This window comes from Arachis stenosperma, chromosome 1, assembly GCF_014773155.1.
Source record: "Arachis stenosperma cultivar V10309 chromosome 1, arast.V10309.gnm1.PFL2, whole genome shotgun sequence".
Classification (NCBI taxonomy): Eukaryota; Viridiplantae; Streptophyta; class Magnoliopsida; order Fabales; family Fabaceae; genus Arachis; species Arachis stenosperma.
Genome location: NC_080377.1, coordinates 7,825,274 through 7,888,070, shown reverse-complemented (window position 1 = coordinate 7,888,070; position 62,797 = coordinate 7,825,274). Strand labels below are relative to the sequence as shown.

At 31.5% G+C, this 62,797-nt stretch overlaps 1 protein-coding gene across 1 annotated transcript; it reads right to left on the bottom strand.

Moving 5' to 3' along the window:
- Window positions 1-26,532: 26,532 nt before the first annotated feature.
- LOC130942367 (uncharacterized) lies at window positions 26,533-27,528 on the bottom strand. Its single transcript, XM_057870998.1, has one exon. The coding sequence runs from the start codon at window positions 27,348-27,350 to the stop codon at window positions 26,862-26,864; it is 489 nt and encodes a 162-aa protein (XP_057726981.1). The 5' UTR covers window positions 27,351-27,528; the 3' UTR covers window positions 26,533-26,861.
- Window positions 27,529-62,797: the final 35,269 nt, after the last annotated feature.

The following is a 62,797-nucleotide window of genomic DNA, read 5'->3' as shown; positions in this document are numbered from 1 at the left end:
GCTACATACTTGTTAAGAAGGATGATAGAGATGTATCGTAGTAATAAAAGGAATCTACATATGGTGTTTATTGATTTGGAAAAAGCATACGATAGAGTGCCAAGAGATGTCTTATGGAAGGTTTTGGAAAGGAAGAGAGTAAGTATAATATCGCATATATTCTTGCAATTAAAGAAATGTATGATGGAGTTCCAACTAGTGTGAAGACTTAAGGTAGTGTGACAGAAAAATTTTCTATTGGTATAGGATTACACTAGATATCATCTTTAAGTCCATACCTTTTCACATTGGTCTTGGAAATACTCATACAACATATCCAAGAGTCTGTTCCATGGTGCATTTTTTTGTCGATGATATCTTTCTTTTGGGAGAGTCAAGAGAAGACCTAAATAAGAAGTTAGATTTATGGAGAGAAACTCTAGAAGTGTATGGTCTGCGCATAAGCCGTAGCAAGATGGAATATATAGAATGTAAGTTCAGCCGCAGAAGAAAAATCCCTAATACATAGGTGAAGATTGGAAAAAGCATCCTACGAAAAGTTAAAAGTTTTAAGTATCTTGGGTAAATCATACAAGATAACGGAGAGATTGAATAGGATGTAAATCATAGGATTAAGCAGATTGGTCAAAATGGCAGAGTGCGTCTAGTTTTATATGTGACAAAAAAGTGTCTTTAAAACTTAAAGGTGAATTCTTCGCACTACTATCAAACCGGCTATGCTTTATGGTACAGAGTGTTGAGTGGCCAAAGGAGAACATGAACATAAGTTATGTGTGACAGAGATGAAGATGTTGAGATTGATGAGTGGTTATACGCGATTGGATAGAATAAGGAACGAAGATATAAGAGAGAGTTCGTTGGAGTGGCGCTTATTGTGAAAAAAGATGGTAGAATCGCGTCTCAGGTGGTTTGGACATGTGAGAAGAAGACCGACAGAGCACTCATTCAGAAAGGTGGATGAGATGAAAGATGGACAAAGGTTGAAAGACAGAAGAAGACCTAAGAAGACCATCCATAAAGTGGTGAAACGAGATCTACATATAAACGATCTCTTTATAGACATGATACATGATAGAGGTCGATGACAACATTTGATCTATGTAGTCGACCCCACCTAGTGGGACAAGACTTTGTTGTTGTTGTTGTATAGAGAAAAAAAAGGAATCGAAAACGCTAAATAACAGATGAATAAAAATTTAAAAAAGAGAAGAATAGGATAAAGGAAACTAAAAGAGAGAAAAATAGTAAATTTATGGGTTAAGTATGGTTTTGGCCCCAAAAGTTTTTTCGCCAGAATAGAAACCGTCCCTCTTCTAATTTTCGATTTAGAATCGTCCTTAACGTTTTTTTTCGTATTAAAATCGTCCTTTTAATTTTTTTTGGACTAAAATACCCTCACCACTACCAATACAATTACCTCCTCCACCACCACCACCACCAACACCAACACCACCGCCACAACCAGCACCAACACCACCATCAGCAGCACCACCACCACCACCACCACCACCAACACCAACACCAACACCAACACCAAACCAACACCACCACCACCACCACCACCAACACAAATACCACCACCACCACCAATCAACACCACCAACACGAAGAACACCAAACAACAGCAACTTCTTCCATTAACAAATTAAAATTAAATACAATAACAAAAACCAGATTCAACAAAACCAACAATTCAGAAATCCAAAAAAGAACAAAATCCATCAACAGCAATTCAGAAATCAAAACAAGAACAAAACCAACAATGATTCAACAAATCAAATCAGATTCAACAAATTAAGAAGCAGAAGAAGCAGAAGACGAAGTAGAAACAAAGATCGAAGCAAGAAGCAGAGGCGGCGAGGAGCAGCGACGAGGCGGTGAGGAGCAGCAGAGCGGAAGCCGACGACAACGAAGAGGTCACGGCGGCGACGACGAGGGCGAGGCGGCGACGACGAGGGCGAGGAGGAGGAGCAGAAATGGCTCGACGAGGAGGGCGAGGCGCGAGGGCACGGCAGCGGCGCAGGGCGAGACGGTGATGACGAGGGCGAGGAGCGGTGGCGGCGAGGACCCCTTCTCTCCCCCCTCCTCCCTGTTCCCCCCTTTCTTTCTCTCCCCACCCCCACTTCTCTGTATCCCTTTCTCTCCTTTCTTTCGGCGACGGCGACGGCGACGGCATCTCCAAGCATCGCCGGCGCCGTCCCCCTTCCCCTCCCCTCCCCCTCCCCTTCCCCTCGCCTCCCCACCCCCTTCGTATTACGCGTTTTCTTCTCCCCCAACCTAACACGCATTTTCTTTTTCTTTTTTTTTTTTAATTTTATAACTTTTATTATTAAAATAGGAATAGGGGTAGTTTAGGAATAACATAAACAAATTTATTAAAAAGGACGATTTTAATACGAAAAAAACGTTAAGGACGATTCTAAATCGAAAATTAGAAGAGGGACGATTTTGATTCTGGCAAAAAATTTTTGGGACCAAAACCATACTTAACCCTAAATTTATCTAACTAGAAGAATAAAAATAGGAATTGAAATTGTTAATTTTTATCTAATTTATTTTTTATAATAAATTTTAAATATTTAAAAATAATTTATTTTTTTAATTAAATATTAATTTTTAAATTATTTTAATAAGTTAAGTATTATTTTTAGGCACTATAGTAATTAATCTGTTATATTACTTTTTAAAAATTTTATTTTTAATTTTATTGTTTTTTCTTTTTTTTTTCCTAATTCTTGTACTCTTAAAATAATTTAAGGCGTATTATCATATTTTAAAAATTTGAATTAAAATAATCTAACTAAAAAAATATCCAATTCTGAAAAGAAAAACTCAGTTGAACTTCCCCGTATAACTAGTCCAAAATATTGGCTTAAAGTATAAATTAATTAACTCATTATTTTATAAATTTAATTTTAATGTACTAACAATATAAACTATTTTATAAAATCGTGTAATTATAATTATTTTTTAGATGAATATTCATGTATTTAATTTAAAAAATATTTATTTTTATTAATATAACGTTCTACGTTTAAATGTACGTGTAAAATGATTTTATATTGACTATACATCAAAATTAAATTTTTATTTTATTTATCCAAAAACCGATTTATTATATATATATATATATATATATATATATATATATATATATATGCATTAATTTTGGTTCAATTAATATATTTAGCTCAAATAAATAGGATACATGTTATTTTATTAAGCATTGTCCTGACAAAAAGACATTTTTACCATCTGAATGTGAGTCGTCCCCAATTAAAAAAAGGTCCTGGTTCAACTCTTAGAGTTAATAAAATATGCTTTTAAGTTTTAATAGAAGATTTATGAGAAAGAAAATTTATGTATATCAATTAATTTTTATATCCTCATTATTATATAGTATATAGTATATATATGAACTAATAATTGTGTTTGAAAACTTACACATAATTAATATTTCTAGTGCTAGTCGTACTTAAGTTCAACTATTTTTTTTATTTACACAAAAGAAACTAACTTTTATTCAAAATATTTTCGCTCTATTTGGAAAAAATAGTTATTAAATAGACCCTAAATAAATTTATACATAAAAAACCCTCAATATATCTTAGAAGTGTATACTCATAATCACAAATAATGCTAGGGAATTGAAAAAAAATACAGATGAATGAACCAAAATGAAAAGGATGTTTCTATGACTGAAAATGAAGCCGTGAACTTAGCAAATTGATATTCTTTGTTCTAACCACATGCCGCGTGAGGCTCAGTACCACTGACTCCCTCACTCTACTTTGGTAATTTCTCTAGCTATTAGTAGGGGTGTTTAAATTCAAACCGATCTAAATTAAACTGCTCATTCAATTCAATTCAATCTGAAAACCGATTAAAACTGTATTAATTCGGATGTGATTGGATTCTATTTTTTCACAAATTGCTGTATCAAATCGAATTTTGGATATACTTTTCATAACCGATCCAATCCCATCCAAATCGGACAATGTACTATAGTATTTTATTATTATATTTACAATTATACTTATAACATCTTCAATTTGTTATACATTTTTATATTATTCAGTATTATTATTATTTAATAAGTATTTTATATTCTAAATATTATTTATTTATTTATTTTAACTAACCTATAATTTTATTTCTATTATTATATTATCGTTGGCTTTTAAAGATATTGTTGAGACTTGTTATGTTATTGTTGATTATTTAAAATTTGATGTTAAGACTTGTTATATATATTTAATATTTTTTTAATTTACAAAACTGCAAATCTAATCCAATCCAAATCGCTTGAAATTGGATCGGATCGGATCGGATTTTTTTTAAGTCATCCAATCCAAACCGCACTGCAAGCAAAATTAGTATTCGAATCGGATGAGTTTTTGACTCAAAACCGATTTAAACCGCACCGCGAACACCCCTAGCTATTAGTATTCTGATCTAGGGCTGTTCATGGTTTGGTTAATCCAAAAACTAAATTTGTTTTTGGATTAGCCAAAAATATAATTTGATTAATTAATTAAATTATTTTTATGTTATAAAATTAGTTATTAACCGATTATAAAAATAAAAATCAATTTTAAAAAATAACCGATTTTTTACATAAAAAATTGATTTTTTTTTAAAATTAAAATCAGTTTTTAATCGGTTAAAAGTCAATTTTTACAAAAATTCAATTAACCAATTTAAACACAAAAATTACATAAAATTTAATTTTAATTTTGATTAATCGATTAAAAACAATTTTTAAAATTTAGTTTAGTTAATCACTTTTTAATAATATAAATATAATTTTTAAAATTATTTTATTAAATTAGTTAACTAAAATATAATTATAAATTTTTAACTAATTAACCACATTATTTTATGAACACCCTTATTCTGATCAAGTATTTCTTCATTATGTGTACCATATATACCAAACACGCGTATTAAGGTTTTTAAAGCATAGCTTTGGAGTTTATGGATCTTTCGCTTATAATAAGTATATCGGCCTGCTACACATACAAGCTTACAAGCTTACAAGTTGGCTCAGCCTAAATAGAACTCACGCGCATGAAGAGAGATAACATGGAGCGTCAAAATCACGCGCTCAATACTCAAACGGTTACGTATGGCAGACTCTTTCACTTCTTCCACTTCTTCCACTTCTCAAAGCGCTTCGAAAACAAGGAAACCCTTCTATTTTCGAGCGAAAATCAAAGTTCAAAATATACAAGTCGTTGTTCGAAACCTCCATCAAAACACCATCAAACTCTCCGTGAAGAATCTGAAGAGAAAACAAAGCAACAATACTCAACGTAAGTTCATTAAGATTCCTGTATATTTTACTTTTCTTCTACGTCGTTCTTCTAGGGTTTACTATTATTCTTGCTTCTTTGTTACACTGTTCTAAGTTCTACGTCGTTCTACGTTGTTGTTCTAAGTTCTCCTGCTATTCTTGTTGATTTTTGGGGGTTTATTCCGTAGATTGGGGGTGTATACTGCTTGACCTTGTAATGTGGCTTGATATTGAAGCATGTTTGAGGGATATCTAACTGATATATATATGGATGTATCTGAATCATATCTATGGGTGTATCTCACTGTTATCAATGGGTGTATCTTACTGATATCTTTGGGTGTATCTGACTCATATATATGGGTGTATCTTACTGTTATCAATGGGTGTATCTTACTGTTATTAATGGGTGTATCTAACTCATATATATGGGTGTATCTTACTGATATCTTTGGGTGTATTTTTCGTTTCAGAGAAAATGGCAGCAAGTAACCAAACAAAAGACCTTAAGTGTGCCACACATCTCCTAAGTGATAAGTTCAGAAACATGACTGAGGAGAAGAAGGCGATTGTGAGGGATCTCGGATTCGGTGGGTTGATGCACATCCCACCACTAAGGGTGGATCACCAACTGTTAAGGGAGCTGGCAAACAACTTCAAACTTGGGGAGAACAGACTAAAAACAGGATATGGTTCTTTCCAAATAACACCAAAAATAATAGGTCATGCGCTTGGCATCAATGCAACAGGTAACTAGCTTAAAATTATAGGTGTATATTAAGTTGTTGCTTGGGTGTATTTAAGTTGATGCTTGTGTGTATTTGAACCGACTTGGATACTTTGTTGTCTTCCTTTTTGTAGGAGATCTATTTCTTGAGAAAGTTGAGTATAAAAAATTTTCTGATGATGACAAAATAATTTTTAGAAGATTCTAGGGTAAGACCCTCAAAAGTCTTACCGATGAAATGATGGAAATCGGCGTTGGCAACGAAGAGGAACGCCTGATGTTCAAGAGGATATTCATCCTCTATATATAGATGGCGTTCCTTTTGCCAACGACGATAAACAAAATATCGCCCGTGCACCTGGCCCCAATTTTTAAGATGGAGGGCATATCGGAGAGAAACTGGGGGGGCATGTTTTGACCTTCATGGTCAAGGGCATCACAGACTACCAGGAGAAGAAGAAGAAGACAATTGATGGCTGCCTCTTCGCCCTGATGATAATTTACTTTCATCTTTCAAAAAACAAAGGCAAGAAGAGGGCTGAAAGACCACCAAAGCCCTGGATTGCCAACTGGACTAAGGAGCAGTTGGTGGAAAGAATGACTGCAGAAAGAGAGGAAATTTTGGTAAGTAAACATAATATGTTGGGTGTATTTTATTTATCTGAATGCTGCTAACTAAAATATCTCATGTTTCAGGGGATGGTGAAGATGGCAGAGACAAGAGAAAAAATGAAAAAAAAAAGAAAAAAACAAGAAATCAAAAAAACAAAAAAAAGGAAGGCGAGTCCAACATCGTCTTCGGAGACAGAAACTACTGACAGTGACACTTCTACCTCTGAGTCTGAGACTCAAGAAGACTTAAAGGATTCAGGAAGAAAACACCCCAGCAAAAAGGGGAAAAAGTAAGTACCATACTTGGGTATAATTTCTTTTTCGAGTTGGGTGTATTTTGTTGATCACGTTGGGTGTATGTAGTTTATTAAGCTGGGTGTGTTTCATTTGCTGTGTTGGGTGTATGTTGTATATTCAGTTGGGTGTATGTTGTGCATTCATTTGGGTGTATTTTTAGTATATTCTAAATAATGATTCTTTGCCTTCCAGAATGGACTCCAGAAAAAGAAAGAAGAGGCAAGAGGAGTCAGATTCTGATTCAGAACCTGAATCTGAATCAAGTGATGAGTAATGTCCTGAAATTATTACTCCTTTCTTTTGGCTTCATTATAAAGATTTCGTGTCTTAACTGAAGTGTCTATTATTAACTTATAGGAGCGAAGAATCATCACCGGCGGAGAAGGAAAAGAAAAAGAAAAAGAAAAAGACAAAAATAACACCAAAAAAGTAAGCACTTCTTTGGATAATATTCTGTGATAAAATTAATTTTTTATTTCTGATTGGTACTCTTTTTTTTCCACCCAGAACACAACCAAAAAAGAAAAAAGTTGTTGTAGAGGATTCACCTCCTGAAGAAGATCAATACTTTGATGGGTACAGTACCTCGTAAGCTATATTACCGTCTATCATCGTAATTATTTTTGTTAACATCTTCTTTTATGAATGTAGTGAGAGATATGAAATATCAAGTGACGAACTAGATGAATGGCTAAGGGTAAACGTTGATAAATCTGCTGCAGAGAGGTATGTCTTGCTGGGCTGTCTATTTCAGATTTTGGTGTGTTTTGTTTGCTAATAATTGTTTCTTGTTTCGCAGGGAGAACCAAGCTGACCTGCGATCGACAGAAGGTCGCTATGTGTCCTCTGAAACGTAAGAAGCTTTATTTAATAAAATCTTGTTATCATGATTTGGGTGTATTTTGTGGAACCATTTGGGTGTATTGTGTGGATCAAGTTGGGTGTATGTTGTTTATTAAGTTCGGATATTTCGTTTGTTTTGTTGGGTGTATATTGTCCATTCGGTTGGTTGTATCTTGTGCATTCATTTGGGTGTATTTTATACCTGTATCTTATTTTGTCTGAATAACATGAAATCTGTTTAAAATACCGGCTGTGAACTTGGGAAGTGATGATCCTTCCTCTCAAGGACGCACAGAACAGATTACCTTCTACTTCTAATTCTGTATATATTTTTTTTAGAAAAAAAGCCCTTTATTATTTTATTCAAGAAAAAAAAAGGCAGCAAAAAAAAGCAAAAACTGCAAGTATGTAAGTTCTCAAAAAACAAAGCCTGTCTTCTTTTTGAATTGTTCGGGTGTATATTTTGACCTTCTTTGGGTGTATTTTAGGTTGAGTCCGACTGATTCGAATATGATGGTTGTGAGGGAATAAACACCGTCGGGAGCGCTTGCAGTGTGAGTTTTCCAAGAATATTTCAACCTTATAACCTTATTATTTTCAAATACGTTGTTAACCTTTCATTTTTCTTCTTGTTTAGAGTCCCGATCCAGGTTTTTGTGCCGGCATCCCAAACAACCACTGAGACAGATTTTGAACCAACCCCTATGCTACGGATTGAAGGGACTACAGAAACGTAAGAAATAGTATTGGATGTATATTTGTTTAGAGTTTGGGTGTATATTTGCTAACAGTTTGGGTGTATATTGTTCCTGATCAATTTTTTTTACGCTATGATTAATTTTGTGTAACTGTGCAGCACTCCTGAACCCCACAAACAACTTCAAGAAACCACACCCACGCTTCCCCCAGCTCCAACTAAAATGTAAGTTCCTCAGACTAAAATCAATCTTTGCTTATCATTCGTATATTCTTATTCTTACTCTTATTCTTATACATCATGACGCAGTCATCCAGCCGCAGAAGACGCTGCTGCCCTGTTGATGATGGCACGGACAGCAACCTATGTTCCTAAAACAGATCCAGGGATGCCATCATTCAGCCTTGGATTGACTGATTCAAGCCAGGAGGAGGCGTCAACGCAGGAGACAGAAAGGGAAAAATCTCCAGAAGCTGCAAATTTGATAGAACAATTCGACGATTTGGTCCAAAAAATAGCAAGCAGCGCGGCAAAGGGAAAAAACAAAAGTCCACAAATTCAGAAGGAGACTGGGGGAGAAAGTTCTGCAAAGTTTGAAACTCCTGGGGGAATAAATCAAATTCCAGATGATATGAAACAAAAGTGCTACATCTGGGGGACGAGACTGAAGGAAGACGCAGATGGCAATACTAACGAGTATGAGGAGATGTGCACTCTGATTGGCCAAGGAGAATACATTTTGATGAGAATGCACCTTGCATCCCTCCAGGCAAAAAGTGATATAGAATCTCAGGTAATATTAGAATAACATTAATGTTTTTACACCAAAGTCAACTGCAATGTTTATTAATGTAAAATTGATTTCGGCATATATTTCTAGATTGTATCTGCCATCTGCCTCATCCTCAACCAGAAAAATGAAAAGAGGTTTCAAGAACAAATATACTGTCTCCCCCCTGATATTGTGGTAAGTGTTACTTCTACTAACTTTGGGTGTATTTTCTGTATTAATTTGGGTGTATTTTTTACGTTCGATTGGGTGTAAGTTGTGTATTTTCAGTATTTCATTTCTTGTTTCGCAATTCTTGCAGAGCATGGCACTTTCGGATCACCCAAAGGGGGAATTCATATCACCGAAAACGAAAAAGGAATTCAGGGTGGAAGACTACCCGAGTTTCATTCCCTTCATAGATAGAAAAAAATTAACTTCGCATCCATATGTAAGTTTTCGTTTGCTAAATTTGTTAGTACGCTTATTTACTTATATGCCAAATAAAATAACACACTGTTGAAATGTGGCAATCCTTCAGATTTTTGCACATGTTTGCCACTCGGGGCATTGGTGGTTATGGCTGATAAATACAACAAAGCGGAAATGTCATATACTTGACCCGCTACACAAAAAAGCTCCAAGCGAAGAGAGAAAGAAGCTTAATAAATTCACTGTAAGTTGCCTCTGTCTTCTTTACTTTAATAGATAGGTCTATTTCGTTAGATGTGTTGGGTGTATATTGTCCATTCAGTTGGGTGTATCTTGTGCATTCATTCGGATGTATTACTGATTTGTTTTGGTATTTAAGGGATATGTATTTTCAAGATTGATAACATATGCCGGCGGGGAACCTCTAGAGAAAGGGGAGAACGAGAAGAAAATTAAAGCATCATATGTTAAAATATCAGGCCAAAAATCAAGGTATAAATTTGTGACTCTGAACATTAAACTTTCTTAAATGAGATTTGTAATTTATTTTCTTCGTTTTCAGCTATGACTGCGCTATCTACGTTATGAAATGGATGGAGTTAATTGAGCCGGAAAACATCAAAAAGGGGAAGTATGAATGGGATAATTGGCCACAGGTAACTGTCTTTAGAACTATATAACTCTGTATTACTTTACTGAATTAATATTGCTATTTAAACAGAATATACTTTTTAATTGTAGGAGGAGGTGGACCACTACAGAGTGGAGTATGCTTCTCGGATACTATTCAGTGAGTTGAATAAACAGAGAGTTCGGGCAATTAGAGAGAGTAGTGCTATAAGGCTGTCGAAGTCATCCTCTGTATTATTGAGTCCGTTTTGTCAGATAAATTCTGCTGATATAGAAACTGCGTAATCCAACTGCTGGGTAGTTTGTAAATTGAACAAATGATGTAAATATTTGTCATTTATCAACAACTTCTATTCCATGTATATTTTTTTCCATAGTTAAACTATCTGTGCTGGTAAACTGTCTGTGCTATATTCAAAAGCTGTATTACAGGTGGTAAAATATGAAGGAAAAAATCAAGGCATATATAAACGTAAATTATAAACTGTTACACCCAACGCAAGTCTGATAATACACCCAAGATTGCATAAAATATACACCCAAACTGTCTGTGCTGTATTCAAAATGTATGAATTACATGTACTAAAATATGAAGAAAAATATCAAATCAAATATACACCCATAACCTGCGAATTTTTACAGCTTTTGTTCTATATGTATCTATATATGTGTCTACATGTAAATTGTGAATTAACAAAAATACACCCAAAAGAACAGTGCTTTTACACCCATATTCTCTAAAACTATACACCCAAAGAGTTATCCCCTGCTGCTGGTACCCTGAACTGATAATTCATAACGTGTCCTTGATATTGGCTGGAATTTGAATGCACCGCTGATGCAGCATCAAACAGGTTTATCTGAATATAACACTCACACATTAGCTAAACTATTAACGAGAAAAATAAATTCAATCGCCACAAATTTAAAGAACATTACTTTTACCTCGCTTAAAACTTTCGTCTTCTTCTTCTTTGTGGCATTGATAAACGAAATTTAGCATGCCGAATTAGAATCCAAAGGTGAATATGATCGTGAGTATAGTCTAATCAACACTTAAATTTCGTACCAAACAATCCTACAATCTATATCCGAGAGTACTAGTCTCCCGAGTCGTCCTCCCTTGGAATTGCCAAAGTGTGCATCTTATTGATTAGAAAGCCTTGTTAGGATTCTTTGAAGGTTTTAGCAAAGTAATAGAAAACAAACAATCAATCATTAAAAGACTTGGCTTAGGGTTGGCATTAGAATTTCTATCCTTATAGTTCATTCAATGATGACAACAATTAGGCCTTGCCTCATTTAGTTATCCCCTAGCTATAGAGGAAAGTCAAATGAAGATAATCAACTTGAGTCACAAGTCCTAGCTTCACCTCATGGGAATCTAGCTTTAGTGCACTCCAAGTCAATTAGCAATCCCTAATTCCAAATCAACAATTGACACAACTATTCAACTTCTTCTAATGGCCCAACCCCATGCCAAGTGAGAAATTTCTACTCCATAACTAGTGTTGACATTTTATCAAACATGTGATGAGCAAGAAAGAAAGTCATAGTAAAGTGAGAAGAAAAGTAGAATTAAAAGTATTGCAACACAAGGAACTAACAACAAGTATCAAAGAGCAACAATGAAAATCAAATTCTCAAAGTATTGATGAAATCCAAAATTACAAAGTTGAATTCTAGATCTATGAGAATTGAGCAATTACAACTACTACTTGAAATTGGAGAAGAAAATCTATGACATGAACAAAATGAAGTGAGAATTGTAGTGGATCTCACCAAAGAGTGATTGAAAATTTAGAAATTGGATGAAGATGAACCCTAGTGAAAGCTTGGAATCTCTCTCTCCTTCTCCAAGAGTGTAACTAACTAACCTCCCAAAATATCTAAAATCTAGAAAATGAACTAAAAGTCCTTAACCCTTGCTCCTTTGGTCTTTTTAAGCTTTTCCCGCCAAGGCATTTCCCCAAAATGGGATTCCCAACTACCCTCACGCCTAAGTCACGTGACTTCTTAAAAAATCATATTCGAACATCGGCGCGCACGCGCAAGGTACGCGCGCGCGCCACCATCTTGTAATGTGCGCGGAGGCGTGATGTACGCGTGCGCGCCCATGAAGATCATGGCTTAGCCGCTACGTAAGCCGGCTCGTGGCTTGGCTCTTGGCTTCGACTTCTAGTTGCTCCATCCACGCGGACGCGTCAAGTGCGCGCACGCGCCCATGCTGAGATTTCCAAGGCTCAATTCTCATGCTCCCTTCCTTTGCACCCGTCCTCCTTCTCTCTTCCGGTCCATCCATGCCCTATATTCTGAAACCACTTAACACACAAGTCACGGTATCGAATGGCATCAAGAGAAGATTAGAAATGTATCTATTTTAGTGCAAAATAAGCATGTTTTCCTCCATGGGGCAAAACTAGGAAAGGAACACAAAATCCTGTATTTTCATATAGAAAGTGTGTGGAATCATTGATAAAACCCCTGAAATCAACACAAGATAAACCCTCAAAATGGGGTTTATCAGGCATTTGCAATCTGTTTCTCCAGCTTTGAACCTAGCCTACTTTTTGGACGTCCTCTTGTTCGAATCCTTGGCGGGCTTTGAAGCTCGTTAACGGATTCCAAGTTGGCGTCTTCGTGGGATAAAGAAGATGTCCCTTTCCTTTTGGCTTTTAATGATTCCATCTCGGCCATGACGTTATCGTACGTACGGTACAGAATTGCAGTCAGCTCCTCCGATTCGGAGGCAAATTCGCAAATATTTTGTGAACGAAATACCAATTGGTCGAACCTCTTGCTTCTTGGCTCCATTAGTGGCTCGTCGTGGCTACTCTTGATGTGTGTGTGTCGCCTCTTTACCTTCTTGCTCCATCGTTCCAGTATATATCTAGGGACACTTGGCTTACTTGTTCGAAGCTTAACACACTTAGTGCGTGACGGCACAGTATCCCTCTCGACTCGAATAATAAGCATTGGCATTTTACCTCGGCTGCAACTGAGTCATAGGTAACCGCGAACTTGTTGAATATTGAGCTGGAAACTTGTTCTTCGACTTCGTATACTGAATAGCCTAGAGCGGAATTCTTTAATCTGGTGATGCAATTCGCCTTTCCTCTGAATTGCGCTTGGACTTCCCTAAACTTTGCATGAGTGTACGCATCTTGAAACTGAGCTTCAATGGAGGATTTGGTTGCACACGGTATGACCGTATGAAAATCTGCAGCATCTGATTCTCTCTCTGCTTGCTCCCTGCTTCCGAGGCAATTATCGTATTGTTTGACGAACTGAATAAGCGAGCTGTTCCGGGTGATGTACTTGTTAAAAAATGAATGCATGCTCTCGCTCCTTTGTGTGCTTCTCATCCCTGCCCAGAAGTGGTGATCCAGATAGATAGGAACCCATATGTGACGGTCTTCGTACAGATCTGCATAATACACCCAAACACAGACTGTAAATACACCCGAGGAAACATGCAATTTACACCTCTACTGCAGATTTTAAAAAGACATTACCTGAAAGCCACTTGTTGTCCGCAAAACCAAAATTCAGCAGAAAATCGTTCCAATTCCTATCGAATGAGTCTTTGCTATGAGAGTTCCAAACAACATGGCTCATTTCCTGTTCAATATCGGCATGTCCCTTGTACCCGTTTAATTTGCTTGGAATCTTCTTCATGATGTGCCAAATACACCAACAGTGAACTGTTGTTGGCATACAGGCCTCTAAAGCCCTTTTCATTGAAGCGCACTGATCGGTGAGAAACCCTTTCGGAGCGTTTTCTCCCATGCAACGAAGCCAGCATTGAAATAACCATTTGAATGATTCAATTTCTTCGTTCTTCATCAAAGAGCATCCGAGAAGTGTTGCCTGACCGTGGTGATTCACCCCGACAAAAGAACCACAGACCAAATTATACCTGAAACAAATTACCATGGTCCAGAATGCAAAATCATTAGGTACACCCCAACAAATGCTTCGCATACACCCAATGAAACAGCCAATATACACCTCTGCTGCGGATTCGTAAAAATAAATTAATTTAGCATCATAAACAGGGGCAGTTTGTTATCTGTTTGTATTGTAGGTGGTGTCGAATGAAATGACGTCTCCGAAATACTCAAAGGCAGCTCTGCTTCTTGCATCGGCCCAAAAAGCCAGCTTAATCGATTGATCCTCCTCGAGTTCGAGCTCAAAAAAGAAATCCGGATTCTTCTCTTTCATTCTTAAGAAATATTTCCCGAATTCCTTTGCATCTTCTTGTTCGGAAACATTCCGCACTTCCCTTGTAATGTAATTCCTCACGTCCTTTTCGATAAAATTTAACTCGCGGTGACCCCCGGCAGCCGCAACAAATGATTGGTAGGTTTTGCTTGGTCTGATACTGGCCTCCTCATTATTCTCTATCGTACGACGAATGGATATGCTTAGTTCCCTGTGCTGTTTGAGCATCTCTGCTTTACTTGGACAGCAGGGGTGTGAATGATCGAGCACAACCTTTGAAATGATCTAAGCACCGACATCCTTCAATGTGTGTATATAAATTCTTGCAGGACAGTTTAGACCGGCTGTCAGATTGGTCTTCTCGGTCGGAGATATTTTAGATTTCCATTTTCCCTCTCTGCTACATGTAATCAGTTGATTCTTAATCTTGTTTCTCTTCCTATTTGTGCACCGAACTCTTGTAGAGAAACCTGCAGCCTTGGCATAGTTCCTGTAAAATTTTCCAGCATCTTCAAGGGTGGTAAAGGTCATTCCAACCTTCGGAACAAGCTCGTCATCAACAACCGAGAGAGGCTGCACAATACACCATGTCAGAAACTGTGAATACACCCATAGATATGATTCAAATACACCCAATCATGTCTAATATGATACACCCGAACCGCAACAACTCAACTACAAAATGACCTTTAAAGCCATAAACTGTAAATACACATGCTACAGAATACACCATGTCAAAAAACTAAAAACACACCCAATCATGTCTGATATAATACACCTGAACAACAACAACTCAATTAAAATAACAAAAAACCAGTAAAGTGTAGATACACCCACACTTCTAGCAAAAATACACCCAAAAAAGACCTGATCTACACCCGAGCGTCTGCTATAAATTTCAGGTAATTAATCACAACTAATACATTGAATCGACAGATTCATGTTAACGTGTTACTTTCACAGTCAATGTTAAGCAATTTTTCAACTACACAATGCTATACAAATTACTGAAAGAAAATTCATACTAATCCTATGTAAATCAAACCTCAGGAACTTCGTTAGATTCAAATTCATAATCCACTTCGCCTGGATTCAGCTGACAATCTGAGGTTGAATGATCCATTATCTTCAAAACGAGTTCAAACTTTGATTTCAGAAAACAACAAATCAAAATAGAAAACGAAGCTCGAGTTGCAGAGAGAGAAAAAGGTAACGTAAACGAAGAACATACCAGTGAGAAAAGGAGAGGAAAAGAACGATGGAGAAGAAGGAGGGAAGACGCGCGAGAAGAAGAACAACCAAATCTCAAAATAGCGAAAACGAAGAAGGAAACAAATATTTTAAATTTGGTAGTTAGATATACGCGGGATCTTATATAGCACGTGTAATCAACGTATGTGGAGCAGCGCGTATTTTGATTTTATTGTTTAATGAACTTGTAAAGCATACAAGCCCTAGTGACTTGTATGCAGAACTTTTCCATAAGTATATATAATGATTAGGTCTTAATTATTAAATACTTAAATCATAAAAGATCTTATACCGTTATTTTATTTTATCTTATTACACTAATCATTAAATTTTAAGATCCAATAATACATAGTAACATTTAATATTTTAAATAAATAACTTAATCACTTTATAGACTTTCAGACGTAAATATTCAACCCGTTTCGTAAAGTAAAAACTAACAATCAATAGTCATAAAATATTCTAACAGAAAATATATAATACCGATTAGATAAATCTTTAATTAAAATAGAATTTTGAAAATTTAGATTCCAAAGTTATCTAAATAAAAAAGTATGAGGAGACAATAATTTTATTATACAATACATACAATGGATGTTTAATAGAAATTAAAATTAAATTATAGGTACAAATATTAATTATAAAGATTTGATAATAATTTAAATTTTTTTAAAAATTAGGATTCAGTTATATGAAACCCAAAACCACGAACATCTCTTTCTGAAGGGCAAGGATAGACAAAAAACGCAGTCTCTCCTACCGATGGTGATAACGCATCTTCTCCCTGACTCGTGTCTTGTCACCAGAAGTCCGCATCGGTGAACTCCCAGCAGCGCATTCTGGTCGTCCGGCGCCTTCTGACGGCATTGCATCAATCCACCTGCGAGAAACCCCAGTGCAACCCAGCAGCGGCTGAGCTCTGTGCCGCTGCAACACCGCCTCTACTACTTCTCTCTTTTCATTCTTCCCCTTTCACCAACGCGGGTTCATGCTTCCTCCTTCAGTCCTTCCCGTGTTCTTTCGTTTATTTATGTTAACTAATTTTTAATTCTGCTTTTAGTGTTTAGATTAGGCTTAGATTAATGGATTGATACTTTTTGGATTCTAAAATGTTTGATGGCTGATTTTTCTGGATTGATTGCTGCTTAAATTGAGTGTAAAATTCCTATTTACATATTGTGCACACTATATGCTCGATGAAATGCCTGAGTGAAACTTTTTATTTAATTCCTATGTTTGGCCAGCATTTGTCTTAAATTTTGTTATCTTTAGGCATTCCGTCGCAGCCGACTTGTGTCTTCCTTGCGACGTCGGTATTCGCAAGTTAGAGGGATTACAAGTGGAGTCAGGCTTGAGACGTCCATCACGCCTCGGAAGAGCATAAATGGAGTTAAATTTCATTCAACCGCTATGTGGTGTTTTATTGGCCGTCAGTAACGAAAATTTATCAAATTCACATAACAATTATCACAACCATTGCGTAGAAGAGGGTGAGGAATCCAACAAGGTAAGCAATTTATGTGGAGGCATGCATAGCGGATGGTTATTTATTTATGATTTTTATTCATTCCACTTAGTGAAAGTAGGGGGCTCTTTTTATGTTAAATGCTTCAGTAGATGCAATAGAAGCACTCCACATGCAACCACTTCTATAGTTTTATTAAATTCTTTTTATGACTATATGGACAAAGAATTTTCATGTGATAATTCAATGTCATGTATATTTGATATGTGCAGAATTTGCGTGTGATAATGATTCCAAAGCTCCACTTGAACCGTATTAATGAAGTATACAATATAAAATATAGCTAATGGAGATGTGGTTATTTAGACTCTTTGTAAAAATAATTGTTAAATATTTAAGAGATATGAATTCATGGTTGACTAAATATTTATCCTGCATGTTTAGATTAACTATATTTATATGATGAATAAACTAGATAGAGAATAAATTAAATGTCACTCCGGTACATGATTAAATTAATCCGACCTTGCACAATTATTTAGTACATTACTATGCAAGTAGTTAATTGTTGTCATCTTTTTGTGTTGTTTAGCAGGTGGTTCCTCTTGAGGCCTCTCAAAATATGGAATTTGGTGCTCCGGTTTACTAGCATGAGCGCCAACAAGCTGGTAGCTGCATGTCTTTGTTAAGCTTATTCGGTGGCAGTTAGAATCTGTTGAAAATGGTTTCGAGTACCTTTAATATTTTTCTTCATGGATATAGGATTTCAATAGTTATTCAATTGTCAGCAATTGTAGATGAAGATGATATTTTTCAAAGACGCAAATGCCAAGTGTGATGCTTTTGTTGTTAGAAACGGGTGGCTTTATTCTCTAAGGATATAGGTATTCGGTGTGTTCGTAATTATTGCAAGAAACTAGACTTGATTAATTTCAATGAACCAATTTAATCTAGATAAGTTCCGATGCTTTGTTGTATAATGAGCTTGATTAATTTCATTTGGTGTGCAGCTAGTCATTTTAGATAGTAGTTACATGTTTATCTTTACTTAGATGTGTTGGATGTTCATTTATGTATGAAATCGGATGTTTACTGTAACTGTATACGTGAATGGTTATTTTCGGGTATTCAACCCTTGTAAACTGTAGCAGGTACTCAAAACAAATTATAGTATATTGGTTCAAGAACAGTGATAATGAAGTCAACACTTATCAGATTCAAGTAATGTCAGCTTGAAATACAAAAGAGATATTCCTGTACTAAAAAATAGTATATTAGATGTTCGGTTCACCATGTATCTAGATAGTTACTTTCATAAGAAAAATAGATGGTCATTTTCGACTCACTCGTCAGTGTCATGCTTGAATTCTTTTACACTAACATATTCACATAAGTTCTAAAAAAAAAGGGATCCACCACAAAAATGTCATCCCAATGTGTCATAAATAAATTCCCAAAACTCTAACTAGTAAATAAGGTAAATATTCAAATCTTCTTAAGTACGTTATCTTAAGTATGCTAAGTTTTTCTTCATTTGAACTTTCTCTCTTTTGGCAATCCTTCTGTACGTTATTTCAAGGTCCTCGTGCTCAGAGCCGTGAATGGTGATCTCACTTCTTTTTTACCCATCTGATTTATAGCTTGGACTGTAAAAAAAATGTATGATTAGATCGTCGTGAATAAATACTCACTCAATAGGTTCTCTGCAATCCAAGTGAATATTATTTTCAGTTTATAATCAAGTAAAAAAAATTAAAACAACATGAGACATAAAAATTGTATTCATTCCAGCTGCTAATAAAAAAAAATAGCAACCTCATGTAGAGAAAGGAAATCTTCAGCAGGAATTTAACTGGATTTAGAGACCAAATCAACCAATTATAAACACAACAATGAGCAAGGTAAATAAGAATCACACAGCACAACATGTTATCACCAAACAACAATGGCTACAGCAAAAAATAACCACCACAAAATGAATTAAAGTAACCATCCGTTTCAGTAAATGTCAGGACTGAATATCTAAGACTATAACCTGTTTTTCAGCACTATATATACTAGTTTACGTAGAAAACAGAGACTCTTTTAGCATTATCTTTTAAAAAGGTGCTGTCACTACAATCAAATCAAAATAGCGATTTCCATTATGAAAAATGACCATCCAATTGCCTGAAAAATAAACCATTCGACATGTAATTGATCTCATCATGTGTACATCGAGTTAGTAGCAAATACCAAAAAAAAACATACATCTAATACCAACGCAACAACGATATATGCAAGTACTAATTAATTAAGGGAAAAGAAATAAAATAAAATTTTCTCGTTTCTAACACTCGACTCTCATTCTACCCTCAATTCCAGCAACAATCCAAAATGCTCTCAAAATCAATTTCAGTAGCATTTAACAATAAAAAATGATCTCATAATATATATATATATATATATATATATATATATATATATATAGTGACATAAAAAATTTAAAGACAATCACTCAATTATTTTATGGACTAATTGATCTTAAACATTCAACCTGTTTTAAAAAAAAAGGTCGACAATTGATAGAAATTCATTAGAAAAAATTATAACAAAGTCGTCATGTAATAAGATCACACATGAATGTTCATCGAAAGTGAGTTAGAAGGTGAGCCACATTAATTTTAATTTAATGTTAATGGTGTAAGAAAACTAAAATTTTGTAAATGACATTTTCAATTGCTAAAACCAAGCCAACATAAAAAATGAATAAAAATAATATGCATCAAACACTCTTATCCTTTTTCAGTTTTTATGCTGAAGATGAAAAATAATGCAAAGACATTGATGAACCTGCAAAAAGATCCAATACATAATTTTTTATATTATTCACAGTTGTACTTTTTCCACTTCTCATCAATACTTGATCAATTTTTCCAAGTAAATTACCGGTAAATATGAACAACTTTCTAAAAAACTGAATTTTAACACTATCACACTAATTCTAAAAGTAATAAGTTAAGAATTTACTTGTACTCTAATATGAAATTAATAAAAATTTCACACATTAACATTCATTTATATAGCCAATGACATAAGCAATACCATCTAATCAGTAGAAACAATTTGTATCATTCATCACAAATATTTTTTTTAAATGCAACTCTGTGGTCCGGATTTAAAAATCCTAACGGTCCAGGCCTGAGATGAAAATTATTTTAAATTTATTACAAACCAAATAACAACAAGTTCAGGTAAGTCTTTGGCTGCAGTGACAAGAACAACATAGCAGGAATTAGAAATTGTTCAGACTTGAAAAAATTTGCAAAACTAACCATCCAATATCCTACTAAAGTAACCATCCAACAAATATCAACCAATTTTTAACGATGGTCAGCCATTATACGGCATGTTGCCTGCACATGGTCCACACGGAAACAGACAAAAAATTTTTAAATTCAACTCATATATAAACACGATCCCAAACTTTTCCGACCTTTTCCGCGCTAAAATAAAATCATCGTAAACTGCAACAACCTAAACTAACTACAAAAATGGCTCCTGCTGCTATTTTACCATGGTTAATCACGCATTTCATCAACAAAATCTATCTACAATCAAACTTGTAACAGCGATTACCGATCAAAAAATGAACAACTTCACCTACTTACTTTGGATGGTTAGGATTCTTCCGCTGATGATGTTCGTTGTGTTTCCGGTGAACCGTTGACTAGCAGGCGACTATTTCTTTAAGGTCGGCTGTTCCGCTGCTCAGAGACAACGGGGCCCGCGCGCCGAGTACTCTGCAGATGCTCGGATCGGCGTTGAGATCTCCCTGGCGGTAGTTCTGGTCGGCGGCGTCTCGCCCAGCGGTTCGATTGCAGCGACGGCGCCGTACTTGAGGGCAACGAAGAAGTTGCTTGCTTTCAGCTGTGACCTTCTTCGGTTGCAGGTTGCAGGGGTTCAGGGTTCTATCGCCGTCACGGGTGTCTACAATGAATTGAGAGGATTTTAGTGGGGGGAGGAGAAACGGCGAAACAAAAAGGATTGGGAATTTGGAAAAAAATTGGAAATAGCATAAATTTGGTGGTGTATTAAAATAAACAGCTATAATAGAATTAGGATTAATTTTTTATCCTTTAATTTCAATTGAGCCTAATAAAAAATCCATTGTAATTATTGTATACATATTTCATTATCTCTCTAGCAAGACTCTATCTAAATTTATAGTCGTTTCTTTTTATAAACAAATAGTATAGATATTAAAAATTCTCTTTTGACCGTAAGATCATTATTCCTTATAAGTATACAAATTCATTGCCTATGTCATCTCTTTTAATTTGATGAAACAAAATTATTGTGGAAAGAGGCTCATAGTAAGAAGGGGACAATGGCTCTTAAATTTTAAATTTGTTTCGTATAAATTATATACAACTTAAATTTTAGTTATTTACCTCTAAAATTTGCATTTTAATTTTATTTGTTATAAAATTAATTTTTGTCTTCTCCAATAATTCAGCTAGTTCTCTCTAGCTCATTGTGCACAAAAAATATATATAGTTTAAAGACATAGGTTAACACTACAAATTAAAAAAAATATTAAAAATATAAAAAATTTAAATTTTTAATACATTTATTTTATATTTACTAAAAAAAAATATTTAAAATATTTCACTAATAATAATCTTATCTTCTATCATTACAACACATATTAACTGAATCGATATATGTATATTAAAATTAGTCATCAGTAAAATACACAATTAAATACAAAATACACATTAAAAATAAATTAAACTACACATGTATTTATGTTTATAACTCTGCTAGGGAGATAATGAAAAATCTTAACAATGTGAACAATGAGTTGGTTATTTAGTCCAATAGAGATAAAAAAAATAAAAATCACTCCACAGATTACCTTAAATCCAAAAACCCTCGTTTAGTTATTTCACAAAAACAACCATCCAAACCCTAATTACAAACAGTTTTCACCCTAAATCCCTCTTCCTCCCCAGCCGGCAGCCACTCCCGACGTTTTTCACTAACCATCCTACCTCAACGGCGTTGGAGACACCCAAACCATCTGTTAGCTTCGACCCCAATCCAGCCCCCTCTTCTCTTGCCGACAGCCAACAGCTTGGACAGACGCTACCTTCCCGTCGCGGGTCTTTGTGTCATCCTCCGGCAGTCCGTGTCGAGGCAAGCCTTCATCGTTCCCGTCGTGTGTCCCTGGTGCCCGGCTCGCCTCTCTCTCCCGCGCTGGTACCCACCCTGGAAGTCGCGTCCTGCCACCGCTATCCTAGCATCCTGAACATCCGACATATGTGATTAAAAATAATCATCCAATAACTCACTAAAACAACCATTTGCATTTATAATGATTGAAACAAACAACATGTTTTAATTGTAAAGTAATTAAATAACCATCCTCGTAAGAAATAAGAATAACCATCCATTATCATAATGAAATAAACATCTGGATTATTTTTCGTTAAACTTTTAAATAGTTCAGAATAAAACTTCTCGATAATCAGATGTAATGTTAGTAGTAACATTTGTTCGATACTCGATAACTTCTCGAAGGGGGTCCCTTCTCGGACGTTCGCAGAGAGTTGGGCAGCGTCGGCTGGTGTTCTGAATAGCGGCAGCTGGTGTTTTTGGAGGCATCGGAGCGGAGAGAGTGAAAGAGAATGCGCGAGAGGAAGGCTCTGCAGAACGAAAATCACACGCAAAAGAAAGAAGATTACCGTATATGTAACTGCACCATTTGTAAATTCTTATTTTTTTTAAATTCAAAATTCGAAATTATTAAAAATTAATTATCATCTTATTTTAATTTTTTAACTCTATTGTTCTCTAAAGTTATTGTCTCTCTATACTCTCTCTTATGTTTAAATATATGATAACTGATTTGTTAACTTATCTTTTATATGTACATAATATTTTTGTTATATATTTAATTTTGGTATATTATCAATGTAAAATAATTTTATATGAAATATTTAATTATATAACATTACGTCAACAAAAATAATTATCTTTTATATTGACTACATAAATATATAATCATCTAAAAAAATATAATTAAATAACTATATAAAATATTTTATATTATACATTAAAATTAAATTCTATATATGTACTAGTTTATATTTTTTTAACGTGTATTTTATATATTCTAAGTCTCCACGGTTTAATTTAAAAATGAAAAGTTATATTATATATTAACCATTTGATATATTTCGAAAAACGGGAACAAACTGCGGTAATCAGTTAATTTAGGTTTCAGGTTCACCAAAACAAATGTGCATCGATATGTGAATATGATACTCAAATAGAGACGGATGATGAAGCCAAGGTAGGTTATACGGTCCAAAGTAATTAGAAAATTAATATATGGATGAGTTGGATTCTGACAAAGGGATGTGCAAACTAATCTAAAGAATTGTGTAATATTAATATTTGAGAGATGGGAGATGAGAATCCATGTGAAGAACTGAGTAATTAAATAGAGAATAAATTAAGGAGGAAGATATGTATATGCCAGCTTGTTTTCTTTTGTTTCTTTTTGAATGTAGCGTGGAGATGTCGCTATTTGCCTACTAATTTATATTTCGGTTTAAAGGACAACAAGGTATGCTACCCACATTTTTATTTTTTATTTTAAAAAAAAAATTGTTATAAATCTGGCTCATTAATTTATTTTGTTCCTTAACAAACCAAGGCTCACTTTTATTAGAAATATAATTATTTATATTATATTATTTTATCAGTTTAAATATTTTGATGAGTAATTTTATAATATGATTAGAGTTCTGTATTTAAAAAATTTATAATTCAATTTTTAATAAATAAAAAAATAACATAAGATAAATAAAAAAAAAGTTATATAAAAATTAAATAAATCAAAAGAGATTATTATTTAAAAAAATGTTAAAAATATAATAATTTATATTACTTCTTTCTATCGACTTAAATTCGTAAGATGAGTAATTTCATGTTAACTTTTTCTTTCTTTCCTTCTATTTCTTCTACTATATATGTATATATCTTTTTCTTGACATAATTTTCCTTTTAAGAAACGTTTAACCAAACTTGTTTAATTTTGCTTCTTGGCTTAACTGTCATAATTAAGCGTCACTTTTAGATATTTTTATAACGATAATTGGATCAAAATTCAGAATTTCTATTCATTATTGTTGTGGTGTTTTGAATAGTAGATGTTAAATTACTTTTTTCGTAATAAGCATATGTTGTTATATACTCCGATCCTAGGAGCTTTGACATAAAATATGATTATAATAACTCACATTAAGAAGTACGAGACTAGGAGATAATTAATAACCAACTAGTTCCACTACACTAGCAATTAATTATAGAACGATTATTTGACTCATAAAATAATTAAAGGGTAATCAAAAGTATGGAGAAAGCGTAGGCTGACAATCATTATCCTTAATTGGAACTTGATCTATACTTAAGCTTAAGATCATAATTTTTAATTTTATTTTTTTACGATATTTTTTATCCAATATGCCAAAAATTAATCTGTTATAAATTTAAATTTTATTAAAATGTTATTGTTTATCCATGAATTTACTGCAGACACAAGATAAAAACCAAATTTTTAATATTTATTTAAGTGAATAAATGAATTAATCATTCAACCAATTTAAAGTTAATTTGTTTAAGATCATAATTTAATAAAGTTGTTATCCGAAATTTTCTTTTTTATGACCTAAAAAGAAATAACCCCATTTGTATAAGCTTAAGTTTTTTTTTTACCAGGTTTTCTTCAAATGAATTTAAAATATAATTATACCATCTTTCTAATTATTGGTACTTAGATAGGTTAATTATTAATTACAAATGTTCATCTACTTAATTAATGCCATAATGTGGCACATAATAACAATCCAGGCCAACAAACAAATTGGTTAGTACGGATAATCATAATAATAATGTCAACTTCTATTAGGTCTTCTTAAGTCTTTCTTTTTTCTTTTTTGAAACAGATAGATTCTTTGAGTAGACATATGTGCCTAACATGCATGTTCCAATTAAATACTCCTATCTAAAATAGTAGTACTAGTAAAATATACAGCTTAATACATAGAAAAATGGGCCCTATATTCAAAACTATTTAATCATTTCGATCATTCTAAATTGGAGCCACAACTAATAAAGTTTATACCTAATTAAGAAATTACATCTAATTAATCATGAGTATTCTAAACACTAAACTTGCAAAAATATACATAGAAAATATAAAGATAGAAATATAACCATAGAAAATAAAAAACTCACTTGAAAATTGGGATAATACTCAATTTAGTCTTTAATTTGTATATGAATCTTATTTTAGTCTTTAAAATTTTAATTGCATTTATTTAATCTATAAATTTGCGAACATAACTCATGTTAATCTTTGAAATATTTTTCAATGTACAAACATTAATAGAACATTGTCTTTGATAGCCGAATACCACGCTAGACTCTGTAAAATTATGTCGTTTTGGTTTTAGCACTCAAATAATTCAAAAACATTAAAAGTGATGTTTATCGAAACTTTACCTAACAAAACAAGTGACGCGACACTATTTTTTGATTATTTGAATGTCAAAAATCAAACTGCATCATTTTAATTACAGGTTTTAACGTGGCATCTGACTATTTATATCAACACTCTATTAATATTTTTGTATTAAAAATTGTCCCAATAACTAATGTAAAGTATGTTTACAAAATTTAAAGACTAAATAAAAATAATTAAAATTTTAAAAACTAAATTAAAACACATATACAAGTTCAGGACCAAATTAAATATTAACTTTTTATAATTACTTGAGATTTTTTATGTTTGCTAAAATTAACCAAATTTAACTTAGTAACCCTAACCTATGTTATTAGGGAAATCATTAACTTTTTTATGCATTAAATGAAGTGTTATTTTATAAAAATTTCTAACTAAAAGAAACTAATAATAAAAACTTAGAATAATTTTCAATAATGCATCCATTAGAAAATGAAGAAAGTAAAATTTGTCCTTAAATTTTCAATTGTAAATGGCCATTGAAGACAAATTAGATAGCCTTAACTTGCGATTCAAATTGTGGGGCACGAGATAACGTGAAACGCTCTTTTTCCTTTAGATATTTGCATGGAAACTTGAGGATGAAAATCGATCCTCAGTGTACAAACTTCAATAATTTTTTCACTCTTAATCAATTTCCAATTTTGCTTTCTATCCATTATTTTTGCTTGTATTTCAGCACATAAATTATTAGATTTGATAAAAAAAAATCAATTTAAAATTTAAAATAATTTAATTCACCCATATTGATGATGATGACAGCATCCCAGAAAACCAAAATAATAATAACAATAATAAATGTAGGAAAAACCAAATTTACCAAAGCAAGATGAAGATTTTATCCACAAAGATCAATACCCGCATACATTATAAAACATGGGGAAAAAAAGAAAAAAAAAAAAGGAAGGAGGATCTTTTGCTATGTTTCAATAAATGAACCAATTTTTTTGGTTCACTCTCCTCCTTGCCAGCATGTTTAATTTGACATCACCGGCAAAACAAGGGAAAAAGAAAAAAAGAAAAAAAAAAGAAAAAACTTTTAATTAGTCTTCAGAGATGCTCTCTAAATGAGGTCGCCATACGCCAACACGACCTTTCCGACGATCTTTTCGTAAAGATTTTTTATTTTTAGAAGCTATCTGAGTGAGTGCATGGAAGTGTGACGACGAGTCATCGTCATCACACTTCTTACTCTTTTTTGACAAAACTTTTTTATTGATGTCACTATCACATATGCTTCCGCTCTTCGCAGCGGCGAAACGCTTCTTTTCCGGCAACGATGACGCCGGGATCAAGAAGTATATGCTTCCCCTCTTGAGCTCTGTCTCCGGAGCAAGGATCAAAATCCGGCGAACGACGCCTTGAGAGCTAGGTTTGCTTAGAACATGATTAGGGTTTTCCCTGAGAATCTCTCCGGCAGTTATTGGACGTGTAATCTCTTCCACATAACCATTCAAATGCACTATTCTTATCAAATCAAGAGCACCACAAGGAATAACACAAGCCAAACAACACCTTAAGCTATTACCCATAATTATAATGTATTTTGGTTTAGAATAATATGATCAAGAGAAATAATAGCTCCCAAAAAGGGAAAAAATAGAGAAAATTAAAACTGATCTAGGATTTGAACCTGGATCAGAAAAAAAAAAGAAAAAGAAAAAAAGAGAGAACAAAAGAAGAAAACTTTTTTTTGTTGTGTTTGAGTTACTAAAGCTTTGAGAACAAGGGAAGTGGTTGGAGGATGAGTGGTGTATATATAGTAACAACCGTACTCATAATGCAATGGGTGGATTTAACAAAATTTATAAATTATAAATAAATTAATAATTGTGATGATGACGTTTGAAGTTAATAATAATGGAACTGAGTGGATTCAATTTACCAAATTGCCCTCCATATATATATGTATATATGTGTGTTAGTGTGTATTATTGTTTTTGCAATTTTTTGGAGTTTGGATGAACACATGCGGTGAGGTGGGGCTTCCTCACCTTCTTGCTGTGTAGTTAACTAGTTTGTAGGGTTTTGTCCGCCATGTGTAGATTTAATAAATAATAAGAACTATTGACTGGTATAGTAATAAACTTTGATAACTAATTAACAGAAATATTTGATAACAAAAATAAATTAGTTAAAAACAGTTAAAATTTATCTTATTTAGTTTAATAATTAATTAATGTTAAATAAGATAAATTTTGACGATTTTTTTTGTCTTTCTAATATTATTAATTAATTAATTATTTCTTTTTTATTTATGTTTATTTAATTGTCAATTTACTCCTATGATTAATGATCCTTGATTATGCATGTATAGTTCAGTCTCAAAATCGGGGGAAATAGGAAATCATACGTTTTACTTATTTCAAGTGGTATGTTGTATGTGACATAGTAACATACAGAATGTTCAAAAAAATTTTAAAAAAAATTAAATAAAAATGTAAATATGAATTTTTTATTTATTTAAAAAAAGTCCGTCAAAATAATATGTGTTTACTGATAAATTAATTCATAATTTATACTTATTCATTGTATCCAACAATCTCTAGTTCTATTATTATAATTTTGACAATATTTTAATACTAAAAAGTAAATATTATGGTGCCTAAAAAGTAGTGTCTATTTATTAAAAAAGGTTAAACAATAATATTTAATTTAAAAATATAACAATAAATAATTTTTAAAAAATCAAAATTTACTATAAAAAATAAATTAGGTAAAATTTAGACACCAATTCATAAACATCATAGAATTGGCCAAACTAAAATATTCTGTTTTCAGTTCAATTTTTGCAGAGTATTAATTGATAAAGGTGAAATAGTAGTTTATTTTAATAAAAATATTATTCGTACACTAAAATTAGTTACTCAGTGGCAGAACCACGTTATAGAAAAGGGAGGCATTGGCCTCCCAAAATAAATAATATGTATGTATAAGTTTCAATTTTTTAGTTTAGTTCTTTTTTAATTTTTAATTTTCTTTTCTTCTTAATTTATATTTTTTATGTTGGTCCTTCTCAAAAAAATTTCTAACTCCACCTCTATAGTTACTAATATATTTATATATAAATATATATATGATTTAATTTATTTTTAATATATATTATATTTTAAAATATATATTTTATACTTATGATTGATTTTGATAATTAATTTTAATTTACACGTAGCATATAGTCTTATTATAATTATGATATAAATATGTGCGAAGTTTTAGCTTTTTTATTTAAACTTTGTACTTTAGTTATGTACTATATATATAATATGTAAAACGTCAAAATAAAAATGTAAACGGTGGGAAACTGGGAATGCATAAGTAAGATTCATCTACCTGCGCTATAGCAGTTTGTCTTATATAATATTAAATAAAAATATATTTATTTACTCATTGTTGATCCAGAATTTGCTACATTAATTGCTGTTAGTAACAGCAAATCATTGTTAAATAATCGTTAAAAAAATCATTGTTGAATATATATAACAGAAGAAACAAAACATCATTTCCCATAAACTGAGACCTGGATTGATCAATGATCAACGATTATGATCATGAAGCTGGCATGGGAAGTAGTGTGAATGCGAAGGTTATAACTTATAACCAAACAAAATAATGTAACTAAGACTTTGATATAATCAAATAAATATCTTAAATTAATTTATTTTAATTTCGATATTAATATAAGATTTTTTAATTAATATAAGTTTAATTAATTCATTTAGGATACTTTTTTAATTATATTAAAATTTTAATTATGTTATTTTACTGTTAAAAATGTCATACTGGCATTTTAATATTTTATATTAGTATTGTATTAATATCAGTTACATTATAAGAATAATAAAAATTTATAATTTGTAAATTTAAGAATTAATTTAATCACTTTTAAAATTAAAATCTATTTTAATACACAGTAAAAATTTTAAGCATCAAACTGAACAATTACCTCTATTAATAAATGGTGCAACAATGTCTGAGTTAGAGTTAAGAGGAGAATTACCAAAATTTTTGCTTACATTGCCATAGAGATAAGGAAGAAAAGAGGAATTACCACGAGAAAGAACTAGTAGGTTATATATATTCATTAAACATACTAGAATATATAGGGAAAAATATATTCATTAAAATCAGAAATGTTAGGCGAATAATATTCTTTTAATTAAGTCTAACTAGCTAAGTTATTATATGTTTAATTTATATACGGTGGAAACTCACCTGCAGTCAATTGCAGGTGAAGTTGCTTCTGGATCGTTGACACGTGTTACTATATGGTTTAAAAAAAACGATTTATTTTATATAAATGGTTTATTTAAAAAAATCAGTTTGAATAGATCAAATAACTACTTTTAAAATAATTTAAATTCTTTCTGCGTGTTATTCCTAAATTCCTAACAAATGAATTTGATATGTTCTTTTTCTTCATTCATATTAACCAATTTTTCTTTAAATTTATCTGAAACTTTTTTTATTTAATTTTTGTCAAATATATGTATACAAATTGTTTGAAAAAGTAAAATTTAGTATTTTGAAAAAGAAACAAAATTCACGATTTTTTTATAGGAATGGCATAAATTATATCATCTATCCTTTTTTGTCTCTATTTCTATTTTCTTGATGAGTTTTGTTTTGTTTCCCATAACTTACATTTTCAGTTGCTTTTAAATTAAGCTGTAAAAATATGTTCAATTGCAAATTTATCGTTAAATTAAATTTTATGGTAATCAATCAATTAACTTTTATTTTACTAATAAACTATTTTCATGCAAATTATTGTTGATTTTTTAATATTATTCTATAAATAATTTTTTTTTAAGATAATAAGACTATAATTTACTTGTCTAGAAATTATGATTTCACTGTCATGCACGTTTTTGTGTTTTTACTTATCAATTAGAATTTATTTTTTAATGAAATTAGAATTTATTTTCAATAAAACAAAAGTATCTAATCAAAATATTAATTTAGTCTCCTTAAATAATTGAACATAATATTATTAATTTTGTCAACAACAAAAATTTTTAATAAATTTTTTCAAAATAAAATTGATTCAAAAATAGAGAAAAAAAATGAACAACTAATGAAAATATTTATTTTGACATTGCCATCAAAAATAGGATAGCCGTAGAAAAAATTCAACCAAACAAAAAGGACCTAACTCATACAATTAAACTACCATCATATCATCACAATAAACTATAACATCACCAACTAAAGAGACATATAACAAATATGAAAGAGATCATGCCAAAATTTCAACGATGCTTATGCTATCAACTAGTCTACGTATACCATAATTATATTTTTGTCTTCCATCACATGAAATTGCCATGAATTATCTTGGCATTTATGATCCTGAATATCAAAATGGTGTGATGACATAAATATATACGTATTTATTAAATAATTTTCATCATTCACAGAGGAATGAATAAAAACATAAATTAAGAAATACATTTGAAATAATAAATTTGATTAAAAAATATAAATAAAAAGAACATACCTAATTGAAAGTTTCATATTAGTTCTGAAAAAGGGATTGAAAGAGAACGAATTTTACGTGCGAAACGAAGAAGAAGGGAATAAAAGTAACTGTTTGGTCCAATTCAAACCGATTTTTTAAATAAACCATTTATATAAAATAAACCGATTTTTTTACACCATATAATAACACGTGTCAGCCATCCAGAAGCAACTTCACCTGCAGTCGACTGCAGGTGAGTTTTTGCCTTTATATACACGTATTTTTTTCCTCTAATTTAATTTTTTTTCTCTTTTTTGGTCATCATCATCACATCATCACTTCCTCTTCTTCTTTAATTTCTTCTATTTTTTCATTTTCTAACTTTTTTTCTTAATTTATTTGTTCATCTTTTTCTTTTTTTTTCTTTCTCTTTTATTATTATCTTTTTTTTTTTATATATATTCAGCAAAATTATTAAATACAGAAATTTTAGTATATAATACAAAAAATTTATAGTGACCAACACCAACATTTTTAAAAGACCATAAATTCAGAACATTAATTCACTCGACTAACAAAATGTATTATTTAAGGTATCAAGTATTATTAAAATTTAACATAAAACTATTAGATAAAAAACAAATAGTTAGTATAAAAAAGGACAAAAAAAATAACAAAAGAAATAATTTTTAAGATGTGCAACAAAACTATTAAACATAAAAATTTTAGTATACGGCACAAAAATATTAGTGACCAACACAGAAAATTTTATATATCAATTTAAGAATTTTATTTTCTATCAACTTTTATGTCTGGGAATCACTATTAAATTTTATTAATTTTGAATTCTTTTGGAGGAGATTTGAATAATTTTTTTATTACTCTAGTTATTTAGTAAGAAGGGCCGAAATTTATTTATTTTTAGTTTTGTATTATATATATACAAAAATTCATGTACTATATCGATAAGTTTTTGTGTTTTTTAACTAGAAACTATGTGCTTTTGCTTCATTATTTTTTATTTTATTTTTTTTAAATAAAAAATATCAAACAAAAAAAGAAAAAAAAGAAAAAATTAACAAAAAAAAGAACGTAATAACAATAACAACGCAGCAATACAAAAAGAAGGAAGAAGAAGAGAAAAAATATATATACCAAATAAAAAAAGAAACACATAGTTCATATAAATGTTATATGAGTAGTATTTATTAGGCTTAAGTCAATTTAATTAAATATAATTATTAAAAATATTTATACGTAAACAAAAATGTTTTAAAAATATCATTTCTAATAATATAAACATTTTTCTTTTGAAGTCATGCATTTGAAATCTTTGGTTTAATTTGAGCGAGGTGCATAGGCAAGAAAAATTGCATCTTTGCAATCTAAAGTCTTTTTTTTTATAAGCATTATAAGATTTTGTAGGTGGAAAACATACAAATTCTTATTACTTTAAAATTATTCAAGATTAATTCTAGTAAGTCACATTGATAGTTTCATCTTTTAATAAAAAATTTTAATATGTGTATTATTATATAAATAAATTCTTAATTTTATTATAAAATAATTAAATTTCAAAAAATATGATTATAAGATAATTTAGTTCTAATTATGAATTATATATTACCAATTAGTAGTCTAAAATATTGTTAGAATAATAAAAATTGTGGATGATTTAAATTTTAATTTATTTAAGTACACTTTAAATGTTACTCTAAAATAAATTATTGACGGCACAAAATATTACTCCACCAGCCTGGCCAATGATTCAGCTTAATTATTGATGCAATCTCCAGCTACCTATAATTCATGAATCAATTTTTGCTTTTTTACTAAAATGTGACCCAACCTAAACTTTTCTTTCTTTCTTTTTTTTTTTGGAAAAAAAATTTCAACAGAATGAAATTTGTTACTGTTTTATTTAATTTTTGGTAATAGGATGTTAAATTAAGTTTGTATCAAAATCTCAATTCGAGTAGTAGATACGACTCTTTTAAAAAAGAATAAGTTCAATTTAATCCAAAAATTACTTAATATTTGTATTGAAAATATACAAAATACTCAATAATATTAAACGGTAGCAAAAATTGTAATAAAAAGGAGATAAATAAAGCAAACTGCTATATAAAAAATAGTTTCTTATTCTAAAAAAATAGTTTTAATTACTTTTTTTAATTAATATCATTAATTTAAAAAACTAGTTTTATATAAAAAAATAAACTGCTATTAACTAATTAAAAATTAATTTCATATACTTATTCTAAAATTTTAGCGAAGATGAAGATAGCGAAGCATGCTTCCAAGAATAAGAGACTTTGAACAAGAGTTACTATTATTACTACTATTATTATTGAAGGAAATGGGGACGAGGTCGTTATTTTCTTTGATGAAAGATATTTGAGGCCCCCTCTTTTATGAAAGAAATTAAATTAGGCAACGATAATATGTCCAACTCATTATTCATAAAATTAATAAGGACCATATACTTTTATATAAGAAAACAAATATCAGCCAGGGAATGGATCAGATCATATTATTATTATAGGGGTGCTTGAATTTCGGCATTCCAAAATTCGGTTGCATCTCAAAACATATTTTATTTTATTTGATATATATGGGTGTCGCTTTCCACTCTATGTTAGGATAGACCAGCTCATCCTCAAGTTATACATTCATTTAAAATACATTTTTTTTAGTAAAATTCGTTTTCTTTATTATATACATTATTATTTAATGTATATATTATACATCCATTTAATAAAATCTTTATTTCTAAGATCAGATTTAATACTTTGTTAGGTATAATTTCCAAAATTATATATGTTTACTAGAGGTCAAAATTATCTAATTTAAACCCATTTTATATTAACTATTTTAGATTAGTCGAATGATCAGTTTACTTATCCGTTTAAACAAGTGTTGGAAATTTGAATTCCACTTTATATATATAGTAATTTATTGGTCAGCAATCAGATTCTAAATAAAATTTAAATTCGTAACAGATTAATTTCTGACCTGTCGAATTAAAAGATATTGTGAATAACTAAAAACAAAAAATCTTATATTAACTAATTTACGTCAAATTCAAATTTTAAATAGTCACTTCATAATAAATTAGGATCGAATTCAAATCTAATTAAACCCCCCAACCAATAATCCAGTTGTAACCCTAGAATGAATGGATCACAAAATTTGCCGCGTGAAAAATAAGACGGGCATTCATGTATACAAATTCGGTGATGAGATCAAAGGTACATTATATATTGTTTCTTATATATATATGTATGTACGTAATTGTACTGATGAACATTCTACGTATATCTAACTGTTGCGCCGCTGGCTTTTATGTTTTCAATTATGTGCGAATTATATTGTTATATTTTATTTTAAATAATGTAGCTGCCGATTGTTTTGTCTTTATTATATTCTTAGAGTTCAAAAAAATCCAAACATGAGATTATATAATTGCAATAATTAACTTCGTTATCAAATGTTATTAACTTTAATTTTTGTTAGTTCAAACAATAGCCTCCGTGAAGAAGAAATTAACTGATGTCTAATATATTACATTATGTGATGTAATTATATGTTACATCACCAAAATCTGCTGAATATTCCTATCAAATTGAATAACAATTTTTTGATAAACAAGTTATAATTAAGTAGGTAATTTAAGTGTATTGAAGACTAAATTCTTGGATTTTATTTATATTTTGTTATTAGGTTTATTAAATTTTAATTTGAAGATTTAATTAAAATAAAAAAATATTGATTTCATTAAAGCCCAAACCAATAAATAATTTTGATTTTTTTATTATTTAAAATAGTAGTGAGATCATATATATATATATATATATATTAATTACAAAATAGTTAATATATGATTATATATGTCTAGCTCACAAAATCTAATAGACAAAAAAAATATAATTAAATAACGTTAACATATTAGAATAAAATTCATTTCTTCGGTCAATCCATGAAAATTAAAATCCATTAAAATTTAATATTTTATATTTAAAATACAAAATTAGTCTCCCTTAAAATAATTTAAATTTAAAAAAAATACAATCTAAACAAAAAAACTAAACTCTAAGTTCTTAAATTATATTTTTTTATTCTAACATTTTATTTTTAATGGTGTGTGGTTGAATAATAATAATAATAATAATAATAATAATAATAATATAATAATAATAATAATAATAATAATAATAATATAATAATATAGAATTTTAATTAATAATATTATTCATATCATTAATTTTAGGAGATTTTGTGAGTGAGAAAAATTTTAGAAATAAAAGTCAAGTTTAATTTTAGTTGGGTGTTAGTTTTCTAAAAACATTAGAAAACAAATATATAAAAAATTAAGGACACTTTATTATACGGATCATTAAAATTGTATAAAAAAAAGTATAAATTCTTTTTGTAGTTATTTTTTATTATATTATTGCTATTTAAAATGTGGATCTTAGTTTCTCAAATACTATTTCATCTCATATAAAAAAAATCTATAAATTTATACTTTTATCATATAATTCACCAAAAAATTAACATATTGATCTTTTGAATTTAAAGACAACAGAAGAATTATTAGTTAAAATAACATTTTTCAAAAGGTCAAGTTAATATCTTGAATCATTTTGAAGACCAACTCAAATATATATATTTTACAGTTCCTTGGATAATTAAATTGAAATTCTAATCTCTAACCACATTACCATTGAGTTTTGACAAACACGTTGGATCTCTGTGTGTGTGTGTGTGTATATATATATATATATATATATATATATATATATATACTATATTTCCGTTATGTTGAGATTATGATAAATTATTAGCATTAATTAATCTTCAAACCGTCATGATTAACCAACGTACAAGTACCTTTTCTCTTTGATTTTCTTTACCTATATATTTAATTTGATTGAAGAGTTGATGAGAAGAATATATCCATCATCCGTTGCAATTTTTGGCAGCTAAGTGTTGGGGACCACATTAGAGAGACGAAGCTTCGTGGAACTAAGGTTTCCGGCACCGACCACAACACCTAAAATGAGCCTCAAGCAAAATATTTTCCTTTTTTTTTATATATAAAAACCATTTGTAATGGTTAGAAGTGATAGAGACATAATAATTTATATTTTTTATTGGTTTAAATTTTTGGTACAAAAAATTTTATAATATAGTACGTAGTGTCAAAATTTTTATAATAAAAAATTATATATAAACTTCAATCCTTATTACTTAATATATATATATATATATATATATATATATATATATATATATATATATAGTGCACGAGCCATGCTGCTGCTATTTAGTATTTATACAAGATTCCAAGTCTACCATTGAATTTGAATATACCAGAAAAGAGAGTGATCTTTGTGTTAGTAGTAGTTGGTACTCTACTCTAAAAGCCAAAGTTGACATTTTTTATTGTGACAGGTATTAGTCCCTTTAATTTGTACAATTAATAGTTTTGTTTTTTAAGTAAATAAGAGAAGCTCTATATCTATATATATAGAGAGAGAAATTATAAGAGAGATGATGCTATATTAATAGTTTATTTTATTATAAATGTGAAACAACAACAAATAAGAAAGAAAATAAGATAGTTTCTTTAATTACCTAGAGAGATGGGAGAGAGTTATAATTAAGTGAGCGGCAAAATAGTGAGAATTTTATTGTTAGAGTAATTATTTAAATTTGTTTTTGAAATTTTTAAAAATAAATATTTTAATTTTTAAAAAAGTTTAATATATAATCTAATTTTTAACGTTTATTTTCGTCAATTAATAATTTTTTATTAAATTTCTCTGTTATTTATTATTAAGTATTAATTACTGACGTATTAAGTTAACTAATATATATGACCGTTAAGTATTTACCTGTAATAAGATAGACAAATTAATTTCTATAACTATTTTAAAAATGAGATAAACAAATCAGTTTTTAAATAATTTCAAAAATAAAATAGACAAATTAATCACTAATTTTTTATAGTTAATGAGTTATATTATGTGTATACTAAAATCAGTTACTAAAGTTAGTCACTAATATAAAATACATATTAAAATATAAATATACATTAAAAATAAATTAAACAACATATATATTTATACACAAATATATTGATAGCTAATTTTAGTGGCTGATTTTAGTGTACAAATAGCATTATTTTAAAAATAACATGGCATATTCTTCTGTTGTGTAACTCTCTATTTAAGTAAGGCTAGCTACTTAACCTTATATTATTCTAATTGCATCTTTGTGATGCTGATGCACACTAAAATAACTTCGGGAGTTGCAAACTGTTTAAGTCCACTACAATTCTGATACGATTAATCTGTGATGAAATTATACAAATAAATATCTCATTACAATTGCAGTATATATTAGTTCATTTGAAACTAAAGTGACGGTCTTATCCAATTTTTTTTTTTTTTGGAAGAAGATAAAAAGATAAAAAGAAAATTGGTGAAATTACAGCAAGGCTTGATTTCCGGCACCTTCTCAATCTTAAAATGGTTGGTACGAGTACGACTGAATATCACTAAATGGACCCTTCATATGAGAGCATTACATACCCGCCCCTATGGTTATTTATTTATTACATGATCGATAAATAATATTATTTTTTATCAGTATTTGACTAAAAATTTTGTTAGGTAAACAATATTTTTTGTAAATAATATGAATAATAGGTTTTAGAATTGATCCAATAAAGTAAAAAAAATACTCCAATTCAAATTATCTTTTAAACTCTAACATTAAGATAAACCGTCCGCACAACTAGTAAATTGAACATCTAGTCATTGTTAACTGTGCATGAGTAAATCGAATAAAAAAGAATAATCATCCAACTAAGAATTAACATAATCGTCTACGTTGTTTAGTATTTTCATTATCTCCTTATACTTTTCTTTTGACTAATAATAATTAACATATATATTTACAAATATTTTATACATAAAAAATTATATAATTTATACATGTATTTATCAAAATTTTATACATATAAATTAATACAATTTATATTTATATTTTTTAAAATTTATATATATAAATTAATAAAATTTATTTATTAAAAATAATTTAATATTTATATTGGTCAAATAATGATAAAAAAATATTAAAAATTGTTGACTTCAAAATTTTTTTTATTTATTTATTTTATATTGATTTGTAATGCAAATGTGGCCGTGTGCCTATGGTTTTCTCTTTGATTTTGATATTCCACAAATTGCATCATTTGGTAGCTATAGTTCTTTTTGTTTGTGGTCTAACAGAAGCTACTTTACTAAGATCTTATTGGTATCTCTCACTATATGGTACTCCAAATAACTCCAAACAGAGTGATCTGGATTATTGGAGATGAGTTATTATCAATATATACGTTGAAATAGACTTATCATCATGATTTCGTTTGGTATTATGCATTCAATAATGCTAGAGCAATCACTGGATCGATATTATAGATATAATAATTAAAGTCTTCTAGGAATTTCCACCACAGACTATAACTTAATTTTCCAGGCTTTTTTATTTTTAGTTATGAATTTTTATAGTTTGGATTTCGGAATATATAAATTAAAAGGATTAAAACATAGCCAAGTCTCTGGTGGCTATGTCTATGGTAACTAGTGGTGGCTAGAGCTACACTTTTAACTTAAAAGTGTAGCTCTTCACAAAGAAAAGCGTCACCTAATGGAAAAAAGTAAATTAGAAGATTTAAGAGAAGAAATAATTAAGTTATCAAAATTAATAGATCAAAAATTAATGATTTTAACTAATGTTAACTGTAATGACACCGAATTCTTAAAATCAATACAAAATGATTTTTCTCAAAATCTTTATTTTACTATAAGTTTTATTGAAGGACTTCAAAAACCTGAAAAAACTTATTTTTCACACGGAATTTCTAAAAAATGTTATCATGGAAATGATTCCCCACATCTATATCATACTTTTAAACACAATTAAATTCTATAGTAGATATGCTTGAAGAATATTAACATCCATAAAATTTCAAAGAAATAAGGAAAAAGAGAATCCCAAGGAAGAAAAATTTCAAAACATAATTAACATAACAGATTTAAAAGTAAAACACCACTAAAATTATGAATATTGAAGAAAAATTAGAAGAAGTTACAATGCTTTAAACAATTAAAATGGCTCAAGAAAATAATATTATGGAACAGGAATTTCAAATAGAAGAAGAATTAGTAAATTCTGAAATAGAAAATGAAGAACATATCTTAGATTATTCAAGTGACGAAGAACCAGCAATTCCAATACAAGTTAAAAATGAAGTTGGAACATCTAAGGATAATCAATCTCAATTAAATGGAAAAACAGGTTTTGATAATTAGCTTTTAAAAAGGGTTTATAAATAAAGATTCAAAATATACAAAAATACCATCAAAATACGTCCTAAAATCCAGCAAATGGAAGGAGAAAGAATGCTTGACTTAGACTGTAAAAGAATGAAAAAGAAATTTTCGAAAATTGGTTGAATTCCTTTTTATTAGAAGCTTTTACTAATCCAAAGCTTAGTGAATTGTCTGGAAGAGATATTTGGAACTACATAGGGTTTCATACTAAAGAAACTATAAGAGATTATATGACATCAATAGAAAACAAATAATAGAAGAATTAGCAACAAAAGCAACAGCTTATGATAGATATTATATATAATGATGATTCTATATAAAGAATTTTTTGGAAAAAATATTATAGATCATAAACAAGAAGTCTATAATAAAGATATCAAGAAGCAAAAAAACCATTTAGCTAATATTCAGATATATGATCTATGTAAGTGGAATCTATATATGCGATCCTGCTAATGAATTTATAATGGGAAGATTTATAAGAGATAAATAGATGGACAATTGAAAATAATTTGGTGGAGCAACCTCTGCAATAAAAGAGGAAATAAAAGAACGTTGTATGCAAGAAGCAACTCAAAAAAGATTTGCGAATATAATTAGAATTTGTTGTCAGGATAATGAAGAGATACCCCAAAAATATGGTCTTAATAAAAATTTTCAAAGAAAAAGAAAACATCAATTTAGAAAAGAAAATACTATCCAAACTGAGAGAAAAAAGATATTTTAGAAAAGAAAATAACAATAAAACAAAAGACAAAGAAATAACTATTGCCCGAATAAAAAAGAAAATTGTAAATGTTGGTATTGCCAAGAAGAAGGACACTACGCAAATGAATGCCCGAAAAAGAAGGATAAAAGGATCTTACTAAACAAATAGAAATTGCTAAGTCTTGTTTCATGGAACCATTAGAAGAATCTGATGAACTTAGACTATATTTTTGAATATGTCTCGAAAACAGACTCAGAGACTGAGTAATAATGCTACATTTATTACTATAAAAATAACAGAAAAGTTTATAAATGCTTTCATAGATTCTGGGGCAACACAATGCTTTGCTAGTTCAAATATAAAACTTGATTGGAAAAAATTAAAAAAACCATTAAGAGTTAGAATAGCTGACAAATCATAAAATTGACCAAAAAGTAGAGATGGTTGAAATTTTTATTCAAAATTATAGGTTCATTGTTCCATCTATATATATGTTAGATCTGGAATGGATTTTATCATAGGAAATAACTTTTAAAGCTATATCATCCCATTCATTCAAGAATTAAACATATATAGTTTTAAAAGCTCCACACGATTCTTCAATAAATCAAAAATCAAAACAAAATTATAGGTTCATTGTTCCATCTATATATATGTTAGATTCTGGAATGGATTTTATCATAGGAAATACTTTTTAAAGCTATATCATCCATTCATTCAAGAATTAACATATATAGTTTTAAAAGCTCCACACGATTCTTCATAAATCAAAAATCAAAACGTATAAAAATACTAACTACTATTATAGATAAGATCTTAATTTAAAATATTTTCTATATTAGAAACATGTTATTTAAATCTATACTTTCGGATAAATTCCAAAAGTAATCTTGAAATAATAAGAACTCTTGGATGAAATTGTGCTGAAAATCCTTAGATATTAAAAATACAAATAACGAATTAGTAAGCATTAAATTAAAAGATCCCACAAAGAAATAAATGTTCCAAATAAAATTCCTTATTCCGCAAGAGATAGAGAAGAGTTCTCATTAGAATGTAAGAGCTTTTGGAAAAAGAAATTATAAGATTAAGTAAAAGTCCTCATGCGGCCCCAGCTTTTACGTTGAAAACAATAATGAAATTAAAAGGGGAAAACGAAGAATGGTAATAAACTATAGAAAATGAATGAAGAACTATTGGTGATGCTCATAAACTTCCAAGAAAAGATTCTATTTTAGAAAATCAAGGGAGCAACTTGGTTTATCTCTTGATGCAAATCAGGATATTGGCAACTTCGTTTAGACGAAGAAACAAGAAATTAACTGCTTTTACTTGCCCAACAAAAGAATCAACAAGTGTGCTTTATGAATGGAATGTATTACCATTCGGATTAAAGCAAGCCCCAGGTATTATCAAAGATTATGGAAGAAATATAAAAGAATTAAATGAAATTTATTTTAGTATACATTGATATACTAATTTTTAAAACAGGATAAGAAGATCATCTTCAAAAATAATAGTTTTAAAAGATGTAAACAGAAAGGATTAGTTCTTAGCAAAAAGAAAGCAAGAATAGCAAACAAGAAATAAGTTTCTTGGATTAATTCTATCCACTCAAGGAAAGCTAAAACTTCAACCAAATGTTCTAGAAAAGGTAAATTTGTTCCCTAACAGAATAGAAGATAGAAACAATTACAAAATTTTTAGGGTGTATAAATTATATTTCTGATCAAGGATTTTAAAGAATATAACAGAATACACTAAAGCTTATTTCCAAAAATAAGTACTAAAAAATAATGAAAATGGGATGAAAAAGACAGTATACAAATTCAAAGAATTAAAGAATTATGTGAAAAACTTCCAGAACTTTATATTCCAGAAGAAAATGACTACTTAATAGTAGAAACAGATGCTTTAGACATAACCTGGTCAGGATGTCTAAAAGCTAAGAAAGCTATAAAAAGTTTGGAACAAGAAAAAGAATCACTAGATTCTAAATATCCCCCAAAGGAATTACTTTGCAGGTATATTTCAGGGACTTTTACTCCAACAGAACAGAGATATACCACTCATGAAAAGGAAACTCTAGCAGCAATTAAATCTCTTAAGAAATGGAAAATTGATTTACTACCCCAGAGAATTTACATTAAGGACAGATTCAAGTTACCTAACAGGTTTCATACGATATAATTTAAAAGTTGATTATAATCATGGACGATTGGTAAGATGGCAATTATTTTTGTTTACAATATCCAATAAAAATTGAATATATTAAGGGTGACAAAAATGTTATTGCAGATACATTAACAAGAGAATGGAGTTCGTCTACAACGCATTAGATCAAGAAATCCAAAAATACGAACAAGATCTCGAAAAATACAAGCACTGTCAGCAAATAAGGACACAGATCCAATCCCTCAAGAAGGCCATCGAAGCAATGAAATCAACACAACAACCAAAACCATCAGAGTTTAGCCAGCTAAGCGTGGTGGACAAATCAGGTGAAGAAAAAATTCCAGAAAATAAAACAATTGCTGAAATTATCAAAAAATCCACCCAAGATAAAAAATATTATGTAATTTATAATGGCCCCATGAAAGGAGTATATGATGCCTGGGAAAAAGCAGCACCATTTACACATCAATCAAGGATAATTCATAAAGGAGAGTTTTTAACACTGGAAGAAGCAAAGGAATCTTTCAGGGAATATGAAACTCTTCATCCAGAGCAAACCCTAAAAAGAGTAGATAAAGCTCCAATTCAAACCCAGAGAACAGGAATAATAAGAAACATTCCTGCAAGGGCTGAAATCAAGGAAAAGAAAAGGGTCTGTAGATCAAATCTCAGAGAAACCCTTAACATAGTCCTGAATTGGACTGAAGAAAAAAGGGCAATCTTGGGATATTATCCTATTGCCAAAGAACAGCTAACAAAGCTGGTTATATTTCCATATGCTTCCCCATCTGACACCTATCAGTTTTTCCAGTATGGATTAATTGATACAATTTTAATTTTTAATGATTTGAAAATTATTAGTGAGTTTCCTGCAGGATTTATTGATGCAGTAAAGAGATTTAAAAATATGATTGACAACGTAAATCCAAGGGATATATCCCTAAAATTTACGAACAGTCAACTTATTTTTAATGAAGAAGAAGAATGCTTGGTTCCAGCACATCAAGTAATCTTCATGTCCGTCTTCCCAGAAAATTTTCAACCAATTGATCAAGTTCAAGATTTAACAATTTACAGTCATGAAGGAAGACTAGCCAGCACACTAGCAAGGGTCTTCGAAAGAACTCAAAAGATAACAAGGGAATCTCACACAAGAATCAATTATAAAAGCAGAAATACTTTGCTTGTGTCCAGTAAAAGGAATGAAATTGAAGAAAGAGAGATGAGACTCTTAGTGGAATTTGAATCAGCATTCTACAACTTATCTGGACTCTTAGAAAAGCTCCCCGAAGGGATAAAGAGGAATCTCTGCTATTTGATAAAAGACAGAGAAGACCACAAGTGCCAGCTATGTGTCTCAGAGTTATCTGAAGAAAGCAATAATGAAACGGAATCAACCCACATGATAAAGGAAGAAGACAACACATCTGAAGGTCACATAATGAAAGAGGAGGACAGCACATCTGAAGCATCTCTCAACATTATTGCATAGTGACGTAAGCGCTTAGGTCATAGAGCACCAACAATGTAGTGGTGCAAGATAATAAACAATGACGTAAGCAATGACGTCATAAGAAGGGTAAGGATGGGAATTGTCCATCAAACCCAACCATTATAAATAGGTTGCTTAGGCAATTGTAGAAGGCATCAAACCATAGAAAGCAGGAGGCTACGAGTACTCATATGCTAGGAGAGCAAGGAGGAAGCTGCCGAGGCGATTCTATAGTTTGAAGAAGAATTCCTTTAGGAAAAACCATTCTAAACTCCCCTCTGGAGTTAGTATCTACAATCTCCCCTCTGGAGATAAAAACATCTTATGTAAAATATACTAAATAAAAGAAGTTTTCTCCAGAAAGGTACGCCTTTATCCTAATTCTTAGTTATGAATTATTTAGAAAGCTTAGAATTAACAGAAGAATCTGATTATTATAGATTAACTGCTTTATTAGATAATGAAAAACAGGCTGTTCTAAAAACAGAATTAAATCTCAAATCAAATGAAAATTTCAATAAACAAATCTTTTAAAAGAAGTTTTAATAGAAAAAATATAATATACTATGAAAATTCAACTTGAAGCCCCTATAAAGATAAAATCTGCCAATGGAGAACTTGAAATAGCTCTGATAAATGATGAAGAATTGAGTAAACAGATTGAGAAAATTAAGGATTAACAAAAAAGATCTAAAATTGGATGGATTCATATTAGTACTATACAAGTCTTAATCAAATCTACATATATGAAAGGAATTAATTCACCAATAAGCTTAGCAATCTGTGATAAAAGAATTACTGATGACCCAATAGATCAAATAATTGGAATTGTTCATGGAAACTTGGCAAACGTAAATGTTAAATTCAATGCCCATCTTGGATATGCTATACCTTTATCAACTGAAAACCTTGGAAGATCTATAAGTTTGACTTATAAATTTCATAGAAAGAATCTAATGGAACAAGACGATGAACCTTTTTCAATTACATATGCAATAAATTATGCTTTAACAAACAGCCATCATAGTATAATTTTAAAAACAGAGAAAGGATTTATGTGATGAATTATTTCAGAAAATTGTAAAAACAGAAATACCAAAATATAAAGCTATTGAAAACCCAGTTCTATTACTAAAAGAACCATCAGGAAAATTAGTTTCATCGAATTTTCAAATAAGAGAATCTAAAATTAATAGCCCTTTAAGTTTATCTAAGTTAAAAATTAAAGAAGAAAGTTCTGAAATAAAAGAACTAACAAAAAAGGTCGAAAAATTAAATGAGACCCTAAACACTAACTATGACAATAAATAAAGAAGAAATATATGTAACTTATCAAGACAAAAAACAAGAGCTCTTTGAAAGAGAAAATCGTTTGAATTATTTACAGTTTTCTGAAATAAATCAAAGAGCATTTGAAACCCTAAAATAATTTATGACAAGTTAAAAAGAGAAGTTGAAGAGCTAGAAAAATTAATAGAATCTCTAGAAAATAGTGATGAATCGATGATAGAGTTTGCGGAAATTTTAAATAATGAAGCATAAAAGGATTGAAAAACCAGAAAATAAAATAAGAAGAAATAGGACGAGAAAATTAAAAGTAAATAAAGGAGTATAAAAGGGAATTAAATAATCTTCAGATTGAAATTGAAGATCTTATAATAAAAAGGATAGAAATAAGAATAAATATAAACAAGTTGGAATTAAACTTAAAAAATTTATAAATGCCTGGAAAACCATATTATGACTTAAAAGAATTAAAGCTGCTGAAAGAAAAAATGGAGAATGAAATTGAAAAATTAAACAGATATTTAGAAACAAGAGAAAGTGTAGAAATAAAAGAAGTAATTGAGGATCTGAGAAATTATATTAAAGAAAAAGACAAACAGATAAAAGATTTTATATACAGTAATCCATGCAAAAAAGAATATTATAAACTAAAACAAGATTAAAAAGTTATAAATATACATCAAAGTAGTAGAAATGGTCAATACTATAGAATTTACAAATTATTTTTATTCAAAGTTAAAAATTTGGTATCAGAGCCAAGTTAACGATTAAGGGTAACACTTTCTCTTTAAGCAACATTTTTAGTGATACGCTTTAAAAAAAAAAAATTATCAGATGTCCACAATTAATTGGAAAACTTCTTTATAGTCACCATAGGTACAATAAAACAATAGGTACCATAGAAGGCACATTAAAACATTTATTAACGCCATTTTTTTGTATATATGCACTACAGCAAAACCAATTGATGGCGGCGAAAATTTAACAGCGGATTCTGAAACCACCACTAAATAAAAAGATGACAGCAATTTGAGTCTCAATTTTCATGAAGAAAAAATCTAGGAAATCAATTATAATACAAGTCAACTAAGTTGATTTTTTTTATTTTTATTTTGAAATTAAACAATTAGAATAACAAAAAAGTTTTTTTTTATAATAGATTTATTTTTTAATTAATTGACTAAAATTAACTTCACCCCTAATTAATTCTCTAACAAAACCATTTCATGAAATGCATTAATTGCATGTTTGATATAATAAATAAAATGCATTAAATACATGTTTTGGTTGGTAATATTTTCTTTTAAATAATAGTTTCATGTTATATTTATACTTTATACAAAAAATTGTACTAAATTAATTATTTTAATAATATATATGTTAGAATAAAAAATATATACTGAATATAAATCAATAATATATGTATTTATATATATAAATATATAATAATCAATTTAATGATTAATTTTTGTGTGTATCTATGATATTTTGAATTGAATAATCTTATTTGAAACATAGTTGATAGAAAAACAGAGGAGAAAATATCTTCTTCTCTGAAGAAGTCTGCAATGTAATATAATGTACGAATGCATCTCTAAGTATATATTGGACATATTTTTTTAGTTGAATATATGCATGTAGTTGGTAATTAATAATAGGGAGATTGATTACTACTTTGTCTTCCATACTATTATATATCTGACAACAATAATGCTAAACAGATAAAAAGAATAGTTAAATATTGTTTTGTTTAATAATTAATAAATATTAAATAAAATAATAAATTTTAGCTAATTTTGACTAATTTGTATTATTATTAAACATTTTCGATCTGACAATTGTGCACGTAGATTAAATATTTACCTAATCATTTTCCAACTCTCTCACATTGTCGTAATAACAACCAAAGCTAAATATATTTTTTTCTTAGCATGCACTACTGCTTCATGTTTTGGAACAGCAAATGAGATCTTGAAAGAATAGAGAGATCAATTTAAAGCATTGGTATTAACTGGCAAAGACTTATAAGAATTATTTTTGCATATGATGTATATGATAATAATGATATATTTCCACGAGTGGGTAAGTATCATATCAAATCAAATCTAATCTAATATAAAAACCTAAGCTCTTGGTCCTAGATAAATTGGCAGATAGCCATCCATAATATGGGAATGGTGCATGCACGGGTTCAAGTTGATTGAAGATATTGATTGGGGTTAGTATTAATTATAATATAATAAATTACTTAACTAGCTTGTACATGTTGAATGGTATCTTCTATATATGTCATGATGAAAAATGTGACCTAATGGATGTATAGAATATATTGAAAAAATATATATACAATATTTTTGTGTGCATATTCTTTCTACATTGAAAGTAATAGATAAAAAATATAAAAAAAAATTGAATTTTTTATATAAAGAAAATATATATAAAAAGTCAGTCAAATTCATTTCTCTTGTATATTCGACCATTCGTAGGTTTAATTTATGAAGTGGTCGAAATTAAAGAGGCCTCGAAAAAGAATAATAAGTGCCTAACTTCTTTATGTTAGATGCTTAGGAGTAGGAAGGTCTTGAAGGGTCATGGCTTAGGGAGGTTACATAGGAATAATGGACGGATTTTCTCATTTTTTTAATTATTGGTCAAGTGTGAATTTTTATTGTATATTTTTTAAGTTGAACTAAAGAAATATATGAAAAAATATATTAAATGGTATAAAATCATATTTAACAAAATAAATGAAGAAAAAAATTAAAAAAATTCACTTTCATACAATAAGTGCTGAGTCAACAAAGTGGAAAAAAAAGCATTGGAAGTCTCTTTTTTTTATTTTATAGTTATTTATTTTACTTTTAACAGAAATAAAAATAGTCGCTATTATATTTTTTGGTAATTAGATATTAGTCATCTTATACTTTGTTGTTAAAAAGTTTTAATGAAAATTATACTATTTTCAGTAAAAATATTTCTAATTGTTGCAAAAAGTATATATAATTACCATTATAACATATAAAAATAACGGCAGATATATAATTGTTGAAAAAACATAAGTTAAATAAGATATATAGTAATGATTATGTTATTGCCATTAAAATTTTATCAGTAAAAATAATTTTTATTGTAGTGATGTATTATATTAAATAATTTAATTAAGTATATCAAATTATCTAATAATTTTTAATTATTATCTTATATAAATTTTTTCTACGTGATTAATCACCTTAATTTACTCCAAAACACCATCCTAATTGGAGTATTTAATCACCTTAACATCCATGACTGACCTTGGAGTATTTAATCAATTAGGTATTAAAAAACAGTAGTATGAAAATAAATATTCTAGGAAACACCACAAAGCGTTTCATTTTATTTAATGCTACAATGAAGTTTTTGGATAAATTTTTTTTTTTCCTTGTGTAATATATAGGTTTTGGTCGGTCTTTTGTGTTTCATCTAATGAGATCTATTTTATAATATATTTTTTTTTGGACTTGGATAATATTTTTCTGTTATAGGTGAATATTTGTCGTATGTTTTGGACCTTAGTCAAGTTTTTCGTTAGGCCCAAGAGATAGTGCTAGATCACAGAATGAAGCAGAAGCCTGCGACCCAATGGCTATTGACTGAATAAGGAGTTAGCAACCAACTTGGGTTAGTCGAGTGGTCAGCTCACTCATCCGCTTAAGCAAGTGTCGGGGGTTCGAATTTCGCCTTCTGCATGCAGCAACCTATTGGCCAGCGGCAGACTCTTAAATGGAGCTCCGATCCGCGACAGATTAGTCCTTAACCTGTCGGGTTGGAGGATACCGTGAGCAACCAAAAAAAGAATAAGGAGTTAGCAAAGCCACTATTAATTTTCCTTCACAAATCAACTTCGTTACTCAGCTTGTTCGAGTGGACTAGAGATATTGTGAAAAAAAACCCTTCACATATTAAGAGTTCGAATTTCATTTATAATGATTAGTCTTTAGTCGGTTGGACTAGAGATATTATAAAAAAAAACCTTTCATATAATCAAATTAAATTAATTTAGTGGTTAGTTCATTAATCCGCTTAAATAAATGTGAGAGTTTGAAAAACCCAAAAAAAAAAAAAGGATCCCTTCACATGATTATGGAGCTAATTAGTAGCTTCTCTACTGATGAGACTTGTCTTTAAGTTTGATGCTGATATAATGCTAAATTGGTAGATTATTCTGAAACAGCATCTTATTTTAGAAATTATTTTTTGTTAAAATTTCAGGTTATTTTTTATGGTATACTTCTGTTTCATGCATGGAAGCTAGCTTAACAGTTCTATATCAATGTTGAATATTTTACGTTAGTTGACTTTGAATTCTACTTAAATAGTTTATTGCTCTCTGGAAATAGGATATTGCAAAAATTTGGTCCTTTTCGTGGGAACTCTCCTCAGATAGCTCTAGCTAATATTTATTGATTGATTTATTTATTTACTTATTTTATGTTTGTTGAATTTTGTCTCGATTTATAGTATACACAGATACGGATAATCATATAATCAGAATACAACTGATTGACTCGATCCAAGTTAATTAATCTAGTATTTATTGGATACTCGGATAAAACTCAGTAAAATCTAACTTTAATCGGTTTAAGTATTAGATTCATAGTTACAAATCTAAATCCACCCGATTAGATTAGATTAGATTGTATAATATAATATAATATACATTAAGGTATGTCAAATTGTGAATATTAAATGATATTTATTTAAGTACAAATTTGATGATGTATTATAATTTGTAATTATTTATTTTCTCTTTTTTTCACTATTATAATTTATCGAATTTTTTCTCATTTTATTCTTTTTTTTTAATTTAATTTTTAAGTAAATACTCAATTATCCGAATAGATTCAATCTGAATTCAATCTGTTCGAATTAGTTTGAGGACACTCATCTTTAAAAAAAAAAAAACTCTTAATCCAAATTAAACCGATTAAATTTTATTGGTTCCATTCTTTTTCTGCTCCAATAAATTTAAACCAATCTGATATGTGTACTCCCCTAATTTATATGGTAATTAAAATGCTTCCCACCAAGAAAAGGGAAATAATAGAATAAGTTAAGTTGATTAATTAGATGTAGACGAGCCCCTATTGCTTCAGGCAAAGCAAATCATGAGACCCCTTTAGTTGGAAACGATATACAAATGATTGTAACTCCTTTAATAATAATAAATTATAAATATGTCTTACTTAAACTAATATTATTTTATACAAATATAAATTGTTTTACAATATTTAATTTTTCTAAAGAAATAATAATAATAATAATAATAATAATAATAATAATAATAATATTCGCTAAGAAGGACCAGCTATACAGAGACTTTAATTTATAGATTTCGTAAGTTTTATTATTTAAATATTAAATCATTTTTTGACGATTTAAATATTAAATTTGTTCCTGTGTGAAAGTGAACTCCGAGATATAGCTCGTTCTGTTGATGTTTGAACTAGCTTTTTTTGGAGTAAAGGGAGTGGAACGTCGTCTTCTTGTGGGGAGGTGGTGTTGGATACCTGCAAAGAGACTCCAACGCTCAAGTAAGTATGAGTATGAGAGAGTTCAGAGTAGAATTAGAATGAATTGCGTACTTGTGACTGAGTGAGTCACTCGTATATAATGAAGTTATTGGAGGACCGTTATCTACATTATTTGTTACTGATTTAACTACAGTATTTGCTGGTAGCCCGATATATTCGGGACTTGAGTGGTTTTGGAGAGAGATTTGCAGGAGAGTTGTGTGCTGATCCTGGTTCCGAGATTATTGTTATGACTCGGTTTGAGGCTAACGGATCATAGCCCCCAAGGTTGACCTGTTTCGGGAGTCGAGATATAAACAGGTTAACCTTTTTCAAGTGTTATAACTCGGAACCAGGATCTGAAGTGGGCGGCTTTGGAGTATGGTAATTTAAGTGTGCCGAGTTATAGCTCGGAGCCCCCAAGGTTAACTTGTTTATTGTCGACCTCGAAAAGTGGGAGGAGGTTATTCTTTTGAATTTTCGCGTTAGTATCTTTCGTGTGTCTCCTAGGGAGGAAAGAGAAATGTTGGAAAAGACATTTGCTTTTAATGCGCGTTAGGGATTGAAACGATTGTTGAGATCTGGCCATTGATTTATTTTTTTGGTTTTCGTTTTGAACGGCTGGGTATTGTTTTGGAAGATGTAACATTTACAGGAAAGGTAGTGGGCTGGTGGGTGGTTTTGGACTCTTTGTGTATCCAGTTTTTGTGCAATTTTGTTTTTCTTTCACATGTGTTTGCGAAAGATGAGTAAAGGTTAGTTGTTTCTCTCTCTTTTTGTCTCTTGTTTTCTGTGTGCATTGTTTCTTCCGGAATGGAGAAAGGGAAAATGATTGAGATAGGGACAGTTGTTAAGACAGAGGTTAAACTTGTGGAGGATGTGTGGGTTTGGGACCCTGTTAATCCATTTTCCTGGGTGGCAGAGTCAGTAAAGGAGTATGTCTCTATTTTCAACGATGAGCAGAGTGTGTCACAGTTAGGGTTGGCTTCTTTGTGGGTTAGAGAAGGTAGTGATGTGAAGCTTATGTTTGTGCCATGCGGTGCTGGTGATCGTGTGTTTCATCGCGGGGAGGGGTTTGAATTATTTTTTATATATAGCTGTGTCTTTGTTGACTTGGGCGTGAAGTTCCCTTTCTCTGAATTTGAGTGTGGCGTGTTGATGCAGCTTAAGTGCGCACCGTCACAGCTACATCTCAATTCCTGGGCATTTGTTAGGGCGTTTCAGATTCTAATGGATTATTTAGAAGTTGAGCCTTCCCTGGAAGTATTTTTTGCGTTGTTTCAATGTAAGGGGGTTAGACGGGGTTGTTGGTTGAATCTTTCCAGTGCTTTGGGTCGAGCTATTTTCAATTTGTATAGGTCTTCTTATAAAGGTTTCAAATCTATGTTCTTGAAAAATGGTGTTGCTGAGAGTGAGTATCCCTGGTTTGTTGATGAATGCTTGTTAGAGAGGCTTCCTTTATACTGGGTTTCGAGTCCTAGGTAGATACTGGAGATGGATGAAATGGAGTATAGGAATGAAATGATTGTAGAGTTTTTGGTTAATCATATTTCATCTTCGGGTTTGTTATCGGTTGTTGGCTTCTTGAGTTGGAAATGGATGGGGATGCATTGGCTGGATATATAGGTAATTGCTCTGTTTGGTTTGTTTATGTGTGGTTGGTTATAAATATTGATTTTCATTTTTGTGTTTGTGTACAGTTGAGAAGGCTCCGAAGGTGACCTCATCTAGTTTGCGAGCTTATTTCCGAACAAAAAATGTCGAAAAGCAGGGCTCTACTAGTCATATCATGGCGGAGAAAGGTGCTGAAGTTAATCAGCCGTCTCTTAAAAAGGTTAACTTTAAAAGAAAAAGGGGTGAGGTAAAGAGGGATAAGCCTGTGGGTGTGGCCGAGAATAAGCTTGGCGGAAAGGAGGTTGATCTGAAAACGGTTAAGCGTTTCACCGAGAACCAAAAGGCGCTTCACGATTACCGCGGTGATGAGGACTTGACATCACTCTGGAGTGAGCACTTCCCTTTGAGTATGGTGGCGGATAAGCATTGTCAGAATCCGGCCGATGTCAAGCTCGTTCAGGAGGTTGGTGATATTGGTGTTTGTCAGTTTCTGCAGGTATAATATGTTTACATGACTTTTCCCTAGTAGTGTTTGTTTGTGTAGGTTTTTACTTGTCATCTTGGTTTATTGTAGGTGATGGGAATTCGGCTGATATCTATTGGCCAAACATAAGAGTTGAAGCATGCAAGGGATTCTTTGATAGGGCCGCTATTGATCAGCTAATGCAAGATAACTTGGAGAAGGGAAACAAGCTTCGTACTGCTTTGGATATGGTTGATTCTTTACAGGAGAAGTTGACAGCTGCTGAAGATGCTGGGAAGAAGATCGGTGAGGACAAAACAGCTTTGGAGGCTAGGCTGATTGTTCTTGGTGTTGAGAAGAAGCAGCTTGAGACTGAGAAAGAGGATCATGGGATTGAAATGTTTGCTGCTAGTTTCGAGAGAGCAGTTGAGCAAGCAAAGTTTCTGGCGCCTGCTGCCGATTTGTCGATGATGGATCCCTGCAAGGTGGTTGTAGGGGACAAGTTGGTGGAGGATGATGATGGTGTTGAGGGTGAAGGTGAGAATCCTGGTGCCTAGTTTGTAATAGATTAGTTGGATTTCGTAGTTTGTATGTTTTTGTATTTTGAACAATTTGCATTTTGGATCTGTGTAGTTTCAACGCTTGTTTGACTACTTTTGAAAAAATGTTAGCATTATATTTCCTCGTATGAGGTATTTTGGTATTGTAGTGATTTTCAATTTTAAAAAAATAAATATAAATAAGTTATAATTTATTTTATAAATTAAAATTTTCTATTTTTAAAAATTATTTTATTATCAGTAATTGAACTAATTTTATAACTATTTGAATTCAATCAAATTCATATTCTTAAATATATGTATATTTTATGATGAAATATTTTATATAATTAAAACTATAATTCTAGTAATTTATAAGAAATGAAATTTATATGTATATTTTAATTTGAGTAATTGATATTTTAATTTAAAAATAGAGTTTAGTTAATAATATTATTATCGAATTCGATATCTGTCGATATGAGTAAATATCGATACTTTTTGTTGAGTTTAGCTTTGCTAATGTTTCACCAAATATCTTTTACTTTTAAGTTACTAATATCATTTAAATTAGTAACTCATATATTATTAATTTTATATATAAATTATTATTATTATTATTATTATTATTATTATTATTATTATTATTATTATTAAAATTAGGTATAATTATCGTGAGTATTATATCTATTATAAGTTTATATAATTTTACTTCCTAGTATTATATATTGATTGTTATTAATATATTCACTAAGTTACTATATTATTACTATTATTACGTTGATTATTATTATTATTATTATTATTATTATTATTATTATTATTATTATTATTATTATTATTATCATTACTATTGCTAGTATTATTATTACTATTATTAATCATAAAGTACGGAAATAAAAGGCGATTTTGATGTTACATTAAGTTACATATATATTAGTAATATCATTATGCATTAAGTTCGGCGTATATAAGTTACATATATATTAGTAATATATATTAGTAATATCATTTTACATTAAGTTACTAATATATATATATATATATATATATATATATATATATATATATATATATATATATATGATTAGCGTATGCGAGAGGAAAAAAGGAAAGAAAACGGTGAGAGAGAAGAGCGTGATCGATGTAAATTCAACAAATTTCCGACTTTGATTTTTTATAATTTGTAATTCTAATAAAAAATCTAATCCGGTAAAAGTATTCGTATCTTCCTTCTCTACATGTTGGCACCATTTCTGATCAGTGAAGATTGACGGTAACGTAGCTCTTCTACCCTTTAAGTTCGGCCAACTGGAGTTTTAGGAGACAAAGACGATCCTGTACGTTTTCTTCTTCGATAGTTCGGTCAGAAAGCTTCATCGGAGCTTCGAATATTTTGATTCCGTACGAATGTATGGTTTTGGTTTTTCGTAGTTAATGTTTAATATCACGTGAAAACTTAGGCTAGAAGACCTTAAGATAGGAATGAACTGAATGTATAATTGATGGATTGTGTATATAGAATGGAATGTGTGGTTTAGCTGTTGTTAATAATTTGCTGCTGAAGTTGGTTGGTTTTGGAAAAATATTTAATATTGGTATTTGTTTGATTTTAAAATAATTTGTTACTGGAAATGATTTGAAGGACTGAGAGGAGTTTGATTTGATAGTTGGGACCCTTGAAGGATGGCAGAAATTCGAGTTTTAGAGGAGATACTGCCAAAGTTTCTATAAGAATTGGAGGTTTGGTTTGAGGTGTTATTTTAAAAAAGAAAGAGATTATTATGTAGCTTGTGTATTTGAGACTATTTGTTGACCCTCTGTCGCAAGATGTGACCGGGCACTTTAACTCCCCGGATTCCCCCATGGGCATGCATATATATATGAATATTGAATATTATATTTGAGCTTGGAGTTTGACTCCATGGAATATTATTGAGTTTGGAGTTCAACTCCATGGAATACTATATTATTGAGCTCGGAGTGTGACTCCATGGAATATTATATTTGAGCTTGGAGTTTGACTATATGGAATATTATTGAGCTTGGGGATGCGCGCACAGAGGGACTGTCCAATGGTTAACTACCAGGACATGTCGGGTTGGCTGTATAACCGACAGATGAGACTCATCAGCCATAAGACAAGCACGCATCATATGCATTTGTTTGTTTGCTTGAGTGTGCATTGTTTTGGTTTGCTTAACTGTTTAATTCTACTTATCCGCTACTTGTTCTACTTGCTGTAAATGCTTCTCTGTCTGTGTTTTCCTTGCTTGAATTGTATGTGTATGTTTTTTGAGAAATCCCTCTTGACGAAGGTGTGAGGGGAGAGGGTTGTTCCACGAGTGATTCGGAGGATTGGAGGAGACAGAACGTGAAGTATTAAGTTAAAGTTAGATTCAGAACTAGAATACCTTAGATAATTTACCTAACTTTTGGTTTAGTTTATTTTTCTTAAGAATGATTCTGAGTGTCGGAGTTCTAGGAATGCCTCTGGCTTTCCCGGGACCTTTTATATTAACTATGCGGGCTCCTTTACCATACTGAGAACCTCCGGTTCTCATTCCATAATATGTTGTTATTTTTCAGATGCAGGTCGAGAGATATCTCGTTAGGCGTCTGGACACCTGAAGTGAAGTGGTTACTGGGTTATTTTGTTATGCAGTGATGTATATACATGTACTTAGCTTTCTCTCCGCATAACTTATTCTTTTTTATCCTCTTAGAGGTTTATGGAGAGGCAGAATTTTGTTTATGTGTGTGTGTGTGTATATATATATATATATATATATATATATATATATATATATATATATATATATTCTCCGGCCAGCCTTGACTTCGCGGACTGAGTTAGGAGCTTGTTATTTTGTACCTTTGGCTTTCTATTCCTACTTTTATTATCTTACGTTTGATAGTTATAGTTTTCCTCACACGCAAGTTGTTCCATTTTCGGAGCGTGGCGCTTTTCATTTTGCGATTTTGTTTTACCCATTTTTCAAGGCTCCTAATCTATTATATTCTTTCTACTATTATAAGTATGTGTTTTAATTTTTAGAAGTCGTAATATCTCGCCACCTCTATTTTACGACTTAAGCGTAAATTTTTGGGTGGTAGGGTGTTACAGGTATAAGCTTGCGAAGGTTTGTTCATATTTGTATGATATGTTAGGGCTTTGGTGGAATCTGATTGAATACTTCCTTGCGTTTTTCGCAATGTTGGGAGAGTTGTAAGATGGGATGTATACTATTAGGACTGTTTTGACTTGTAGTCGTTTGGCTTTGTTTATTTTGAACTGTTGGCTTTTAGCCTAAGGAGTTAGAACTTGGTTTCAAGATCATATGTCATGTTTGAGTACATCAACGAGTTGTTGTTTTTTCGAAGTAGTCGTGCGGGTGGAATATGAGATAGGTCATAGATAGTTGTTTATTGTTTAGATTGTGGTATAATGAATTGAAAAAAATGCGGGGTGGTGTACTTTATTAAAACCTCTCCAGCAAAACCCTCTTTAGGGATAAAATCTGGTAGTAGGAAAAAGAGCGCATCACCATGTCCGACGTATAGACTAACTGAAATACATTCGTAAAGAGGATATATTCCAAGTATTTGGTAAGATAGTTCCATCAAGCTTTTGTAGTTTGTAGGCTCCTTTGCCGATAGCTTTATGTATTCGGAAAGGTCCATCCCAGTTTGCGCTGAGCTTGCCGTGTCCTGGTGGTCGTCGTACGTCTTTTATTTTTTTGAGGACAAGGTCCCCTTCTGATAGTGCCCTTGGTTTGAGTTTCTTGTTGTATTTCCGAGCTATAGCTCGTTTAATTGCTAGTTGTTGTATTACTGATTTGTCTCAGCTTTCTTCAACAAGGTCAAGCTCGGTTCTTTTATTTTCGATGTTGTCGCTTTCGCTGACGTTTGTGGTTCTGGTGTTTTGTAGGGATACCTCAATTGGTATCATGGCATCACATCCATATACCAACCTGAAGGGGGGTTTCCTTGGTGGATAATTGCTCAGTTGTGTTATAGCTCCATAGTACTTCAGGAATAAGCTTGGCCCATTCTCCTTTTGAGTCTTCTAGTTTCTTTTTAAGGCCCTGCAAAATGATCTTATTGGCAGCTTCGGCTAAACCATTAGTTTGTGGATGTTCGACGGAAGAGAACTGTTGAACTATTTTGAAATTTTGTAAGAAATTTGTGAACTTTTGATCTATAAATTGTCTACCGTTATCGGTGATAATGAATTGAGGAATACCAAAGTGGCATATTATGTTTTCCCATACAAAAGAGTTCATTTTTTTGGAAGTGATTTTTGCCAATAGTGTAGCCTCTATCCATTTTGTAAAGTAATGTATGGCGATAATTAAAAATTTAACCTGTCCTGGAGCGGGTGAAAACGGTCCGAGGATATCTAGCCCCCATTTGTTGAACGGCCATGATATCTCAGATGTATGTAACTGTTCAGCTGGGTTATGAATGATTGGTGCATGATGTTGGCGTTGAACGCAATGTTTAACTTTATTCATGCAGTCTTGTTGTAACGTCGGCCAGTAGTAACCAGCTCAGAGGATTTTGGCGGCTAGACTTCGACCGCCGATGTGTGTGCCACAGACTCCTTCATGGACTTCATCTATTGCCATTTGGGATTCTGCCGTGTTTAGACATCTTAGGAGAGGTCTTGTGAATCCTCTTTCGTATAATTTGGTTCCGAGCATTGTGTAGAAACTTGCTCTTTGTTTGAATTTTTGTTGATTTTGGATGTTGTGGGTATGTTACCTGTTTGCAAGTAAGTTATGAAGGGTGATCTCCAGTCATCTTCCTGCGAAATGCTCGAGACTGATGTTAGCATAACACTAGGTTCTTCGAGTGTTAGTTGAGATAATGTAGGTGTCATAGTTTGACTTCTTGTTGTTGCTAATTTTGAAAGAATATCTGCCCTATTATTTTGTTCTCGAGGTATATGGGATATACTAAATTTTTTTAAAATTGTTGATGAGGTTATTGACGATAGTATTGTATTTTTCTAATAATGGGTCCTTTACCTGGAAATTACCTATTACTTGTTGCACCACAAGGAAGGAGTCGCATTTGACATTTAACTGTGTTATGCCCATCGTGTTGGCCAATCGTAGTCCCGCTATTAGGGCTTTATATTCTTCCTAGTTATTGCTTGCGTGGAAAGTAAATTGCAAGGATTGTTCTAATGATGTTCCTTGTTCATTCTCAAGTAGTATTCCTGCTCCGGAACCCTTACTGTTATAGGCTCCGTCGACATATAGTGTCCATATGTTATTCCTGGGTTCTTTTTCGTCTGAAGTGAGCTCCGCAATGAAGTCGGCCAGTGCTTGCAATTTGATGGCCCTTCTGGACTGGTATTGGATGTCGTATTCCGACAGCTCGATTGACCATTTGATTAATCTTCTTGCCAGTTCAGCTTTCGTTAATATTTGTCTTAGGGGTTGTTCCGTTCTGACCACAATTGTGTAGCTTTGGAAAAAGTGCCTCAAACGCCTGGCGGTTGTTACAAGGGCCAGAGCTAGTTTTTCTAGTTTTGGGTATCTGACCTCGGTATTTTGGAGAGATTTGCTGACAAAATATACTGGATGTTGTTGCTTTCCTATTTCTGTTACCAAGACAGAGCGGATAGCATGATTAGTGATAGATAAATAAAGATAAAGTGGTTTACCGACTTCTGGAGTTCGGAGGAGATTGGGGGTGCTGATAGTATGGTTTTGAGCTCGGTGAAAGCTGCTTCGCATTCTTCTGTCCAGTGGAACTGTTCTTGTTTTTTGAGGCTTTTGAAAAAATAGCGTGATCGGTGCGCTATACAAGGCAGGAACCTGGCCAACGCTCCAAGTCGGCCGGTCAGTTGTTGAACTTCTCGAATCGTTTCTAGGCTTCTCATGTTTAGGATTGCCTGGCCTTTCTCGGGGTTGGCTTCTATACCTTGGCAAGTGAGCATGAATCTGAGGAATTTGCCGCTTTGGACTCCGAAAGCACATTTTTATGGATTAAGCTTCATGTTATATCTTCGGAGTTGTTTGAATATTTCCATCAAGTCGTTGACGTGTTTTGTTGTTTGTTTGGATTTTGCTACTATTTCGTTAACATAGACCTCGATGTTTCACCCGATTTGGTTTTTGAAAATTCTGTCCATGAGTCTTTTGTAAGTAGCACCTTCATTTTTTTAGACCAAGTGGCATAATCTTATAGCAAAAGTTACCAATGTCAGTGATAAAAGCATTTTTATCTTGATCAGCCTCATGCATTTGTATCTGGTTATAGCCAGAATATGCATCCATGAAGCTTAAACATTGAAAACCAAAGGAACTATCAACAAGTTTATCAATGCATGGGAGGGGGTATGCGTCCTTTGGACAGGCTCTGTTAAGGCCTGTATAGTCCACACACATCCTCCACTTACCGTTGTTCTTTTTTACCATTACCACGTTATCTAATCAGGTGGAGTATCTGAGCTTCTTAATGAAGCCGGCGTTGAGTAGTTTTTGGGTCTCCTCCAGGGAGGCCGTCCTTTTGTCTGTGCTGAGGTGTCTCTTTTTCTGGGCTATAAGTCGGACTGATGGGTTCATAGCTAACTTGTGTCAGAAGACGTTGGGGTCTATCCCTAGCATATCTGCTGGAGTCTATGTGAACAGGTCGGTGTTTTGTCTTAATAGCTCGACCACTTGATCTTGTTCATGATTTTTTAGTGCGTTGCCGAGGTATGTGTATTTTCCTTCCTTGGGTGCTAACTGAATTTTGGTGAGGTCATCTGTTGGTATTGGTCGTTCTTGATGGTTGGTTCTAGGATCTAGATCAGCCAGAGGAGGTGATTGTTCCGAGTTATATACTGCTTGGACATGTTGTTGTTCAGGTTTTTTTGCTTGGTCATTTTTCAAGCTGGTATTATAGCACTGCCTTGCCTCTTTCTGATCTCTGTGGATAGTTACAACTTTGTTGTCTTGTGAGAGAAACTTGACACACAAATGTACAGTAGAAACAATAGCGTTGAATGCATTTAAAGAGGGTTAGCGTTGAATGCATTTAAAGAGGGTCTACCTAGGATGATGTTATAGGGACTTTTGCAATCCACGACGAGATATTGTATTTCTAAGGTTTTGCTGTTAGGATAGTCTTCGAAAGTAGTTTGTAACCAAATGTAACCTCGGATGGATACTCGCTCAACTGAGAAACCTACCAGTTCTCTAGATGAGGGTTGGAGAATCTTGTCGCTGAGTTTCATCTTTTGGAATGTTGAGTAGAACAGTACGTCCGCGCTACTCCCTGGGTCCATCAGGATCTTCTTTACTAGTGGCTCACCGACCTGTGCTGTAATGACGATGGGGTCATCCAGGTTTCGATCGGTCGCGTTATAGTTTTTGGGGAGGAATGAGATTTCTGGTTTGTCCTTGTTGATGGGTTGGGATGGGGCTGACTCTGTCATTGTCATCATTGCTTGGTATGTTCTTTTTCTTGCCGAGTTTGTGCATCCGCCACCTGCAAAGCCACCAGAAATGTAGTCTATTATTCTGCGAGGTGGATTGATATCGTTTTCTACCTTTTTCCCTTTATCTCGGGAATTGTCAGTTGTTTTGGATGGCTGGCCGAGGTCCTCTGTGTTCCGCTTTCGTCCGCGGCTGTCGATATATTTGTCCTAGTCCTTGGCGGGCCATTTTTTCGAGGACATCTTTAGCTATTATGCAATCATCTGTGGTGTGGTCGTATTTTTGGTGGAAAGCACAGTACTTGGATTTGTCCACATATCGTTTGTCTTGATATGTACCGGCTCTGTTTGGAGGTTTGATAAGCTTTGAGTGCAGGATATCTTTTATAATGTACTCCCTTTTTTCTGTTGAGGGGGTGTAATTGTCGAATTTTGGTGTCAGTCGGAATGGTCTCTAGTCTGTCCTACTGCTCGGTTGTTTGTTTCTCCTGTCCTCCTCCCTGTTTGAGGTTTGTCTTTCCGCTCTTCGTAGTGCTCGGAACTCTTCGACTTCGATCTGGCTCGTTGCTTTTTCGCAGAACTCGGCGAGGATTTTTGGTTTTGCAATGACTATGGACTCTTGGAATTTCCCAGGCCGGAAGCCGCTCTTTAAGGCGTGGAAGTGGACTTCGGGGTTTAGGTTAGGTATCTCATTGGTTGCTTCGGCAAACCTGGTCATGTAATCTTTTAAGCTTTTGTTCGGCCCTTGTTTCATGGTGCTTAGGTAGTCAGAATTGTAAACGTATATTTTGGATGTGGCGAAGTGGTTAACAAACTGGTCATCCAGCTCGTCAAAGTTTGAGATGGAACCTTCAGGGAGGTTGGAGAACCAAATCAGGGCGGCTCCATCTAGGAAGTTCGGGAAGGTACGACACAAGATCGGGTCAAATTCTTTGTTTATAAACATCATGGCATGAAATTTGGTGACATGGACGTTTGGGTCTCCTATTCCTTGGTAGGGTTTTAGGGTCGATGGTAGGATGAAATTTTTGGACATTTCGAAGCTCATGACTTCCTTTGTGAAGGAGTTGGTTCTCTTTTCGGTTGTTTTTGTGGCTTTGGGGATAGTGTGTTTGGTTTCTGAGGTATGCTCATCGTTATTGTCCTTGTTTTTAGTATTCTTGCGTTCTCCTTCTTTGCTATGGTCATGTTCCATCTGACGCAGAAGTTCAGCCATTCTCTGGTTTTCAACTCTGAGGGCCTCATTGATCGCTAGGATTTCGGCTTGATTGGTGCTCGAAGGAGCGTGATTGTGCTCGTCCGCCATTGTGGCCTGCAAAAAAGAGTAGAAAAATATGTAGAATAAAGGGTTGTGGGGTCAGAAAATTCTTCGGCCCTACGATGGGCGCCAAATGTTCCTGTGTGAAAGTGAACTCTGAGGTATAGCTCGTTCTGTTGATCTTTGAACTGGCTTTCCTTGGAATAAAGGGAGTCGAACGTCGTCTTCTTGCGGGGAGGTGGCATTGGATACCTGCAAGGGAACTCCAACGCTCAAATAAGTATGAGTATGAGAGAGTTCAGAGTAGAATTAGAATGAATTGCGTACCTGTGATTGAGTGAGTCACTCGTATATAATGGAGTTATTGGAGGCCGTTATCTATATTGTTTGTTACTGATTTAACTGCAGTATTTGCTGGTAGCCCGATATTTCGGGACTTGAGTGGTTTTAGAGACACTACAAGAAAATGGAACATTTGTAACAAAAAAATTTGTATCAAATTTAAAATTGTTACAAATTATAGTTTTTTTTGTAACAATACTTAGTTATTGTTACAAAATAAGAATATTTTGTAACAATAAGAAAATTTGTT

Coding starts and splice junctions, on each gene's coding strand:
- LOC130942367 (XM_057870998.1), bottom strand. CDS start 27,350: ATGGGTAATAGCTTAAGGTGTTGTTTGGCTTGTGTTATTCCTTGTGGT.